Source organism: Zonotrichia leucophrys, chromosome 2 (genome assembly GCF_028769735.1).
Source record: "Zonotrichia leucophrys gambelii isolate GWCS_2022_RI chromosome 2, RI_Zleu_2.0, whole genome shotgun sequence".
In the NCBI taxonomy this organism is placed as follows: Eukaryota; Metazoa; Chordata; class Aves; order Passeriformes; family Passerellidae; genus Zonotrichia; species Zonotrichia leucophrys.
The window spans coordinates 66,992,167-67,064,255 of NC_088171.1; the positions used below are offsets into that span (position 1 = coordinate 66,992,167).

Below are 72,089 nucleotides of genomic sequence, written 5' to 3' on the forward strand. Positions count from 1 at the left end.
AGGGTGGGTTCACACCTGATGTTTTGCATGTTTAAAATATCCTTCTATTCTTAAGGCTGCCTTCCTCATAAAAGAATTGTTAACCATTACCTCAAAGCAGAACATATAACTGTGCATTGAGACCTAAGACCATCTGGTAACAACATTATTATATAAAGCAAGCACTAGAAAAGCATCCTCTGGGGAAGGTCCAAAATTTTTATTCTGACTATTAGAAGTAGACAGAATTACAAAATCAATATGAAATTTTAACAAATATTTCAAAATGTAATATGGTTTTCCAATAATTCTTACTTTGTGAGGAAATTTTAATTATCATCCATTCCTGCATACTGCAGTTCATCTAGCAATCAAAATCAGAACTTGCAAGAATGCAAATTCTCCTTGTTGCTGCCAACAGAATTTGCCAAAAAGAGTATGTTTCCTAGTCAGCCACTGGCTTGAAAGGAAAGGCACAGGACTTGTGGGGTAAGCCATGTCCCTGCATAGCTCATGTTCAGTCACCATCCTGAGATGGTACTGCTGGTGGTTGTTCTCCACCGGCAAATCCCCCCAGTCCAGGCCCCAGCACTTCTGACTCTCAGCATGTGAACACAGTTTCAGTTTAACAAAGGTCGTTTATTAAGAATTACTGTTGTATTTAAATTTCAGAGAGCCTAGAGTAAATACTAGTGCAGGCTATCCTTTCCTTTATCAAACTGACATGAAGAAAACAAAGATTACAACTGATATTTCTGCAAATACCACTTCTCAGACAAGCTTTTGTGAAACAGTGCTTGCATTTTTGCAGAGGATTTACTAACATAAGAAAGGGATAAAAAATAAAAATAATAATAAACAACAAAGTATTTTCCACTCATTGTGAATGCATTATCTTCCTCAAATTCTATTCAGTGGTCAACAATAACAGAACTTGAATGAGTTTGGAAAGCTTTGGACATGCTTATGTAACAAATTACATTAGGAATATAACCCTTGAGTTACTCTTCTCTGCTCCATCAAGATTGTCCAGACTCCTTTATGTTCATGACAAACATACAGCAAAATACCTTGCTGTTTGTCAGCATTATATTCACTTATCACCAGAAACTATGCAAAAGCTGCCTCTAGACACATCTCTCCAGGGCATGGAAAAATGCAGCCCTAATCTCCCTTTCCCTTCTGTTCAAGCAGCCAAATATCCAAAGCAACTAAGTGAGCAAAAAATATTGGAGAATACATTCATAGCTGAAATTAGGTTACTCACTTTCAACTCTGAAGAACAACAAATGATGTACCCAAATCCATGACCCATGAAAATATGGAATCAAAATGTGCCTTGCTGAGCAGATTAAAAAGCACTTTCACTTAAAAAAACCAAACCCAAGCAGTTTTGCCACAAAACAGATGAATGAAAAAGTCTTTTTCTAGGTCTGCAGAGCAGCAGGAAGCGCCCAACAAGGCTCAAGCACAGCAAAATTAAATGTAGCAGAAGTCCAGGTACAGACTGCCAAGTATTGTGTGCAGCAGGGAAAACTATGTATCCTCCTACCAGACTTCCAGTTCAGTAGTAGGTGAAAACACCTCATCATTTTTAGTAACTTCACACTGATAACCCAATTGCTTTAAATGAAAAATATTTTTGCCAAAGAATATTAAATTCAGGCAACATTTGCTGAGCCTAATAGCGTTCAAGCACATGGCCACAAACGTAGATCAGTGTTTCAGACTCTTCCAGATTGGCGTGAAACAGACACTTCACCCCTCAACAAACATTACAAAAATTGATATCTCCATGAATAGCTTGTTTAGTTGTTTGGCTGCATTTTAATTCCTTAAAATTCATTACTTAATCCACAGGCTTCATGTTCTGGTAATGAAATGGGCAGAAACAATTAGGAGGAAAATTTACTTATGCAATAGTACTATTCACATTCACAATCAGAGAAGCCTTACTGATCCTGATTAACTCTTGAATGTCATCCTGCTAAAGTCAGGTTGAATTAAACGTTTCCCATGACTATGCTACATGCACAAATATTTCTCAAATAAAATAAATCACAGAACAGAAACATACTTATATGCGCAAATTTTTTAAAAATTATGATAAATGCATCGAGCTAGCAAAATTTTGAGAGCAAAGACAAATATGCCTGTCTTTGGCAAAAAATTTAAAAAATAATATGATAAGAATCAGCCTACATTTTAAATGGCAAAGTAAAGTCAAGCCGTCCTTAAAGCTGGAGCATTCTGGGACAATGATCACTGGGCTGTGAAAGGAATTAATGAGCTCTAACAGTACAAGTACTACTGCCCACTGTGTTATAAATGCTTCACTCACTTCTTCAGTTTTCTCACCTATAAACAGGAGCTGGAATAAAAACAGCATGGTGTTGAAAGACTACTTGTGAGACCTTACATCAGCTTCAGAAATTATCAGACACTGTACTAGATTAAAGTATTGCAAATAAATGGTTAGACTAAAAGGCTACATTTCTATGCAGATGACTTTTCACTTCAGGAAATGAGTAAACAAAATGGTTTCCATTCTTTCATAATAGAAAATGTTAAAAATGAATGGCATGAGTCATGAAACATCAGTGTTCACCCCTTAAGGTCATGCCTACCACTACACTCCCTTTGTACTGAGCTGAGTTCATTTTTGCAGTTGAGGAACTTAAAGACCTAGGTGGACACTCCAGCATGGAAAACACTGAACATTAAGACACTAAAGAATCCCATGGAAAATTACACAAAGAAACTTCGCTTCAGTACAAAAAAATGCACATTTTTGTTTTGGAAGAGTCACTGAAAGATGTCCAGACATCTCAGCCAAGAACAATGATCCTGGTTAGGGAAAATTGTTCTGGAGTGAACTATCAAAGAGCTTCTAATAAGGAGCAAACTAGCACAGTTCTAGATACTTCTCCTAAGAAATTGCCTTTAAGATAGCTGAAGTGTAATATCTTACAAGCAAAGGACCATGAAATTATTTTTCTATACAACCAGGTTCTCTTCTAATACAATTGTAGTATAACATGTTTTCAGAATGGCCAATTGAGATTATTGCTCATACAAACAGAATACTTCTAACCAATTTTTACCAGTCAAAGTATTTGCCACAGCCATTACCATTAAAAGAACACTGTTTTATGTTAATGAACCTAAAACATTTATTTTTCTGTTTCTTTAATTAATCTTCAAATTAAATGCAGTAGGTACATAGGAACTAAAGGCCACTAGTTTCTACCTAAAAAAATGTTTAACACTATCTTTACTCCTTTACAATGAACTCTGCTGATTCTTGCTTGTAGTAGGAATTTCTGCCACTAGTTTTTGTGCCTCAAGTAATTTTCATCTTTCTCACACACCATTAATAATGCTACTGCTCCAGGTATCACTAAACAATATAATTAATGGAGCCCAAGAACACTGCAACCTAGCCATGTTGCAATGTGATTTGGATCTATAAAGAACATGCTGAAGGCTTTGGATGAATTGGCCAGATTACCCCAAATAATAATGCTGTGTAGGTTTCAGGAAAAGAAAAAATAACACAGAAATACACTACCTTCAACATATCCAAGCAATCAGAATATAACTGTATTAAACTGAGAATAATATGCATGTTACAATGCTGCTTCACTTATTTGTAAATATCAGTTTAAACTGCTTAGCAAAGGAAAAAAGCTTGTAAGGTGTACCATAGGGGGGAAAAAAAAACCAAAACCTTTAGATTATTGGCCTAAGTTCAGCAGCAGAGTTGGCAATTTATGGACTTGATTATACCTTCAAAATGAACAATAACCCAGTAACTACTGCAGTAGAAAGGTACTAAATTTTTATGATATGGGATAATCAGGTTGGCTACCAAAGACATAGTAGACATGCTGCAAAGAAGAAACAATTCACATTAAAATAGTCAAGTAACAAATTCCCTTCTTGAAAAGGGTATTTTTCTTTATATGATGTCTTTAGCAGACTGTAGGCTGTTTCTTTAAATGAATGCTTATGACACACTTAATTTTCAGGCACACTTCGTTACAGAAACAGGCACCACAGTGTACATCATGTTTAGAAATAAATAGAGCTGTCATACTTGGATTCATATTGACATTACATCAGACTCTTAATCTGTGTAGATTTGACAGATGGGAAAAAGTCAGCCACCCCACATATAAATGACACTTACATATTCATAATCAACATATTTTTGGTTGTTTACTCAGTAAAGCAAAACTAGTTTATTTTTACATCTCTACTATGGCAGTAAATAGTCTGACATTTCAGCATATTTGGAGATGGTATGCCATTTTATTGCAATTACTATTTCCAGGAAAAAAAAAAAGAGGCAAAAAAATAGTGGTGCTTTACCCAAAAAAATATAATGTATTCTTTTGTGTAGAAGATTAAAAAATGTATATATTCTTTGCTTCATGGTGTAATGGGTACTCACAGACTGTGGAATTAGCAATTTCATGCAAAATCAGTAAACTTTTCCCTTCCATTTAGTGCATGAATTGTTAACAAAAATGAAATAAAAATGAAGTACCTATGGTAACTCAATAAATACCCAAAGAAATGTAGTGCTTTATAATTACCTAATGCCTGCAGTAGTAATTCAGTGGCTATAAAAATATGCAAATAAAATTATAAAACAGAACTCAAAATTCAAAAAAAATCAAAATTTAATAAAAAATTACATCCAAAATATTTTGTACTTTACTAATTTTTTTTCAATTTCTTGCTATTATCTAGAATTTAAAACACTTTTTACACTGTCCTCTCATGACTGTTTGTGTAATGAGCTGAGAACAGATTTGGGCATGATCCCTGTGTAGTTAGATGCTGGATCCATCCATGAGGATTTTTTAAGAAGGCCATGAAGTCACATAAGACACAGGACAAGTCTTAAGGTATTGTACACAACTTTCTAGATATCAATTTATCTTTGTCAGTCGCATTTATTATGCCACAAAATATTATTCCATTCAAACATTTTAGATAGACTGGGTACATCATAACTTACCCTATTTTGAAAAGCCAATGCTTTAGAAAGCAAAAAGACAATTTACCAATATACTCAATCCTAATAAAAAGAAGCCAACAAAACACCAACAATGCAGGAAAACCTCAAGCTTTGAGAAGACAAAGGAGTTCCAGCTATCCTTGCATTCTCTTCACGCACAGCAGGAGACACACAAAAAACTGTGACCGTGCAGAGGGTGCACTACACCAAAGGGAATGTGCATCATATGAATTAGTATATATTTCTACTTTTTTCCTAATTTATTCCACATTATAATCTCCCCTGTTTAGAGAGGCTTATTTGCTGTAAATTTATGCAAACTTGGCTACAATTCAAGCTCTGTCTGCTGAAAGAATCTAGATGTTATCATACAATAAAAACAATTCAAGAATGGACAAACAAGATACTTATTATGTAACAGTTTTTAAAGCATTGCTCTAAAATAAAATATGATGTAAATAAAATATTTAGAGGCCTTCCTGGACATCTGTAACAGAAAACATTCCTGGTGACACTAAATTATACAAACCAACCCAACATGGAACCTTTTAGCAAAGAATGAGCCAAAGGGTGAAGTTGGCACTTACAGAAATGTCTGACTTTGATCACTTGAATTTTGCAGAAGTTTAATGGCATTTCTCATCAAAAGGACAGAGGAAGCTGTACCTGGCACACGTCAGTTCAAAAGAGAATATATCCAATGACAAGAAGACAACATCTTTGTCATCAGCTCTGTGACTCCTCTAGAAATCTCTAGTGATTTCAAACATGGAAGACATAATTTTATGTTGATTTGGGGCAGGAAGAAATAGGCTCAATTGCACACAGTTTCACTGGTCATTTTTCACTACAGTGTGTCTTATGGATCCATTCTCAGGTAACTGCAGAGTAGAGATAAGGATACCTTAACAGAATTTATCACTAAAATGGTTCAGTACACAGAGGACAAATTCCCAACCCTTGTAAAACACCAGGAAGAGTTAACACAATAGGGAGATCTGCATTCCCTTTTTATCTTAGACACTGGAGCCCATTTAAAAGTGAGCATAACATCATATCTTGTAGCATATCAGTTCTGATGACAATAAAGCAGTGACAAAATTACTTCAGGGGAATACTGCTTTAGTTTAGAAAGATACTACTAAGACACTACAAAATATCACTAAAACACCCCTGAGTACAAAACAAGTGATGTGAAAATTCATTTCAATGCCTTCCCATGCATAACACTTTAGTTACTTCAGATTACACTATGCTACAGAGGTTTTTCACAATCTTGCCTTCAGAAAATTTGAGAATATGTATAAAATCCATTATTTATTACACCACATCTTTAGTAATAAATAGAGTATATTGCTTTTAACTTCAATTGTGACTAATTCCCAGCTGATTTTATTTTTTATCACATTAGCAAATACATAGACTTCTTTGACATCAATTATTAACTTATAAACTAATTCAGAAGAAGAAACCAATGTAGTATAAAAATTACTGCAATCCTCTTTTAAGAGGAATTAAGATGTAATGAAGAATGAGCTTCAGAAATTCAGGAGTTTTGTTTCAAATTAATTTCTATTCAATATAAAATATGTTTATGCTTATCTAAAAGTGTTATTCTCCAGCCAAGCCTGTCCAAACTTACTCTCTCCCTAAAGCGACCAATCAGAAGTATAAAACATACTCCCATATTGTTCTTTTCTTCTTCTGAGAAATATCAATCTTTCCTTTCCAGTATCCACTTGAAACCAAACAAGCTGTTTGCTTTGTTTTCCAGGAACATGGCCTGCTTGCCAAACACCAACTTTCAAGTTTATGTACTTGGAAATATATTATATGGTAATATAATGCATGAGTATAATGACAGAAAAAGAGAAACAGAGAAAAAAGAAAAGAGAGAGAGAGAAAAAAAGGAGGAAAAAAGGAAAACCTGGGGATGTACAGGCTGTCAGTCTCACCTCTGCACCCAGCAAGATCATGGAGTAGATCCTCCTGGAAATTATGCTGAGCCATGTAGAAAATAAGGTGGTGATTTGTGACATACAATATGGCTTCAAAAAAGGCAAATTATGCCTTACAAATCTGGTGGGCTTCTATAATGGAATTACAGTGGTGGTGAATGAGGGAAAAGCAATTGAAGCCATTGCCTGGGTTTGTGCAAAGCATTTGATGTTGTGCCACGCTATGCCATTGTCTCTAAAATGGAGAGAAACTGATTTGATGGGTAAAGAATGGTTACACTCAAACAACTGCAATACATGGCTCAATGTCCAAGTGGAGACCAGTGACAAGGGGCTCTCCTCAAGGGTCAGTGTTGAGACTGTCCCTGTTTAACATTTTCATCCGTGACATGGACAGTGGAAATTGAGCAGACCCTCAGCAAGTTGGCCAGAAAGTCAGTCATAACTTGGGCTACACCAAAAGACGTGTGACCAGCAGGTCAAGGGAGGTGATTCTGCACCTCTACTCCAGTATTGTATAACCCCACCTGGTGTTCTGTGTCCAGGCTCTGGGGTCCACAACATAAGCAGGACATGGATCTGTTGGAGCAAGTCCAAAGGAGGGTCATGAAAATTATCATGAGCATCTCTCCTATGAAGACAGGCTGACAGAGTTGGGGTGTCCAGCCTGGAGAAGAGAAGAACTAAGGAGAGGCCTTAGAGCAGCCTTCCAGTACCTAAAGGAGGCCTTGCAGGAGAGCTGAAGAGGGAGTTTTTACAAGGCTTGTAGTGACAGGGCAAGGGGGAATGGCTCTAAACTGAAGGAGGGTAGGTTTACATCAGATTTAAGGCAGAAATTCTTCCATGTGATTATGATGAGGTACTGGAACACATTGCCCAGAGAAGTTATGGACACCCATCCCTGGAAGCATTCAAGGCCAAACTGGATAGGGCTTTCACCAACCCGGTGAATGGAAGGGTGTCGCTGACATGACAGAGTGATTGGAACTAGATTATCTTTAAAGTCTCTTCCAACCCAAACCATTCTGTGGTAACTTCACTTATCAATTCCATTACCTCCACTGTACTCTTCAGTCCTAGATTGATCCAGACTGATAATCCATTACAGCTGCCTAAATGAACATTACAGAGGCCAAAAACTTGAATGACTTGAAAGCAATAGACCAAGTGTAGGAGGAAATGTCTACTAGAGGCCGTTACACAATCTACACAATCTACACACAACCTCCACAAAAGTTACTAGCCCAAGTTGGGCCTATGCTAAGAGAGGGAATACTTGACCTATCCTCAGCCCCCTAGACTCCATTACAGAGAATGACTAAACAAACCTTTGATCTGACCTAATACTTGCTCTTAGGTTACTACTCACACCCAGATATCCCTCAACCTTTATCAAAACACACATGGCATATCCCCAGGACATATAAACATCTTCATCCTTACTCAGCAAACCTTCCACATAAGAAAAAACACCCATCACACCTTTCCTTCTCAGAAGCAGTGCTTGAATTCAAGCCTTGCACAGCCACAACGTACTCTATTATTATAGAATAGTCTTGAAGACCCAAAACTATTTCAAAAACAATGCAATAGGACAGTGAGAATTATTTTTTTTTTACAGCAAACCTTCTGACAATTGACCTGCCTCACTAGCACATACTCTGCCAGCATAACACAAGACCTGCAGGCACACTTTTACTCCCATGATCTGGAGTGTCATCAGTGTAATGCTGCCAATACCAAGTCATAAGCCCATTCACAACTGTGTATGAATAAAAAGAAGTTATTTCAAAGAAGACTGCTTGTGACCTCCACGGAGCAGTTAAAGTTGCTTCAATCACCTCCAATCACAATGTACAAAACTATTTAAGCACGATTTTTCTGATATCAACCAGTTATGATTGCAAAATTTCCTACACTGTTATTGCAAATAAGTTGTAGAATATACGTCTGGACACCCACTCTCTCTGAGCAAATTAGTTAATGTATGCATTTCTAAGTGCTAGCATTTATATGCACCAGTGACGAGACAGAAATAATGAAGTTGTATCTAGACTGTTATCAACACTTGATAGATTATCTATCTAGCCCTACGTTCCATGTTTTAAGTGCAATTTAAAAATTTAAAAATCAGTATTACAGTACTTTTTAATGTCAGAAGGCAGAACTTTAATTTAACTTTATAATTCTAGATACAATATCTTTCCCTTGAATATGAAGTGATGTATCACACATTCCAAGCTCTGTATTCTATAATCATAGAGCTTTTTGTTACTGTTAAAGCCACAATTTAGGTTCTGAGGCAGTAAAATGCAGTAGTACAAGGAATACATTAGAAACGGTTTTTAAAATTAGGCTAAGAAAAATCATTGCAGCTGGAATTTAAGTAGAGAAAATGATAGGAAAGTATTCAGAAAACATTTATTACAGAAGCCTAAACAACATACACATTTTGATAACATATATATTAAAACATATGGATTTTTAATTGCATTGCTATTGTGATACTTAGCTAGCCATCCTCAGTTTTGATGGGCACTTATTTCTAATTTTAAAAATATTCCAAGCAAAAAGCCCATCAAGTCTTTCTTGTGTGTGTGTCTTATTTGTTTTGTTCATATTCTACTGCATCTCAGAGTAACAGAGATCAAAACCTGTACAAGGCTGGCAGAAAAATTTTAATGGATTAAATTACCAGAAATATCATTATGCCTCTCAACAGGAGAGGAAAATTACTGTTTTCCCCCTTTTCCCCATGCTACAGAGGTAAACAGCTGCTCTTTTTTCTGCTAGTCAAGCTTCTAGGTTTACCTAACTCCCACTAAGTCAGCAGAGGACCAGTTATGACAGCCAAACACATTTCCATCTAACCAAAATACTTACTTTTGTGTAATACTCATCTCAGGTGTAAACCCTAAAACAAAATTCACAGAAAAATTGGTCACTTTGCATGTAATTACCCACCACTTTTGATAAGGATGAGAAAGCAATAAATGGTATCAGCCTTAGCTGTATCAAGACTAACAACTGCATCCTCATTGACTTATACTCTGATTTAGTCAACATAGAAGATTATAAAAATATTTACCCAAATAACACACATCTCTGAGAGGTGGGTTCAAGCATTTGAAAGTGGTGTTAATTTGCCTTTCATGCTGAAATATAGGAAATGCTCCTCATTGTTCTACTTCATTAGCTTCATTTTATTTATAACCCTAGTGAAAATGTTCATGGATATTTGTGTCACTCATGATATACCTGCACACATTTCATGGGGAGGCATACTCACATTTGGTAATTTTGCCACACATAGGAAATATTTTTAGTCCTTTAAATTCTTAATAGCAACACACATTATGCCACAAAGATATTATTGTCCAAAGCCCATTGACAAAATGCAAGATGTGTACCTATTATAAATATTTCATATTTGTGTTCTCTTCACAAATAAGAAGTGCCAAACACCTTTGTTCTGATTAATTCCCAATCTGGTGTATGGGAAGTGGGTACAGGGTTACCATTTCACTGCAGAAAAATTAGAATTGCTCATATTGAATGGGGATGAAAACAATCTAGACTAGACAACAAAGGTAACAAAGCCTATTATGGAGCTAACATTTCTAAATTAGACTGTAGTGAACAAAAGCTTTTGTTAATAAAGCTGTAGCCAACAGTACTGTGTAACTTCCAGGAGAAAAAAAATTAGGAGTAAGTTTGTGCACAGACTATGCTTGCCTATTGGTACCTTGAGTAGGTCAAGACGGAGAAGTACAGACAGGGTGTGTGAGAACTTTGAGATCTTTAATACTTCCACTGCCTCTGCTTGTGATGTACAACATCTATTTCCTGGATAAACAGAGAAGTTTGGTCCCCAGAGCCTGAATCCAGTGCCTTTCATAAGCCCTAACTTCATTTTTACAAACGATAAAAGAAAATGTAATTTGCTTTCCAGCTTTACCAGTAATCCATACGTGTTCATATTGCAGGCTGCAAAAGCATCTGTGAGATGAATAATAAACCTCCCACTCATCGTTTACTCTTCTGCTTTATTTAAAGAGAACATTCTCCAGCATACCTGCCACTTTCCAGTTGGAATGATGGAATCCAGATACAGAAATAGAAAAATACATTGCAAATAGCAAAATATATGCTCTTTAGCAACAGGCAGGAGACGTCCCAAAATCAAGCAGACAAATTTCTACATTTCTGAATTATGAACCAAAGAATACAATAGGGTACCAACAAGTCTCAGATATGAGGGAATATCAGATCACATCTGCCAGTGTGTTTCTTCTCAATATTCTTCCTAATCAAGAAGCCTCACATACTCAGGTTCCTTCCACCCAGCTACGGGTTATTTAGTCAATCCAACTCAGAGGTGCAGTTTGATTTTTTCCTGCTATCTGACTGCCTCCACTGAGTCAGTAAGGCCCACTCAGAGAAACACAGAACAGGGAAGGTTAGAAAGGACCACTGGAGGTTATCCAGTCCAACCACTCTGTTCAAGCAGGGTGCACTTGAGCACACTACTCAGGATTGTGTCCAAATGGATTTTGAATATCTCCAGTGAAGGAGAACCCTGAATATCTCCAGTGGAGGAGAATCCACAGCCTCTCTGGGCCATCTGTTCCAGTACTCAGCCACGCACACAGAAAATAACTTCTTCCTCATGTTCAGGTGGAACTTCCTGTGCAATCACTCCACTTACATCTGTAACAGTAAAGTTTATTACAGCTGCCATATCTAGAGAATTTATTGACATGAACTAGAAAATCCCTGCTGATCACATGCAAGCTTGAATATATTTACTTGAGTTATTGGGGAAGTTACTTCTGTCACAGAGATGGTTAAAAGCACTATCCATATTGTTGCTAAAAGCACATTGTTTACTAAATGTGAAATCCCTCAATCTGGTAGAGGAAACTTGAACCAAGAAGCCCTGGAACTTCACAGGGTGGCTGCAAGTATTTTTCTCAATAACTACTAATCCCATTTTTCAGAAACAGCTAGTTGCTAAAAGGTTTTAGGGGGTTCAAATTTTTGTTTGTTTATTTGTTTTTAAGTAACCATTGCACATTTTCTTTTTGCTGTTTGTCCCTTAATAAATACCCTTAAAAAATACGTTGTTAAATGTTGGAGCACATGTTATTACTATCTATAATACACACTGATTTACTACACTAACATTGGAAAAGGTTAAAAAAACCTTTTAAAACACAGTAAACATAAAAGCTTGAATTTCCTAAATATATATCTCTTTTCCTGCAGTGATTATGTGTAATGTTAAATACCTCTGCAAATAATTACGGAAAATACAGCACTGCCATTTTATGGACTGATATGAATAATAACTGGATTTTATGTATTTTCAAGTTACACCAAATTTGCACATTTTGCCCGAAATGCCTTTAGCTACCTTTCTCCTAAATTCTTCGTCTGATTCCTTTGGCCATTAGGTTCTATGCATTCTGCTGTTATTGCTCTCATTTACCTTTCCACTTGTCATTATTAAATACTTTTATTATTTCCTTCGTGCAGCCTCATGTGGAATGATCACAAGAATACCTCTCTCTAAACGCTTTTTTTTTTCTTTTTTTTTTTTTTAATGAAAGCAGCAGCTTTGCGTGGGTGATTCATTGCTCACATTAGAACAGCAGAGCATCAACCAAACCTCGGAAAGAAAAAAAAAAATAGCAACTTTTTCATGACTCCAAACAACCTCGATGTCGCCGTGGCGTGAAATACAATCTCCTGCTCCGGGAGGCTTTTCCAGAGTACAGAGGCAGCCCCAGTCTCTGCGGACCCACAGCAATGCCTGACTGCAGTGCACCTGGGAGGCGAGGGGACACCCCCACCCACACGGGTCCCTGTCCCTCCTCCTGGCAGCTGCAGGGCGCCCGGGCAGGCACGGAGCTCCTCAGCCCCTCGCGGTGCTGCTGCCACCCCGGGCTCCTTCCCCACGTCCCGGCTGCTCTCTGGCGGGGCAGGGCAGGGCACAGCGGGGTCATTGCCCTGCCAGCAGCACCAGCGGTACCCTGGGGGGCACCGAGAAAGGGTGTGCAACAGGTGGAAGGAGGCGATTCCCCGTCTCTGCTCGGTCCCGGTGAGGCCTCTTCTGGAGCGCTGTGCCCAGTTCTGGGCTACTCAGTATAGGAGAGATCAGCAGCTCCTGGAGAGGTTTCAGTGGAAGGACACAATGATTTGGGGTGTGGAGCATCTCTTATGAGGAGAGACTGAGGGAGCTGGGCTTGTTTAGTCTGAAGAAAAGAAGACTGAGAGAGGATCTCTAATGCATACAAATATCTCAGAGACAGGTGCCAAGAGGATGGTGCCAGACTCTTTTCAGTGGCGCCCGGAGAGAGGACGAGGAGCAGTGGCCATAAACTGAAACACAGGAAGTTCTACCTCAACACGAGGAAGAACTTCTCTGCATTGAGGGTGGCAGAGCACTGGAACAGGCTGCCCAGGGAAGTTGTGGAGTCTCCCTCTCTGGAGACATTCCAAACCCTCCTGGATGCGTTCCCGTGTCACCTGCTCTAGGTCACGCTGCCTTGTCAAGGGGGTTGGACTGGATTGGTCCCTTCCAACCCTGACAATTCTGTGATCTCCCCCAGAGACAAGTAGGGAAGCCCTCTCTGGCAGCCAGGAACACGGGAACCGAGAGCGGGGAACCGGTTTTGGGGTTTTTTGTGTAAAAGTCGGGAACGCAGAGCGGAGCCCTGGCCCGGCCCCGCCCCTCAGGCGCGGTGGGCGGTCCCTAACGCGGGCGGGCTCGAGGGCGCCGTCCCCGCCCGCCCCAGGCCGGGTAGCGGAGCACCGAGCGGGCGGCGCTGTGTCGATGCGCTCGCTGCTCGCGCCGACCCCTGGCGCCGGGCGGCCGCCACTTCCGGCGGCGCGGGCCCGCGGAGGCGGCGATCCCGGCAGGCGGGCGGGACGCGCTGGCGGGGGCGGCCGGCTGGAGCCGCCGTGCCCCTCCTCGCCTGCCGGACAGGTACGGGGCGGGGGCGGGGCCGCTCCCCGCTCCTTCCCTCCCTCCCTCAGGCACGGGGGGCGAGCGGGAAGGAGGCGGGGTCGCTTCCTGCGAAGCGTCGCCCGGCATCGGGGGGCCATGGGGGTGATGGTGAGGGGCGCCGGGGGCGGGATGTGGAGCGGGGGGAGCCGGCACTGAGTGCCGGGAGGGTTCGGGTTACCTTTCCCGGGGCAAGGGCGGGGAATGGCGGCCCGTGGCGGCTGGAGAGGCTGTGCCAGCCCTGCCGGGACAGCTGCCAGGCGCTCGGGAAGGGCACACCTGGCGCAGGAGAGCGGGCAGCAGGGAAGGAAGGCTCAGGGCTCCTGCTGGACTCGGTTCCCTTCCCGGTTTGCCTCCGGAGCAGGACGCGGTAGCGCCAAGCGAAGTGTCTGCTCAGGTTTCCCGCAGATGGAATTTGGCTTCCCTGTCACCTGGGGCATCCCTGCTGCGGTGCCAGCTGCGGTCCTGCCACCAGGCATTCCTGGCACTGTCTCCGAAGGGTCATGGCCAAAGCCAACGTGGAGCTCGCCTTGCGTGTCTCAGGCGAGCAGTTCTTCTGAGCGGACTAAGACGCTGGTTTCTGCCAACATGATGGGTTTAACAGATGTTCCTCAGTGTTAAAAACCTTGGCCAACCAAGGCTCGAGCTCCTTCATGATTTTTTTTCCATGCTTAGTACAAGTTGTTAACTTTCTGGAGGCAGAAGAAATTTTGCTTTTCTACTCGTTCATTCGTTTCTCCTTCATGTAATAATCACTATTTTCCGTGCTAGGTTAAAATACTGATCTGCAAGGGACTTTTTTTTTGAAGGGGGAGAAGCAGGAAGTCTCTGATCTAAAGAATCTGTTGTTTACACTTTCACGAAAGGGAGGAGAAAGAAGAGAGGGAAATTGGTATTTTACACAAATCGGGACAGCTCTTAACTCTTCATAAAACAGATTTTTGCTCTATGTTCAAGATATGAATTAGGTGCTTGAGAAATTTGGTGAGAGGAGTAGGAATAACAGTTTTCATGCTTAGAAAAATAGCAGTTTGAGAAGTCAGTGTGAATTTCAGAAGAATTCTGTCGCTGTTGCTAATGAAATTACTTGGTGGAGACTTTCAAATGCATACACACATTTACAGTTTCTTCAGCTGTTAAATAATATTCTTTGAAGGATGTAGAGAAAAACAATTACCGTGTGTCACAGTTTTATGGATGGTTGTGGGTGTGTCTGGAGTGATCAGTTTCCACTTTCCACAGTTTACCACTTTCATGACAGACTCAGTAATCTGCAAAAAATTAAGTGGAGAGACTGTAAAATCTGGTGGTGTTCCTGAGGAAATATTTTTAATAGAAATAGTTGGAAATCGAAGTTTATGTTAATTGTGTGGTTTAATGCTGGGAGGCAGCTCAGCACTACACAGCCACTTGCTCACTTTCCTCACTACCCCCAGAGGGATGGGGTGAGAGGAAAGGAAGAGTAAAATCAAAAGTTATGGGTTGAGATAAAATTTTTTAAGAAGTGAAGAAAAATATGGGTAAAGAGAAGCAAACCAAAGCTGGTGATTTAGGATCTCCTAAATCAATGTCCAGCCAGTTCCTGAGCTAACCAGATAGTCTGAAAAGTGTAAATTTGTTCATGATCACTTCATACCCACTTGTTCTCATTCTCCTGTCCTTAAAACTGTTTTTTCTCCTTAGTGATACTCCATACTTGTATGGAAAGCAGGTCTATTTCCTTTTCATAGGGGTTTTGTTAGGCTAGACAAGTTATGCTTTCATCTTTTTTCAGTTCCTAAGATGGGCAACCTGCTCCTCCATCCTGATAACCCTTGTTTGCCATTGTTCTTTCAATCTTTCTCTGAGGGTGATCAGAACTCTCTTATATCGTCTGTGAAGGTTCATTCATGCCTCATTATCTGACATTAGTTCTTTTCTGGTTTTACTAAAATTAGTCTAAAACTTTTTTTCTTTTGTTTTATGGTCACTTCATGTTGGAATTAGTTAAAAATCCGCAGGGGTAAACTTTCTACCTCTCACTTCTGATCTTGAAGTGAAGAGCTATGAATTTAGGCACAAATAATTGTTATGGTCCCTGAACACCTGTTATACTCCCCAAGATGGTCTTTCAGAACTCTAGTAGGAGTCTTGTTCTAACCTGATAGTAGCTCATATGAAAAAGAAACCATAAGCACCTTGCATGCTTCATACTAATACTTAATTTCTCAGCTAACCTTAAAATTTCTAGTATTGTATCATATATTCTATTTACCAGTGTTTTTGCAGACTACAGTGTTTGCATGATCTAGTGTCAATGTACTGGGACATTTAAAATGGGGAAAGCATTTTTTTATGTATGTGTGATGAGAAGAATTATTCTTGAGGTGGGAAAAACAAATCACTAAACAGCTGGGACAGGCACACTGTAATTACTGTCTGCTCACAGAACTTGATGCTGACCTACACTTAAAAATCCTGGGACAATTGGCTGACCAGTGTGTTTTATCTTTAAAAAACCCATCAAATATTTACTCTCTGCTGAGCTGGAAAACAGAATTATTTCCATCTCAGTCTACTAAGCCGCTACATTCCTTCTGTAGGCTTCAGTCATCTGGTTTTGTTTTCTGTTACATGTGGAAATTGCTACATATGATAAATATTAAATATTGAAGATGGAGGGAGAGACCCAACTTCCTTGTTCAGCATCTGACTCCGTTTATTCACTCAGTCACTTTTTATAACAGTGGTAATCAAGTTCATGCATATTGCAAAATCTGAGCTCCTGACAGGCTGTAGAGAAAACTTCAGCTCCTCCTTTTGTTTACAATACCTGAAGTTAGTTTACTGAAACCAAGATCAGTGTTCCCACCATAATATGAAAGGTTCTCAAAACCTTCATATCTATTCCCAGGCTGGCCGTCTGTTCCCAGTAGCAGCCAAGGACAGAACGGTCTGAGAATCTTGTTCTTTATATAAAAGGTGGCTGAGAACCTAATTATTTACAGGATCAAGCCTGGGAAAGGCTGCTTTTTCCCTTAGCTGAATACCTTCATGGCCTCTTTCTTTAAGCCATGCTTAAACCAGGCTCTCCACAATTAAAGAGATTGCCATATCATAGACCTGATCAGATAAACAGTCTGATTTTTGAGACTGGCGTCTCAATCTGCTTGTTTCAATCTCCATGTACTTTTCTGAAAAACTGTGCAAGAAATAGTGAATACATGTGAGGATGAGGAGATAACTTCTTTGGTTTCCATGCTTGTATGGAATGTGCTTGTAGCTGGTCCTAGGCTCAAATCTGTAATTTTTAGCAAGGCTTCCCATGTTGTGAGCTAGTCTGGTGTGTTTTGCTGAGGAGATGAAGGAAGGTGGGCAGAACCACAGTGCTTCAATGCCAGTTCTTTCACTGCTGGTCATGGAGATCACTTCTCTCCCAAGCAGTCACTTCTGTGAGTATGAGAGGACCACTTGGAGGTGTTGGGACACTCAAGCTGGTTTTCTGTTGCTGATTTTTTGGGGTTGATTGGTTGGTTTGTTTGCTATGTCAAGTGTAGGAATGAAGCAAAACTGCTTTCATAAAGTGTTGTTTGCCTCTGGTGTTAACAAAGTTAACTGATGTTAACTTTGGACTTCAGAAAAGATAAGTAAAACTTGTGAGTAAAAACAATTCAACAAAACTCTGAAACCTTTATATTTCCCCTGTAAAGTCCCATTCATTTACTGTTGTTGTTGAAGGCTGTATGTTGTGTCCCATCTGACTTTAGCATTTCTTTCAGCTTTTAGACAGAGAACACACAGGAGAAAAGCAGGCAGAAGACAACAATAGCCCCGAATGCAGCGAGCCAGGAACCATGGATCTGAAATTCACTTCATCAAGAAAATACATTTCCATCAGTGTACCCTCCAAATCTCAAGCTATGTCTCCCCATATCAAATCAGTAGATGATGTTGTAGTTCTTGGCATGAATCTCAGCAAATTTAGCAAACCTACTCAATTTTTTATCTGTGTTTCTGGAGTTTTTATGTTTTATCTAATCTATGGATATTTACAGGTAAATATTATGAACTTGTGTCTTAGGCCAATTCCTCCTACCCCTTGTCTTTTTCAATAGCATAATAATATAGTATGTATTTTAATATGCATAGATGTTTTAAATTAGATCTTTGTTGCAAAGTCAGCCTTTCAGTGTTTAAGAGCAGAAAGTAATATATAATCTAAGTTGCCATTATGGTTCATGTGCCTGTAAAGTTTAGATCCCTTGGACTTTCATAACTTGATCTTTTACTTCTGTGTGCAAGATACATCAAAGTCTTCATTGATGCTGAAAACTTTAGATCTCCTTAAGTTGCATGAGTACTGTGCAGTTACAGTCATCTTACTTTTCTCTCTGCTCTCAGGACAGAGCTGAAACATGTACTATGGTAATTTTTTAAGCAGAAGGATAATGTTTATGCCATTTTAGTTAAACATTCACCATTCTGCTAGTCTTTTCTCTCTTATCTTGAGCAGCTACATTTCTGTTCCCTTTTTAAAATTATTTTTGAATTCATGGAGTATTCTGAATAAAGCAGTGATTAAAAAACTTGATCATTAAAAATCATGTTTCTAATGCAGTTTTCAAAAGCAGCTGAGAAGTTTGCGAACATAAAGTTACTTCAAAAGAGTTAGGAAAATATGATCAGTAATTAAAAGCAGAATCCCCAAAAGGTAGATATTAGGTAGCCTTTTGTTTCTATAACTGATACACCTACATAACTCTTTATGACGTGTATATATTTTTCCAGAACAAATTGCTCTGGTTTGAAATATTCCTAGAGCCTACAAATTTTTATGAACTCACATGGGCTGTTTAATGTTGGCACTCACAGTATTGGGTGTGCATTTCTAAGAGTTGAAAATTATCAGTAAGCATGTTTGTTAGAGAAAATTTGTATTAAATTTATCTAGAGATATTTATAAAATCTGAATAAAAACGGTCTGCTGAAGTAAATGAATGGAAGAGCAGCAAAAAAGGCAGGCAGGAAGCTGTCTGTAATATGAGATAATTAGTAATGCATCAAATGTATTCCCCTAATGAATTGATCCATTAATTTTATTGTATTTATAACAACAGTAAATTTTCTCCTTTCATTTTGGAGAACTTAAATGGTCTTTTTCAATATTTTCACAAGTTACATGTGGCAGATAAATCTAGTTAATAACCAGCAACTGCAAAGGCTAGATTTGCATGCACATCAAGGGAAAAAGGTCTGTTAATTCTTCTTTATCCATTTAATATTTTGGTGTATGTACATGACTGTGGTGGGTTTTTGTTTTTATAGGAATTGATATTTTCAGTGGAAGGTTTTAAACCTTTTGGTTGGTACCTCACTTTAGTGCAATTTGGATTTTATTCCATTTTTGGACTAATAGAATTGCAGTTGATTCAGGACAAAAGAAGAAGGTATGTGTTTTTCCAAGCATTTTACACTGTCCGTGAAATTAGAAGTATTTGATACTTAGCATAAATTTAACTTGTGTTTTTTGAATGTGAGTACTGTAAAGCATTGCTAGCAGTTCTGTAGATAAAAGGAAGTGAATTTGCTGGATGATGTTAGAGAATATTTTAGAAGCACCCTCTTGGATTTCGGGCCTGTAAGTAGTTCTGTTGACTCTGCTGTCACTGTCCCACTTGCAGAACATATTGTGTCCTTAATGTGGCTGATAGAGAGTGAGTCACGTATGTGTTGCTTGGGATTGTCACATCTAGAATAGAGCCAATGCACTTCACAGCACTTGAAGCCATCTGTCAGTGAATATGTTTTCCTCAAATATTGGCACCTCCTCACCAAGAGATTCCTCTTACGTGCTGTGCATCTTGGAGAATGTCAGAGGTCAGCTCTCTGCTTACTGTGTAGCTGAGTGGGTTTGCTTCAAAGGATGTGCTGAAGTCTTGTGTTTTGCATTTAAGACAGCACTCATACCACTCTGCCACAAAACTGTTCTGTGTTTTCACTGCAGTGGACGAAGGAAATTTTTGATTTCTGAATCCCACTGGAAATGGGATCTTTTCTGACTCAGTGTAGCCATTCTGCAGCCTCCTACCCAGCTATAGTCTCTGCAAAGTGTTTATTGAGGCACTCTGGAAACTTGAATACAGGCTGTCATGGTGTACATGAATTTTAAAGGTGCCTCATATTGTAGTAGAACATAACTAGTTTTCCTTACCTGCAGTCAGCCTTGGACGATTTTGCATATACTGGTTTTAGATTATAAAATTCTTTTTTAGCGAAACAACATAACTTTGATAAATTATTCCTTTTACTTTAAACACTGACAGCTTGTATTTCAAGTTACCTGACTTCTTGAGATGCATCAGATAATATTGCACAGTTACCTTTTGGATTACTTGTATTTATGGGGTTTTATTACCAGTTGGAAATGCTTACAGAGCATTTGCCTTCAAGTAAGTCGTGTTGGAAATGTAGATCTGAAATAGATTTTACATTTTATTTTCTATAACCCAGACATCTTCTTGTAGACATGCAGAAATCTATATTTTTAAAATTTTTAATTTTTCTTTCATGGCTCAGAGTATATGTACATCACATAATGAGTTACAGAGAAGACAGGATTGCAGCATGACGGCTCCTTATGTTCTTAGTGTGGTTCTGAGTGCATGAAAAATAGCTGAACATATGCACAGCAGTAACTGTAAAAAAATCACAAAGTGAGCACAAAAGTAACTGTTGGATCATCTGTTGTCAGGTGGTAATTTCATCAGATTGTGAACAAAATATTGAAAATGTTCAACAAGCCCCTCTGTTCATGGTGTCTGAATCACTGCTCTCTTAGTTTCATTGGGTTTCATTAAAAAATGGTACTTTTTTCAACTTTCTTCATTTTAAAATTGTCCAGGTTCACATGAAAACTTCACCAAAGAAGTTGTCACAGTGACCTGTGAGAGAACAAAGATCCAGGTTATTTCAGTATACCAATTTGCCACATTTCCTTTGAAACCTTTGTCTTGATTCTTGTGTAAATAACATACCTTCTCAGAAGCAGGTTAAAGAATTACTTCTTGAATACTTCATGAGCCATGAAGTTTTTATTGTCTTGTATTTGCTTTTTATTTGCAGTAATTGAAAGAAATTAAATATGAAATCAGAGATTTTTGTGCATTTTTAAATTTCTATTAAATGAAATTCAGTGAGGAAGATGTTGAGGTTGTATTACAAAAGTATTTCTTTAACTGAAATTTCCAAGCTAAATCTCCTCTAGATGAGTCTGTAATGCCAAGATCTGTATGTTTATGTTTTGTAGAATTCCTGGCAAAACCTACATGATAATAGCATTTTTGACAGTGGGAACTATGGGTTTGTCAAATACCTCTTTAGGATATCTGAATTACCCTACTCAAGTCATCTTCAAGTGCTGTAAACTGATTCCAGTTATGATAGGTGGGGTTTTTATACAAGGTAAGTGTTAGTCTTGCTATTCGATGATTTTTTTAAAAAAAAAATCTTTCTTTGAGAGGCAGTCACAGGTGGAATCCTGTACTTTTTAATATTCTGCTGGTAGAATTTTTCTTATAGGAGGAAAAATGAGAATTTCTGAAGCATCTTCTGGGAAATGTACAAATGTATTTAGATCAACAGAAAGTATGGGGAAAAACATTGTACTGGTCACTTGCAAAACTTGATTTTTACACAAGCTTTCTTAATTTTTAGGAAGTGTAAGTTTGTTTTCTAATCTAAATCACTTAATAAATGAAACAATTTCAATATTGAAATGGAAAAAAGAATCCAACCAGGAGTTGTGAAGAAAATCTCTACTCTTGTTTGAAAAGATTAATTCCTAAATTTTGATTAAATGTTTAATCGGAAATACACCTGATTTTGCATGTCTTTGGCTAGTCCTAAAGTCATAGTGCATATTCCAATAAGAGAAAATGGAATATGGAGAAAAACAGGAAAAGTTTGTAGTTATGTGAATAAGTATACTTCAGTGTTTCTGGATTTAGAAGGGTTAAGCATATTATAATAATAAAGTTTGTGTTCAATACACAAATGTTTAGTCAGTAACACTCCGCATGGACAAGTATAATGGAACAAAGTCTAGAATGCTGTGTTTCTGTTTCTGTTGGTAATCCTGATCTTCTGGCTGAAAAACAACTGAATTTTCAAAGGAGTTTTCAAGTTTACATACGTACATGCCTACACAGTATTTACCTTTTATTTGGAGTAATTTTATCATTTTAATGCAAAGTGACTGGTATTTCCCTAAAGCTTTATGAAACTTTTTATTGTGTTGTAGTAGTGTTGTAGTCTCAGAAGCTATTTCTTTTTAATATTGTTGTTACAAAAATTCAGTTCAACAAACTTCTCTTGAAGCTTATGTTCAAAGTTCAGCTTCTGAGCAAAGAATACATTATTTTAAACAAGATATACTAACTCCTGCTTTATCATGCCCTTACTTTCTTTTTCCATTCCCCTCCACAACCTGTCTCTCCCAAACTATAAGACAATGTAGAGTTCTCAGAGTACCAAAGTTGTCTGTCAGTGTTTGGAACTGACTTCTTTCCGATTAGTAAAGGCAGCTGAAATGTCTTGTGTGAGGGAAAAGTATTAAGAAACATCTAAGCTGTCCTGAAGTTGCTAGGGGAATGCTTTGTCAGGGAGGAAGTGCTTTGTGTCAGTGCTGCAACTGTGAACTCAAACCAAAGCTGATCACAAGAATCAGGTATTTCCCCTGTGGTAGGAATTTCTGTTGTAGAAGAAACTAAGTCTGGTTGTGAAAGACCAGAACATTGAGTCTCCTGTCTAAATAGAAGAATGACATTGGAACAATGTTTCCTTAGTCTTCTAGTCTGTTAAACAGGATAAACATGAAATTCTGAGTGCTAACAGTGCATTCTTGCTGTTTGTATTTTGTAGGAAAACGTTACAATATTGTAGATGTGTCTGCTGCCTTGTGTATGAGCCTTGGATTAATATGGTTTACTTTAGCTGACAGCACAGTTGCACCAAACTTCAACTTGACAGGTAAAAACACAATTTAGAGTTTAAAAAAATGCTTGGTTTTTCCTACAATAAGCATTCCATTGAAGTTCTGAGTTCTTGCTGGAGTGCCTTCAGGTATCCTACTGAAAATGCAGTTTCATTGTAGCTTTGCTCTAGCAGAACTCTGTGGCCTCTGGTTGAAATGTCTCATATATTCTTAAGAAAGACTTACCCCAGTACATATATATTAAAATAAATATGATAAATTTGGTTGGAACATTTTAAAACTTAAAAAGATAAGTTGTCTTTCCCAGTTAAATGTTTAAGTATTTTTCCATTTCAGAACCGTTTGCTTTATATTAACGGATGATCGCTGTCAGATTTGCTGTAGTTTTTAGGTGGAGTTCTCACATTTTAACCTTTTAATACTATCTAAGTCAGAAGCAAAGCAAGGATTTTGAACTGCTTGGAATGAAAAACTTCATTGAATTTCCTTGTCAAATGACAAAGGGTAACTGAATTCCTGAGTTCATTCCAGTGATTTGTATGGAACTGTTTCTATGCAGATTTCTTTCAGAACTAATTTGGGTCCAGTTTTTCCAATTGTTTTTACTCATGCTTTACATCCAATAAAACACAGGTGGTCTTATCCATGACTTTGCTGCTGCTGCTTCTGTTCAGCACTGCCACAATGACTGGAACAATTCTCCTCACACTCTAAAATGTGCAATGGACATAAGATTAACATTTCTCTTGTTCCCCACGTTTCTCCTCTCCATGTGCACTGGTGCTTCAAGTTCCAGGTAACCTTTTCATCTCAGTCCAGTGCTAATAATGCATTTGTCCAGTGGTGTGCCTAGGCCATTAAGCATGGCCAGAACATGAATCATGATGAAGAATGCCCATGGAGGGACATTCATCCCTCACTTTACAGAGTGGAATTGCTGAACTGGAGCCGTTATTATATCTTTGGACCAGAGCTGAATCCATGCAGATGAGATTCCTATATTTTTAGCATTACCAATATTATTCATGTTATCATGTCTTTTCCATTGAGTTATACCTTGTCCATTGCCTGATAATCTTGAATGATGAAGAGACCTGGAAAGTCTGGCCTTGGAAAGGAAATGGTTCCCAAACTAAAAACATTGATTTAAAGTTCTTTCCGAGAAAATACCACCTTAAGCTTCATGGGCCTTAAAAATGTGAAAATCTTCCACCTCTGACTGTAAGAACATAGGATTAAGAAAATAAAACACTGCTTGTTTCTAGTCTTCTAGTTTCTTCCCTGACATGATCTTTTAAGGAACCAAGACTAGAGCGGGTTTTGATTTGCATTTTGATGATTAGTATCTTCTGTAATGTTGTATACTTAGGAAAAGTGATATTTCAACCTGTGTTCATCATTAAATAGAACAGTCATGAAAGTTTGTGGGTTGGGAAATGAGCTGTGATTGACATGACTAGAGTTATCAGGTTTTTTGTTATTGGAAAGCTCATTGCAGTAGTGACTATATAGTGACTTCCTTGTCAGCATAAATGGTAACCTAAAACCATGGAGCTTGTACCTGAACAGTAGTTTTTCTTTTAAATTAGTGTTTCAGTAATTAAAGATCTCTACTTTCCAATCCTCTTGCATTTTTTTACCATCACATCTAACATTTCTATTTGCCTTTGTCAGGGAAAAAAAAAAAAGTGGAATTAACTACTGAAAAAGAGTATTTTCATTTTCTCTGGTTATATATCATCATTAACTAACTGCAGATGATACTCTTTGTCACTCTTGTTACTACAAAAGCTACAGCTGGCTTCTTTATAGCAATGTCCAGATGTTCCCATCAAGCTTAGAGACACACAGTGCTCAGGGGTTAATTGGTGGAGACAGAGTGGAGGTGGGAACTTCCTTGTGCTGGTGTCATGAAATATTTTTGCTGACTTCTATAGGGGAGGGCTGGTTATTATTGCTCTATTCCTTGGACTTTTTGCCACCATTCTGCAATGAATATTCTGAAGAGTGTTTTTTGTTTGTTTGTTTTAATAGGTGTGATCCTAATATCCCTTGCCCTCTGTGCAGATGCAGTTATAGGAAATGTACAGGAAAAAGCTATGAAGTTGCACAATGGTTCTAATTCAGAAATGGTAAATACCACATTTGCAATTTTAAAAGAACATGTTTTATCATGGGCAAGGCATCCATTAACAAAGCATGGGATTTAATGTGCTTTTCTCTTGCTTCTGGAGGGAAAAGCTCTTGGTGTACTGTTCTTGGGGTTTTCTGTTTGTCTGAGGAGTTCTGCTGATTTTCCTGTTTCATTTTCAATCTTTCAAGGGTGCTGCTTTCTGAGTGCAACTTCAAATACAAATACAATATAGCTACAGAAACACTCATTTCTAGCAACAATTCCTTTGTCTACCCTGCAGGCCTGAGATCAATGTAGTGCTTTTTGTATGATCATGCACTTCATCTCTGAGAAATACACACTGTTCCTCTGGTGTAGCTGGGCATGTGTTACATGGAGCATGTTGCTTTACTTTACTTGCTATACTTTATATTCCAGAGTGTGCTAGCACCTGGGAGGCAGGTTTTTAAAAATCTTTTGAAATCTGTTAAACTCTGGGTGAATTTTTTTATTCCTGATTCAGTGAAATACAATTTTGACAATGTCTTGCTCCGTTTTTTTAATATACTTACCTGAAATGCAGATTATCTCTTCATATGGTCTGAAGTTATTTTTCTTTTCAGACAAGACTTGTTTGAATTTTGCATATTTCTCTCTGAAGTTGAGTAAATATAAGTAAATCTTTTACTATAAAAGGCATGATATGAATATGCTACAAGTAAAAAGTTACTGAAATTTGTTTTCTATATTTGGCATGTATTTGATATTTAAAAAGAAAAATCTAATTTTTCATGAGAATAGCTTCAGAAATGGAGAAAAAGTTAGAAAGTATCTTCATATAAGGCTAGAAGTGATTTAGGATGGCTTGAGAGGTTTCAGCTACATACAGGTTTCTGGAAAGTGGAAGATTGTATACCTAAAAGTACCGCTATATTCCTGTTTTTATTCTTGTACTTAGTGTTCACTGTTGAGGTCTGCGGGGAACAGAGATTTGGCTATGTGACCTGATGCAGCCTTCTTTGGCTGTCATTTCCAAAATCCAAAACCAAAGTGCAATCTGTAGCTTTTTTCTTGCCCACTTTGCATTTGACAGTCTTTGCTGCCTTACCTACAAAACTCCTGCTGTCTCCAGGACTTTGCTTTTTGTTCTGCATTAGTCTGACAATGTTGGTCTTCATATGGTATACTCGTACTACTTGTCGGGAATGAGTGTAGTGGTTTAGGATCTAAAGGTTTTTTTCGTGGTTTGGACATTCTACTTCAGGATTTTGTTCAGAGAATTCCGTGCAGAAGTACAAGCAGAATTTTGGAAGTCATTTTTTATACTTGAGACTCTGGGTAAAAATTGAATTGGAATTGGAGATCACGTTTAATGGACAGTGATCTGGAAATAAAATTGAACAATAAAGGTACATGTCATCCACAGGGTCTCTCTTACTCTGTCAAATTTGGAAATTGCCCTAGATTTAAGCAGTTGTGAAAAGAGAAAAGATGTTTTGTGGCTGAAATAATAATCACTGTTCTGCAAGGTGTTACCTAATTTTTGCCTTACATGTCATTTTATAGAAGTGACATATATTACACTGCCTAACAAGGAAATAGCAATGTGGTGCTTATTCCTGGCTGTGAAAAGTGAAGCCTTTAGGAACTTAGGGAGACCAGCTGGATGCAGAGGCAAGCGAAGAACTGGGGACTGACTTCTGTGTGTATAAACAGTGTAAAGTAAAAGCTCTGAGGATTAGGTCATTGGCTTTTAAATGTTTGAAAGCAGGTCTGCTCTTTAAACATGTATGCATCCTTCTTTATTATAGAGCAGTGATAAGTGGTCTGTTGTCTCAAGGAGTTGCTAACAATTTTTAATAGTTTTTTCTCAATAACTGAGATATAACAAGACACTGAGTTTTGAAAGCATAGTAGATCAGCATGTGCTAGCCAGTATGTGTAGAATAGTTCTGTTGACAAGAAAAGACTACTAAATGTTGCCCAAACAGCTGAACGACTCCTGCTGCATGGATGGATGGATGGATGGATGGATGGATGGATGGATGGATGGACAGACGGACGGACAGTTCCAGTTTCTACTTCGGGCTTAGTGTGGGAAAGGCTAGATGAAGATTGTTTTGTTGCTCGGTGCACCTATTAATTGAGTAAGGGTGCAGACAAATAAAGGGCTTACCTGTTTCCTGAGTGTTCTGAGCACTCAACTAGGCCAAAACTGGTCGTATTTAAAAATCCTGCATGTTATAACCATGCGTGTGTGCCATGCATGTGAAATGAAGTGACTCAGATGAAACTTACGTGATGCTTCTGGTGGTTCTGTGCTACCCTTTGCACATTTAATGTAATGCAGGTGTTTACTGTGCTGGATAAGTAGCAGAAAATGAAATAAGTTTAACATGTTCTTCAGACTATTAAATTGCATAGTTGTGGGAAGTTTTATTTAGGCTGTGAAATCCTGAACCTGAAGGATTTACCACATTTGACACTGACCTCAGGACATTATTAACTGGCTAGCTTTCCAAACTTTTTATGTTGTTGTGGGTAGGAAGAATGTGTCTAACACTTAATGTTGACTTTTCACTGTACATCAACCATTATATAAATGCTAGTAAAAATATCATCAAACCCTTCAAATTCAGCTCTGAGTTTCTGAGCATATTAATAGGGCCAAGCATCTGAAAGCATTTAATTTTGTCCTTTTGAAAAGTATCACCTAGTAATTATTTTCTCTTACACTATTCTAGGTTTTGTATTCCTATTCAATAGGTTTTGTGTATATTTTATTTGGATTAACATGCACTAGTGGATTAAGCCCTGCAGTAACATTTTGCTCAAAGGTAAGTGTAAATATTTACCTTTTCTATGAAGAACCTCATTGGAAAACCTTGCTCTCTATGATTCAGAAAATCTTACTTCTATCTCTAAAGTTCTATTTTCATCATGTAAACAGGTTAACTTGTATAATTCATACAGTAAGCAAGTTTTTCCAGTCTTTGATGTGTTAGATAGGGTAATGTTTTAAAAAGCAACAAAATCACAGGACCAGACTTATGAGCTTATAATTTCATTATTATTTTTCCATTATTTAACTAAAATTAAATAAGTATTTTTGCATGAATGCATTGTTGAACAGCTTATTATTGCTCAAGCAGTTGATTAAAGCCTGTAGTTTTATGTCATTTTGCAATACCTCAGGGTTTGTTTTACATTTTCCTAACCGGCTTTTTTATTGTTGCAGCATCCAGTTCAGACTTATGGTTATGCATTCCTTTTCTCCCTGACTGGATATTTTGGCATATCCTTTGTTCTAGCTTTGATTAAAATCTTTGGTGCCCTTCTCGCTGTAACAGGTATGAGCAAATTATATTTTTACTGCCTTTGTATAAAAACAAAGTAATCCTATTCTATTATTTAGGGCAGAGCTTTTGAGAATGTTTCTTACTCTGGCTTTTTTTCTGTTCTTTGTGCTGACTGATTTGTGTAGCATGGATCTTCACATGGTAGAATGTGTTTGAGATCTTCCTGATTCTTTTTGTGCCACAGTTTCAACCCTGAAGAGCCTGTTAAGTGAACTTGTCCGTATAGTCTGTGCTATGTTTTAGTGCAGAACCAGACACTGTTCTGAATGGAGAAGTTGAAATTGAATCACAGAATCATTTGGGTTGGAAGGAACTTCAATGACCATCTAGTTCCAGCTGCCCTGCTATGGGCAGGGACACTTTCCACTAGACCAGTTTGCTCAAAAGCACCATCCAGCTTGGCCTTGAACCCTTCTGGGGATAAGGCAGACACGGCTTCTCTGGACAATCTGTGTCTTACCACTCTGCCAGTAAAGAGTTTCTTTCTGATATCTCATCTAAAGCAGCCCTCTTTCAGTTTAAAGGTGCTCCCCCTTGTCCTGTCACTGCATGCCCTTGTGAAGAGTCCCTTTCCAGCTCTCATGTAGGCCCCCTTCAGGTACTGTGGGTGCTATAGGGTCTTCCCAGAGCCTTCTCTTCTCCAGGCTGAACAATCCCAAGCCTCTCAGCCTGCTTTCATAGGAAAATACAAAAAGGAAAAGACATGTGTCAATTAAAATACTAAAGGAAAAGTAAGGATGTTCTAGAAGGCATAGTAGGCAGTAACATTGTTTCTAAGCATGTGAAACTACAAACATTAGTCCCAAGGGCCTGGTGGGGGGAAGGTGTAGCAAGATGTCATGTAGCTACTTGCCTTTCTTCTTCTCCTAAAAGACACCCTGGTTTCTGTCAGGTGATGCTCTACTTCATTCACAGTAGTGGAAGGGAAAATTCATCATTGTTCTCTGACCTGAGGGTTACATGCTCTGATTTCCTATCAGTTATTGCCTATGCAGCTTGTCTGTTTTGTATTTGCTTTTAACCAAGTTCAGTAGCTCTCTTCACTAGAAATTGACCCAGAGGAGAGGGTTGTTTCATGTATTAAAATACCTCTTAAAAAAAAAAGTCTGACTGTACTAAAAAAAGTTTAAAAATGCTGTAGAATAGTAAACCTTTCCCCAGTTTTCTTATGCCTGACCTTGACAATTCTACCACTTGAGCCCTTTCTGTCTTGCCTGTAGCAATATGAAAATGTTTATTGTTCCTTGGAAGAACACCACATTCATTACTGTCCCTCCCAGCTCCCCCATCCACCCTCCTCCTTCTTGAGGGGAGTGGGGTGAAAGAGTTTAATGAAAATTGTATTTCTATTAGCAGAATGAGAAATTATCAGACTTAATTGGGAAAAAGAAGAAAAGGCACTTAATTTAGAAGGAAATGGTTACATAAATATTTTAATTAATAACTGATTTGAAAGAACAGAAATAATTGTAATTAGAAAAACTGAAGTAATTTAACCATTTTTTAAATTATTCATTTGTAAACTGTTTTCTAATTAAAACTCAATTTTCTTTTTCATTCTTCTTTAATTTTTCATGTAATAGAAAATCATTTTATTTGATGTGCATAAATTTCTTAAAATGTAAAAGGAAAATTATTACTAAAAAGTTGAAGTTGGGGCAGATGTAGCAGTACTGAAGGCTGTTTCTTCTACTATAAAACACTCTTAAGTGAATATTTGTTTTTGGGGTAGAGTTGGGAAGAATGAAACTTGCTTTTCTAGCTAAAGCACTGTGGAAAGGCATCAGTAGTCATTGGATCCCTTTGCCAGTGTGTTGCAGTAAGACTAATTTGGATGTGGTTACACAAATAGGACTTTGCAGTATGATATAGTTAAAGGAACTTCATGGTAAGCAAAATATTTTCTGATATTAAAGTAATAATATTCTTTAGGTGCAGACCTACTGCGCCCTGTGCAAGGGTCTTTCTCAAGTGAGAACCCTGTGCCATTCTATAAAATAACACCTTCTCAGCTCCTTAGCTTCCATAGCTAAACTTGTGTGCTTTCTTACTTTGTTTTTAAACATCTTCTACAACTTTCACTCATTTATTGATTTTGCTTCAGTGATAAACTACATAGGTTTCCTGGTACACAGTTCGCTAGTAATGCTTTATCCTTGTTCATTGCAGGTAGCATTGAAATTGTTAAAAAAATTGTTGGAGCTATAGTTAATTTCAGAGCAACAAAGAGTTTATCTCTATTTTGGAAACAGGATTGTGTTCTCCACTCTTCTTACTACTTGATTCTTTTTAGTGAATGGATCAGGTGTAGAAGAATGTCTCTTAGTGGTTTTGAGGGAAACTTCCTAATGCAGTCACTGTAGTCAGACATTCTTGGTCTCTTTAGCTTCTATGCAAATTTGTAATTCTACTGTTACGGAAATTTTCAGTAACTTCAAAAGAATGATGAGAGGATAATCCCATTCCACTCAAAAATAGAGCCCAAAACACCATGCAGTTGTAATAACATGAGGTGTAAACAGCAAGATATTTGACCTTTGGTCTACATCCAAGCTTTAACAGATGAGTTTATATCAGTTATTTGCATGTTGCTCTCAGAGACTGTGGATTGATTACCATGAAGTTATTAAATAGTAGGTCTTGTTCTGGAAATTTCCTTGCTGTGAGTAGTGTGACTTGAGATGGCACTACTGACACAGTGTATTTGTTTCCAAAAATCACATGGTTCCAGTGCTGTTTTGCATTGCAGTGCAGTCTGTGTTTGCACCAAGGGTGTGATCATCATTTTAGTGAGACAATTATTTTATGACCTGCTAAGCCTTTGTTATGTTCTTTTGTTGTAACTGAATTCTTAAAGAGGTTAATACTTGTTTTCCTCTCTAGTAACAACAGGAAGAAAAGCAATGTCCATTGTGCTTTCTTTTTTGTTCTTTGCAAAGCCATTCACGTTACAGTAAGTACTTACAGTTTTTAGTGGTTTGCAAAGTATTTTGTAAAAAATTATGTTCATCATGAAAATATAACAACACTTACTAATCATATTCAGGGGTTAATATCTTTTTATATCTTCTACAAATGTTGGCAATCTATTGTAAATATTGACTGGCTTGTTAATTCTAATCATGCTAGAGAAAAGAGTTTACATTTTTCTAAAGGTCTGGAAGACAGCAAATAAAATTAGTCATAATATCTAGTGCTTATGATACATTATAAATTGTTTGGGTACTTTCTCTGTGTTGGAAAACTTGTGTAAAGGAAGGGATTTTCTCCATTATGGTATTGCTCCTGCTTTTATAAGCTCAAATTTGAATTCTTAGCTAGCCCTTTTAAATAACTGTATTATCTTGATGTATTATAGTGCCAAATGTTTGAGTAAATGCAGCAAAGTTGCTACTTTGATTTTAATTGCTTCAGTTTTGAAAGAACATAAAATTCTATTTTATTTCTATATACAAATTGCTTTAAGAAAAAAGCTTGCATGCAAATCCCAAATGGAATTTACTACAGCTAAAAATATTGAGGGTTAAAAGAATGGAGAGCTGAAAAAAAATGTGCCTACATTGGGAAGAATGGATATAAGGCACTGAGTGAGAAAATGTTTTGGACCAGTATAGCTCCCATAATCATAGGAAGGAAAAACATACTAAAACCCCTCAGGATTATTTTATTCATATGAGAAAGAACAGATACTATTTAGTTATTATTTAATTTATATATGCATTTCAATAAGCTCTCCAGCCAGGACAGGAATAAAGAAAGGTGGAAGGATAGTAATAATAAATATTCAGGGAAATTCTATCTCAGAGCCCACTGGTTTTTGGGGGATTTTTACTTAACTCTTCTCTTCTTAATGTGAGGTTTGTTTGATCCACAAATATTGATATGTAATTGCTAAAGATGAAGTGCTAATGGTAACTTTTTCCCTCTCCTCTGCCTCCCGTTTAGGTACGTGTGGTCAGGCTTACTGGTTGTCCTTGGTATATTTCTTAATGTTTACAGTAAGAATATGGACAAAATCAAACTGCCTTCACTGCTTGGTCTTTGGAAAAAAAGTGTGGAAGAAAGAAAATCAAGGACGTTGTCACAAACTGTATAAACAGTGGTTCATGCCTTGTCTAGACTTTGACTTACTATTTCATCATACAGTCTTCAACTGATTCACTTTCCAAAGGGAATGTTATTTAAACCAAAGGAGCTGAAGGCATATTGTCTGCTTGCAGATTGCTATAAGTGCACACTTTCATGAGCCCTTTCTTCAGAGCACTTGAATTCATCACAAACGGTGTTGTAGGCCATTGCCAGATGGTTTTATCAGCAATGAAGGACAGCAGCTCCTGGCAAACTGCTGAGAAGCTGCACTCAAGTGAGACACGGTAGAAGACTGGTTTGGGCATTTTAATAATATTGACCATGTGACTGATCTGAAATTAGTGGTTCTTTGTTAATTGTCTAGGTGGGGTAATTTAAATGTAATACTGTACTAATCACCAACTGGTTGACCAAATCGTGAATTCAAAGGTGGAAGGTTTAGAATACAGTATGTTTTCACTCTTTTATATTTTAAATAAAAATGTTGGGGTTTGTTTAAGTTATTTTTTAGGTCATCACAGAACTTGATATTTATTTTAATAATTGAAATTTTATTGAAATCCTAGTGTTTCTCTTTTTGTAGTATTGCTTGCAAGTCACAAAACTGAGATTGAGTTTGTGCAGTCAACACTCATGCTCATGCTAGGAGGAAATGGGCTTTTAAGCTTGAATGGGGTGAGATGGAAACATTGGTGTAAGAAACTGTTATTTGCTTAATCTGTGGTCAAATACATCATTTTTAGTGGCCTGTGGCCGTCTCTCTGATCGTGGTATAAAGAGACATAGAAGTTCTTAAATTTATATCATCAAATCAAAATTCTTCAATTTCAGTATTGGGGTAAATAATAACAGCATCAGCTAATGTGATTGGAATATGTATTATGTCAGTCTGTGTGGTCTTCTGATGAAGTTAAGAGGATTAGGATACAGATTAGTTTTCTTTCTTCAGTGACAGGAGGAGACAATGTGCTACCAGTCTGTCTTTTTCATCATGAATTTAGGAAGACTAAGTCCCTTTATCTCTCTTTCTTTTATAGTCAACTTTCTTTTGAATCACTTGCCATCTCTTTCATTTTATATATTTAACAACAGCACTTTAAAAATACTAATCACCTTACAAATCATTGTTCTTACATGGTCATGGTTTTTTTGTTATTGTGTCCCTTAGATGCATCTTGGTGTGTGTTTCTTTCAACTTAGACACAAATTAATTAGAATTAATTAGAATTAATAGAAATACATAGTCAGAAAGGACATACTGAGAATTAAAAAATCTCACAGGATGGCCTTCTGTCAAAAATACTAGTTGATGAAAGTATTAGAGATATACAAAATGTTTTTCAGACACTTAAGAAGAATTGCTGTTCAAAGGAGCTTGTAGTCAAAGCACAGACACAAAATGTGCCTTAAATTTTTCTTATTTATTTGGTAGCTTGCATCTGCCATGTTAAATATCTTATGGAATAGAGCATGGAGTAACAGCCAGCTGAGCACAAATGGATGAACAAGAGAAGAGCTGTGCTGACATAACTGCACTGTTCCAGTGCTGACACTTCTCTGGGGTGTCAGCAAAGCTTCTCAACACATATAAACCCACTGTTGCCAAATCAGGAGAATTTATTGCATGGAAGAGTTTTGGGTTTTAAATTCCCAGCTGCTGCATGATTGTGTCCTGGATGAGGTAGAGAAGTGAGAATTTGATGGACAGATACACCTTGAGGGAGACAGATGGCCTGCCATGGCTGTCCATTTTCATGTTGCAGCCCAAGTATTATGGTAAGATATAATAAAGCATTCCAATTTCAAATTTGGTGTAAGAGTGCATTTGACCAAGTCAAGGGGATTGATACACTTCTTTCCCTGTAATATTTATCAACTCTTACATTCCTTTGCATTCTTTTCACTAAATGAAGTTGGTCTTTCCAGTGAGGTTAAGATAATTTTACAATCCTCATTCTGCCAGCCGTAAACTCTGCCTGCTGCTAAACTTTATTAACCTTTAGAAAAACAAATTATGTGAAAGCTACAATATATGCAGAAAGTCATAGTAAATATAATTCATTTGGCATCTGTTTTATTTAAATAGATGAGAAGTCACTCACAAAGTTTCTGACTAGAATTCAAATGTAGTATGTATGTTTCTGGACAGCTAATATAATCCAGTTTTGTCTCTGTTGTCTCTCTTTGAAGAGAATAGTAATCACAATAATTCACCTTTTAATTTATTTTCTATTGTACACAGGGCTGAGCTTATGAGCTATCGTTAGGGGAAGTTTTGATTTATTTTTTTATTGTTTTCTTAACTGTAGAAGTGTGTGTTTTGTTTTACTGGTGTACTTCAAAATTATTTTTATATACAAATGGATATTGTAGGTTTACTGTTAATAGCATAGATTTAAGAGTTAGCCCTTTATTTTCATAGGTACGAGTCTAGTACTTGCCAATCAACAATATGCGTGTTAAAGAAAATGCACACACAAGTGAGATTAGTTTATAATTTGCCACACATCATGGTCTGTGCAGTTTGATGCCTTCTTTAAGAAAAACTTCATTTCAGTGAATTACTGTTTGTGGGTTTTTTTTATAAGCTTCATAGTGCATGCAAGCTAGAAAACCTTACAAACCTACAAGTGTTCTTACTACAAAATTTTGGGATTGAGTCTTCTGTACTGTGTATGTATGTTGGTTTTGTGTTGTCTATGAAATATGAATAAGGGCTTGTCCACAAAGTACCTGTAAATTATTTATTTTTTGTGTAAGAGCACTTATATTGGGGTATTGGTTAACCCTTCCCAGTGTTGAAGGCTGGTCATAGTTACTGTTGCATTTTATACTTGTTGTTTCCTGGGCTCTGCAGTAGGCATGGTGAAACTATAGGAAAAAGCCAATCAATTATCTCACCAGAAAATTTGTTACCTAAATATAATGTGAATTAGTTGCTTTTTATTCTTGTGCTACACAACTTTGTCCTCTCTATAAAAAAATTCTATGATGTAGGAATTAGTAATAACAACATTGAAATTCTGAGTAAAATTTAAGTCTGACCAGCATCTCCTCTGATGTCAGGAATCTACTTCTGTGATACCTGCTTCTGCCTCCTTTGGATAGGTGAGGGAGCTCTGTTTTTCTAAATGAACGTGCATTTGCAGTTGCTTTCATATTACATTTTTGCATTTTTCTGGCACACTTCAGTAATGAGGTAACTGACTGAGCAGTGGATTTCTTCAGTGTTTCAGTACTTCAGTATCAGCAGAGCTGCTGATTACACAGGTACCTGTATGGGAATACAAGTCTGGAAGAACTAATGCCCTTCCCTCCAAACCTACAGTGTTTCCTGATCTTGCATTAAATTGTTTGTCTTCATCTTGTTTTACCTCTCCTGTGCTTTGAACTTACCAAACTTTTCAAGCTAAAGCTTGGGCTTTATATCATTCCTACTTGACTTTCTTACTTGTATTTCTTGCTTTTGCATGTGAAATCCTTTTTTAACATGTTCTGTTTATGCACTGTGGATTGTTTCAGGTTTGTATTCCTGTATTTAAGGGCTTACATCACACTTAATCACACTGCGATTACTTTAAATCCTTTATTCTCCATGAAAAAATCTTTCATACTTCTCATTATTTTTGGAAAGGTCTTGCTGAGTGCACATATGAGTTAACTCCTTGACCTCATTCCATCTTCCAAGAAAATCTCTCTTCTCCTTTGCCTGCCTGTGAGAACTAGAGGAAGAGGAAATAAATTATTTCAAGTGCTCTTTTTTTCCCTTTAATAAGTGCCTTCCTTACTTAACCTGGTATGTCTTAATTGTTTCTTTTATTTCTGCCTCCCATGCTCCCAGGCACAAACAAGCCCCTCTCATGTTTGACTGCTGCTTGTTCAATCATGGAAACTTTTTGAGTTGTTTACTGTTCTGAAAAGAAGTATAAAATTGCATGTATACTCTGGAGGGCAGGAAATAATAAGTAAACTTCACAAGTTAAGGAAGTAATTAAATGGATTAATACTTTTTTTCTGGAGGGATTTTTTTATATGGTTTAGTTAATAGCTCAGAATTTTTTAGTGGAGGGGGTTTTCTTTTACATTTTACCTGTTTAAAAGTCTTTATTGTTGGAGATTTTTTCAGAGATGGCCTAGAAGGCAGCTGTGAGGAGCAGGTTCTCACAGCCTGCTTCTGTAAACAGCAGAGGTTCTCAGGTTATTTTTAATTACAAGTAAAGGTGACAAACATGAAGGCCTTGAGAGCCTTGCACATCAGAGTTCTCAGGCAGCTTTCTCATAACAAGTGGATGTTCTATCTTTGGCTGTTTTGGGAAAGCAAGAATAATTTTGAGAACACAAATCTTGGTATTGGAAACATAAGGAGGGGTTGGTATGTTATCTCTGACCTGTTGTGAGCTCAGATTTTGCAATATGCGTGAAGTGAATTAACACTGTTATAAAAAGTGCCTGATTGATGAAAAAGTGGAGTCGATGGCTGACCAATGCAAGGTGGGTCGTCTCCCTCCAACTTCAATACTTTATATTAATTCTAATATTTAATATAAAACTCCTGATGTTTCAGCTTTTAGAGATTAATTTCAGTCTTGCCTATGAGGCAGGAAAACCCTATCACCATTTCAGAGATGTAGCATAAATGGTATCTTGCCCAAAGTTGCCTTGGTAAGTCTGATGAGCAAGGAATAGGGGGTTAATACCCTAAGTCCAGTGTGCCCCAAGTCCAGCAGAGCCCATCTGTACTTTAAATGAAATGGTACCAATGAAAAGTCAATTTTCTTTTACCCCCAGTACTAGAGATGTTCAATTGTTTCTTTTCCTTGTTCTGTACAAGTACAATTTAAAGGGAAAATAAGGCAGCCATAAAATAGCTTTTTCTGCATTTTATTTGAAGTTTTTTGCATTGTCATTTTTTGTTGATTTGTTGTTTTCTGTGAGCACCTCTGTGGAAGCAAGCTGGACACAGTAGTAGATTTAGGAGAAGCATAATATCCTTCACTTTAAGGTGACTGGTTCACTTTGCTACTAGTCAAAAGCTGCTGCCATGGAAAAACTATGAGGAATTGTCATCACATGAGGAATTAAGCATAATGATGCATTGTGGGGTCTGTATCACTTTTGCCATTCTCTTGTAGAGAAGCAAAGACTATTGCAATAAAGAATATTCATGCACAAATAGCGTAGAATACAATGCTGACTTAACACTTCTCTACACCTGGATTGTGTTGTTATGCTAGTTTTTTGAGATGTGTTAGTAATGTATTGCTTGTCTCTACTTTTTAGATGTTTTCATTGTTAGATTTCTCAGTTTTATGCTTCTTTTTTTTTCTTTTTTTTTTTTTTTTTTATCGCTTAGGTTTTAAGTGTGGAGTTTTACATTGTAATTTTGATTACATCTCTAGTGCTGTGACCAGTTCTGGGCTCACCAGCTTGAGAGGGAAATGGGGCTACAAGAGAGAGTCCAGCAAAGTGACGAGAAGATGATGGACTCAGCCATCTCACCTGTGAGGAGAGGCTGAGACACCTGGGATTTTTCATCCTGGAGAAGAGAAGGCTGGGGGGAATTCCATCAATGTGTACAAACACTGAAGGGAGGACACAAAGATGGGGGAGCCAGGAATGACAGCCCTGAGGCAGTGGGCACACACTGAAACACAGGGAGTTCCCTCTGAATAGAGGAAATACTTCCTTACTGTGAAGGTGATTGAGCACTGGCATGGATTGCCCAGAGAAGTTGGGAAGTCTCCATCACTGGATATATTCAAAAATTGGGTGTGGTCTTGGGCAGCTGGCTGTAGGTGGCTTTGCTTTGAGCAGGGGCAAAGGCACCTTCCAACCTCAGTCACTCTGTGATCTTTAACTTTGCTGTCTTTGTCTATCTTCCACTTTTTCTCATGTTTACAAATTGTTAATAAATATGATTAAAGCGAGTATCTCTGAGTTGGCTACAGTAACTGCTAAATCTGGCAGCACCATTCTGGAAACGCCTGAGAGTGTGGTTCTGGCTGCACAGGGAGTACCTCCAGAGCAGAATCCCGTGGGGAGAGAGACACCTTCCTTTGGTAACTGCTGCTCAGTGCAAAACAAGGGTATGTGACAGCAAATGCAAGACACTTGTAGATGAAATTGATACTGTCAATATAGAAGGAGTTCAAAGTTGCTTTTTATTTTCTACATTTAGAGCTTGCAAAGCTCTCTGCTGCTCTAGTGCAGCACCTGATTCACAGGTACGCTGGAAGTGCTGCTACGCTGCCTGCTGCCTTCTTGTCAGCATTCTGCATGAACATGGACAGCTGTGGTAGATGCCCTCTCACTTGTTCAGAGCCTGAGTATGAACTCCACTTAAATACAGCTCTGTAGTAACAGGCATTCGTGGGAGCAGATCTTTGCAAAAGTCCAGTGCATAACAGGGTCTGCAAGGAACATGCACAAATTGTTTATTGGGGACTGTTGTGCTGGGGTACTGGTTTTAAACTAAAATAGGGTAGATATAGATTGGGTATAAGGAAGAAACTGTTTACAATGAGAGTGGCAAACCAGTGGAACAGTTGCCCTGAGAGGTGGTAGATGTCCCATCCCTAGAAACATTCAGGGTTCTGTTGAACAGAAGTCTGAGCCACCTGATCTAATTGAAGGTGTTCCTGCTCATTGCAGAGGGTTAGACCAAGTGACCTTTAGAGGTCTCTTCTAAACCAAACTATTCTATGTTCTCAAAGGCGATTTGAGGCCCCTGGAAGGTTTTAATGCATAAAGAAGAGTTTGTATAGGCTTCAGGCAGCAACAAGCAGAATTTAAGCTCTTTAGGCTTTAACATGCCTTTAATCTTTTGTTGATTTAGCCTTAAGTTAGGATTATTCATTTTATGTACTATCCAAATTTTGGTACTGGAAAATCTTTTTAGTGAGAAATACACTAAAAGTTGCCCTTAATAAGCAGTTCAAGCTGACAGCTGGTAGTGCTGTATACCTAATTTACACTGTCCTGTGCAGTGCACCTTATAAACAAATAACTGAGTGAGTGCTTGGCCTCTTCTAATGAAGACTGTATTCTCACTGTTAGGAAATATATAAAAGAAAACAAATTCTGTGTAACTTTGTAGATAAGAACTGGTTTAAAGCTAGCCAATCCTTATTTTGAGTCACACCTGATTTCCCTGGACTCCTTAATAAATAGCTCATGCCTGGCTGTACAAGCTTGGCTTGCAGACTTCAACTTTCCTGGGATTAAAACAGCCTGAGATTAAGCTATCATGCTTGCATGCTTGCCAGGTCTGAGACCACTTATTGCCTGAAGCTTTTGGATCCCCAGGCACATAGGTAAAGGCTGCTTGAATCGACCATCTTAGACTTGGTAAATTTTGCATCAAAACACAGCTTCAATAGAATTTATTCTTTGATGAGAATTCAGGTTTTTTTCCCAGGAAGTTGAAGGATAGGCTGCATACAAATGATACATAGTTTGGCATCTCAGTAAAAATGTCACTAGTGAAGAGAGCTAACTCTCTTCCTACTGAGAGCTAAATTTGTGCAGAGAACCGGTGTAGCTGTGTATCAGAAAGGTGCAATGTGATATCTTTTACCGATTATATTTCTGCACTCTGCACTGGGGTAGGATAAAGAAAGGAATGAAAGTCAAGATGTGTTGGAGAGCAATAGTATTAATTCTTGACCATCCTACTTTTACATTGCATAACATTGAATGCAACAGATACAAAGCAGTTTTCAGTAATCAAACTAAGGCTCAGGACAGGGATTTTTCAAAGGAATTGAAGACAATTTAAATACTATTGAGCCTTTACTACTCTACTGTTCTGAAAATATCAAATTCAACCACTACTGAAGAGCATCAGGCTGCCTCTCTCTGTGGAAAGCTTCTCTTCCTGTCTATGGAGATCCACAGTGAAGGCAGATTAATCTTAAATGTTTATCTTGCTTGATGTAGGTATGCTGAGACTTTGTGGTTGGAAAAAGGATGGCTTCTGTCAGTCATCTTCAGTGCAGGTCCTCCAAATCTGAGAACATCTGTGCAAAACTGAAAATGACTGAACAATGTTTGGTAGGTACACAAGTGGCCAAAGGGAGTTTTTTATAATTTAGTGTGCAATTTCCTCAATATGCTAGATTTCTTCTTCTGGAGCTGTAGTTGTTTGATCAGCTTAACTGTTCTCTTTCTGCTAATGACTTAGAGTGTTAAAATGTGGGTTTTTTTAGAAAATTCAGATACTTGTGTTTTGCACAATTTAGGGAGTTCAGATTGATTCTTTTTAATTTGTTTTATTTTTCCTAATTAGAATTTTATGGTGCAGGGGATTATTTATAAGTAGTTTTCAATATTAGTCTTTTATCCTCTGTTTAGTTTATTTATTGAGACTCACAGTAAAAACTGCATGTCTTCTTGTCCATCTTCATTTCTATTATTGCAATCTCTCTTCAAGAGAATTGGTGACCTGCATCATTTTTTCAACATCATGTAGTAAATAATGGTACATGTCTGAAATTCATCACAATGGCAAATAAGATGGTGCATAGTGCATCATCCTTTCCAAACTGCCATAGCAGGGAGGCCTGGCAGTACATCCATTACCTCTGTAATTTCTTGCAAAAAGCTTGATTTTTCTGCTCTTTGATGTTTTAAGGCAGCAACAGAAAAAGAGCTGAGGTAGCTACATGGGGATGTGAGCCTTTGGGAGAATGTTGTTTTATTTTAGTCAGAGGTTCAACCCACACAAAATTGCTTGTGGCTTTATCTCCATATTTGCTCCTCTGCCCTTACCCTTTTCATTTTCTCATAACTGGAGAATACATTTAAAAACCTGGCATCCTAGTTACTAATTTTGTACTGTGCAGGATTTTTTTTTGTTGTTGTTTTGTATTCCTTTCACCATGACAACTATGCCCTTATTGAATGTTCATTTTGTTCTCCTTTTGAGCAGAAGATGCATGGACTATTTCTTTGTGCAAAGTTCTTGAATTATTAAAAATAAGGACCAGATCCCTAAAAATATGTAAATGTTTTGCTATCATCCATCCTTAAAATGGATGATAGACAGCAAAGAGTTTTTGTCCACAAATTTCTGTGATGTGAGATTGTGAGACTCAGAAAAATTCCACGCAGTAGGAGCTGCCCGTGTGTGCACACTTATCACTGGAAAAACCCATAAATTATCTCATATGTGTTGAGCACATGGGATGTCACTGTGGAATAGCTGACAGTATAAAATCGCATTCTTCCATACTTTGCAGCAGCTTTGATGTGTCTGTGACCTGTACTCAGTTACATTTTGCAAAGAGCTGGAGAATATCTGGGAATGAGCAGAGGGATGCAGCCAATACCTCCTTAAATACATGTGTAGCCTCATAACTTCAGCAGTCTCTTTAGCAGAAAAAATGGTGAAAAAATCACAGCAAAGTCCCACTGCTTGTGGTCTTTTAATATCCAGCTATGAAAACAGCAGTACCAGTAGCCTGTGAGTTCCCACTGCTGTAGGGATGAACATTTCCCCTCTCTGCTAAACCAGTTAATATTAAGTCTGAATTTATACCTGTTATATTATCCTACCAATAAACAAAACCAAAACATTTTTCTATCAGGTATAATTTCCTTTCTGTTAAAGTGTGAGCTACATCCAGGCTCTCTTAACTACCATATAGTCAATTTATAGTCAATTTCAGATTTATTTTGACAGTGAAATAACTGACACTTATGAGTCTAATTTAATTTCATCTCTTTGCCTCTGGAATTCTAGTATCCAAAAGCAAACCAAGTGATTTACTTGTATTTGTTGCTCAGAAGTCTGTGTCTGGCACTACTGCATCTTATTTTTTAAACAATGTATTAATAAAGTTTTGTTCAGTCACAACTGCCTGTTTCTCCACAGCTATCTGTGAAAATCTGTATTTTTAGTCTACAAGAAGTGTATTAACTACAAATTTGTCCAAATTCTATTGAATGTAGTGCATTGCACAGTGTACCATACAGTCTGTTGACAGTTATGAGCTGCATGGACTGCAGATCTATTGTGACTTCACTGCAAGAAGACTGTAACTGCTACTTACATTTCAGAAGAGAACAGAATCTCCTATCTTTGGGATCTCCTGTTGAAACAGATGAATTAGTTCTGTTCTGCCAAAAAATAACATCAGAAAATATTTGAGACCTTGCCTTGTCAATGGAGGACATCTCACTTGTATGAGCTCATATGTTTAATATGCATGAAATTAGTGTGGTTTTGCAGAATGGACAACAATTAATGGTTTTTAAAGAAACTGTGTATGATTAAGCAAAAACATACAGTTTACCACAAAATGAGATCAACCACCTCCTCCCTGGGGCTGAGTTTCAGCAATTTAAACTCCTTCAAACTCAACAGCTAAACTGGAGTAGTTGTGTGTATGATTTGGCTTGGGTTGAGGACAAATTTCATCCTTAGGGAAAGTGTAGGAAATATTTTGGTGGTAGAAAATGTAGGAACAACAAAAGCTAAGAAAGAGCAATTCAGTCTTACTGGAAATACTGTTTGATCTAAGACAAGATGTTACATTTTTAGTTAAGTGCCAGAATAGATCTTTATCCAGTGATCCAGTTACCACACCAGTCATCCTGACTCCTGGAGTCCCTTTCCTTGAGAAGACTGTAATGTTACAAGTTCATAGAGGAGGTTTAAATAAGAGGATGACAAGATGGGCATTTTCCCACCACATTGTGGAACATAATTTACTTGGGCAGTTTTGTAGCTAGGAGAGAACTGAAATAAAAGAATTAGGTCTTCTATGTAGGTCCTATATTAAAGGTGCATTGTATCTTACCAGTTTTACAGGACAAAATAGAATCGGCCCAAAATATTCTTTCCAATTTCATTCTTTATATTTTACTAACATTATAGTTGGAGCATCAGCACCTGGGAATCTGACCTTCACAGTTCTGTTACTCCTCCAGAATAAGGCTGGCATGGCTGTTTAGCAGGGGTTCCAGAGAGCATTCTCAATCTGGAGAAATACCAGGGTTTTGTTTTACCTGTCCTTTTAAAATCTTGCCAATCTGAAAGTCCTCTAAAACAGCAAGTAAATGGGAGAAAAAAAATGTCAAAATGCATACTTGTTTCCTTTGATTTTGCTCTAGCCAATTTTTTTTTTTGGAGTAAAAGTCTGCATGAGTGCTCAGGATTTTTAAATTTTAATGCTACCTTCATTAGGAATATTAAGTGCTAGTACTTAGTAGAGTTTCTTAATTGGCATTAATGTAACAGGATTTTAATAGTTTATCCTAAGGAGTCTTGAGCTAAATTAAATTTGAGTTCACATTTTGATAATGTAAATGTACAGAATATAAATTTTGTGGGAAGGTTATAACTATCCCCAACCAGAGCAGCCCAGTTTATCACTTTGCCCTCCCATCCCAATCAGCCCACACCTTTTCCCTGCTTTGCACTGAGGCATGCAAAGGGTAAAATGCTGAAGGAAAAATATATAATGCTGTTTTAAAAGTCTTTTATTTGAAGATCTAAAATGCCTGTCTGTCACTGAATAGTTACAGCTTCAGGTCTCTGCAGGCTGAGGTGAGGCTGAGGGTTTTAGTTACATTCTCTGCTTTGTTCCCCATAATTTCATAAGTGGAACTTCAATTGAATTTTCTGGATTTACAGTGCTTGTCTTAGGGAGATTATTTGAACCCCATAGCTGTGGCTGTTTGTGTTGGGGTGACACATACCCAGCTCTGCCTTGCAAACAGCCCTGTGGTGCAGAGTCACCTTTGTCACGGGAAGCAAACCAAACCAACAGGCAATCAGCCACACGTGAAAAAATATATTTCTCCCCACTTCAGAGGAAAAGAAAAGAGAGTGACTCTAATGTGGACCTGCTGGATCCCAGCCCAGTGCCTTTGTACCATAACCTCTGTATTGCTCTTCCTTTGTCTTATTAATTATTTATTTTATTAATTTCATTAGTGTGATAACTGCTCTCATTCTGACTGATATAACATGAAAAAATGTAGTTTGAAAATACCTTCCAGGGCTGTTGTGGTGGCCCAGATAGGGCTGTGTCAGAGACCCCAGTTCATTTCACAGCCTTTCAGTCCTCTGGATGGCACATTTACTAACTAGACTCCCACAGGTTTCTCCACAACAGGCAGAAGGGCAGATGAGCAAGAAGCAGAGTCAGTACTTCAGCAAGTGTTGAATGCTTGATAGAGTTTAATCAGGAAATGCTTCTGGTGCAGTAACTTCCTAAGGCTTCCTTAATTAGCACCTGGGCTTGCAACCTTCGCTATGCAAGGATGCTCTCTCAGCAGCAGGATAAAAACAGGTCTCCCTCTCATCTTACTACAAAGGAAGCTGTGAGTCTCTTGGGCAATGTCTCCTCAGAGCAAAGAGCTCCCATTGTCATCTGTGAGTTTTGGATTAAAAAGTTCTTGTACTCAACTTAATTTAGGGGAAATAATTGAATCTTGAAAGCATGGGTGTTCAGCAAGTAAAATTCAAAATGCCTCGACTAGCTACTGTCAAACACCCAACTCTTCCTGGATAAACAACAGGCTACAAATATGTCACAAAAAAATGGAAAATAATGTTAAATTATAAATATATATGAGAAAATTGTACCACACTGGCTAGCAATTCATTTTAAAAGAGGAGTTGAAATTGATCAAATGAATTGTTTGTTACTAATTATTTGCCTAGTGCTAGCTGTGATGTGAGACCTTGAGGGTGGGAATAAATTATCTTAATGAGGGATTAGGTTAAGACATGTTATAAATTCTCATTTCAAGAGCTAACCCCACTATTAATATATTTGCCTATAACTGTGAATCTTCTTTAATAGCTGCCTGTCTTTTTCTGCACTGCATGAAATGTTCCTCTGTTTTCAAATCCCTGTTCTGAAGAGGAAGTCTTGGCCTCCCTGATTTTATCTTCATTAGAAACCATTCAGAAATATCAGCAAGGAAAGAACAGTAATGTAGAATGTAAGTTATATTTCATTATAGAGAGAGAAGTGTTCACATCCCAAGGATGAAGTCCCAGATGCCTTTTAGCAGGAGCTGAACACATCCCTGCTTTCGGAAGTCCTGTTGTGTAGAGCATGAAACCTTACAGAGAGTTTTCCAAGTGAAATGAGGATGGAGAAATGCAGAGAAACTGTTTATACAACCTTGAAGGGAAAAGAGGAACAAGGAGGCATGTACTCCTTCCTGGTCAGAGTCAATAGCTGCCTCTCATGATCCAAATGCTGTACAGGCTTATCACGGTTTGCCTCAGACAATCTAAGTAGCAAGGATTTTAAATCCTATCTTTGTCTACTAAGCCTCTGTAGTCACATTATTAGCATACTTAATTATTATAACTGCTATTAATAATTCATAGCAAATTCTGAGATAAATCATAGGCATATTGAAATGGGGACCATTTCTCTTTATGTATGTAGGCAATATTTTGTGAGTCTAGATGTTAACACAATCTAACAACCACATAATAATAAAACATTATGTTTTTTTCTCTCCCTGTGCCTTTCCCATTTTCCTTAGTTGTCCTCAAAATGCTTTTAAAAGAAAGGGCATGTTAGTATCTGCATTCCTACAGGCAGGTCAGCACCCACAGTCAGCACTCAGCAGGTCAGTGTGGCAATCAACACTCACACACCTCCCTGTGCCTCCTGTGTCTGCTTTTTCTATAGATACTGCTATCTGAAGTGGGATGGCTATTTTCTAAGGTGGGAGTGGAGAAGCAGGAAGATATGTTAGAAAGTCTTGCCTTTCCATAAACTTGGTTTGTTTCAGGTTTCATTTCATTGGATTTTAAGGCATGATATAATGCCTCAGTTTGCCAAGAACTTTAGAGGACTTTTTGAAGAGATATTTTATTTCCCTTCTTTTTTACTTTTTAAATATACACTGCTGGTTTGGACTTATTGCCTGTCTCTCCTTTTCTGCAGCACTCTGTGTACAATTGCTTCAGCTCTGGGGACACACAGGGGATGATACACTATCCATACTGATTGTCAGAGCTTTTAGGGGATGCTGTTCATCTCACTGGAAACAGAGCTGGGCCCTCTCTACTTTCAGAAAGACTATTTTCCAGGCACTGCCAAGCCCCTTGCTATTGAAATTCAGAACAGTAGCAAACTTCCCAGTATTCATTATTCTATTCAGTCTCAATTCAGAAGCAGCACTTGTGTGTTTGGTTTGTGCAGGAAAGATTCATCACATTCTTGGGTCAGCTACCTTGTCAGCTCCACAAACACAAACACATGGACACACAGAGAGGGGAGAAAAAATGAGCTTCATATGCTTCATTCATGTCAGAACTCAACAACTTTAAGAGTGCAAATATTCTGCAGTCACTCATGAAAAGAAATTTTTAATAATAAATATCTAACAATTAATGGGCTGGTAGCTGCAGTTGTCTTCAGGGCATAATATCTAATTTCCTTGCAATGTTTCATATCCTTACTTTTCATGCTGCAACAGTCTATCATTAAAACCAAATGCAGGTTTCTATCACTTTTATTTATTTTTCAAATCAACTTATAAATCAGTGCCAGACCTTGTTACAGATGAGTTCCAATAAATTATCAGCTGTGGACAAATTCTGAATGTTAAACATTCTCTGTTTTTTCCTTTTTTTTTCCACCCCCACATACTATGCTCCTATGTCACCCTTTGAGGCTGGAGCTCATGCAGGAGCTTTTGGAGGGGTTTTGCCCTCTTTAACAAGATGGAAACCTGGCTACATTTTTAAACAATGTAAAAATGTAAAAATGTTTGTGTCTCAAGTTAAAAACTACCTAAGGAAACTGTTTCACACAACCTGCAACAAAATTTACATCTCTGGACTTCAGTAAAATAGACATCATTTCTTCTACTTCTAGCTGACAGGCAATTACCAGAGCAGCTTGTAACCCTAATCTAACTCACATTAATACTTTTACCAAAATGCTGTGTTGCCCTTCAGAAGAAGGTCAAAAATGCTATCATGTGCTGATGCTTCACTTTCCCTTGGCTGGTTTGTCACTTCTAAATTGGATTGTTGCAATTAGCAGCGTATTGCTGGTTTTGATATGACTCTATCAGTTAAGTAAATTTTATTACTAGTTTAACCAGTAGGCTGAGATATATCAAATGGCCTGAAGTGGCACAACCTTGCATGGTTGATAGGAAGCTCTGAATATAGTAATTAGCAAAATAACCTCTAAAACATTCTAGGTTCAATTAGCCTGAATGAACTCTGTAAGATGTGAACGTATATGGAAGATGCACCCAAAGAATTTCATTCACAGAAGGCCCTCTTCAAAATGTTGTGTTCTCTCACAGTTTCCCTATTTTAGGTCTCCTCAATTCTGCTTGTTTTCGTCTTTTTTCTTTTTCTTTTAAATCATTATGCTTCTTTTTTTCTTTCACATCTCTTGGGTTTTCAAAATGTTCCCTTTATTGTTAGACAACATGGATTTCAATTCCCACAGACAGAGTATGATTTAGTTGATTTTATCTGTTTGAATTCAAGTAAACCTCGACCCATTCCAACCTTAAAAGGAATCAAATGGAAATTACCCAGTGTTCTTTTTTAATTTTTTTTTTCTTTTTATAAAACCCCCTGTTATTAGACTCTACTGTTACTTTACCAAGTGGTATTTCTGGTCATTGTTTAATATTTACCTTGCTGGGTAAATTAGGTCATTTGATATATTGTTGAGTGACAGACAACATTAATCCTTAGCATAAAATAGGAAATCCTTGAAGAAAAACAGGAAGAATTTCTACACAATATGGCTAGACCATGGCATGGATGAGAGCCACAAGTGCAGATTATGCAGCAGTTTTAGACATTTTCCATCAGAATTAAAAAAAAAAATGTAATTAAAAAGTGCCAACTTTTGGCTTCATCTGAATGCAGCGAGAAAATCCTTGGCGTGTGTTTGAGGTCTCTTCTGATTCCTGCCTAATGAATCATTTGTAGTCTTTTTTATGCATCTCTTCCCAGGTACCTGCCATTATTTCAGTAAAGCAATTACTTTTTTCCCCTGAATTCTTCATTTAAATACATATCCTTGTAATCGGCCAGATGAAACTACCTTATTCCTATGGCAAAGTAATTATATGTATGACTGGTTGTTTCTCCTTGTCCCTCAGATTAAATGCTCTTCAGGGCAAAGATGTTGCTGGTTTCATGGTCTGCTCTGCATCCACTGTCAGCACAACAGCAAGTGCACAGGTACAGAGCTGAGCCACATAATCTCCTTCTGATTAAAGATGTAACTTTGCTGCTACACAGAAGCGCCTGCTTTGTTTGGTTTATCAGTCCCTGTGAAAGACCAACAAGGAAAATCAAGGATGTCTTGAGTTGCAAAACATGCAAATCTGGGGACAGGGCAAAACTTGGACTTTGCTGCCCTGCCGCACTAAATTTCAATCAGCCCATTTACACTGTTTATGTGATACAAAAAGCTGTCTAGAACAAGTACTGAGCTGGGAATGTGCAATTCACAGCTTTCCTGGCGAGGTGTATTTTTAAATCTGGACCCAGTGAGGAAGAGAAATTGATTTGATCCTTCCCCTTAATTCTATGTTTGTGAAAAAAGAAATTGGGGTAAGAAGCAGAGATAACCTTTTCCATTCTCTGCAGTGAGTCTTTTGAGTTTATTTCAAAAGTATTTAATATTGCTGAGAGGAGCGCACTTATATATCCATTTAAATACAGGGGATAATCTACAGGAGAGATGTAACCACAAAAAGGGAGCAAATTTGTGCCTATAGAAGGATTCAGGTTCCTGGGTCAGTATGAAGAAAAGTTCCACAGATTTTTGTCACTCCTGCACTCAGGTGATGCCACTGAAACCACACAGGACATGAACCTCTCACCCATGGTTCTGCCTGTCAGCCAAATGTCTTTGCAGCATAACTCGGTCCTATGAGTAAAACAGATCTATTGTAGACCTATGGTTCTATTAGTATAACACAGGCATGTTGCACCTTAAGGACAAAACAGACAGATCAGTTGTACATCAAGAAAATAACCAGATTCCATTAGCTGTGACGCTGAATTGCCTCCAGTTTGAATCCCAGATCCTTTCAACAAGAAGTTTAAATTCATACTGAGGTGCCTAGACTTAAACTGAGATCTAGCTGTGCGTGCTCAGTGTCACTGAAAAGCAGGGCAGTTTTATGTGTTTATACAGAAGCTGATTTCAGGAACCCAGACTGAAAATTAATAACCGATATGGATACTTTATTTATGAGAAATTTCTTTCTCCATCTCCCTGTGTTCTTTGCACTGTATAGATGAAGTTGCCTTATAGTCTGACTTCAGGGAAATATGAATTGGGACTACAGCTTCTATCCACAGCTCTCCCATTGACCCCCCCTTGGAGTACAGGGCAAATCTCACTCTTTTCCCATCTACATTGTCTCAGATCCCACAACAGATTGTTGGGAATGCAATGTACCAGAATTGCTGTCAGGCCTAATTAATTTTCAGGATGCTTGGAGTTGTTTGAATGAAAGGTGCTATAGAAGGGGGATAAAAAGTGTGAACTTTATTATCATTGCTGTTGTTATTTCACAGAAGCCCTGTCCATTGTTCTCAGGAGCAGCCTATGCCTTGTGGAGGACTGCCTTCCAATCTTTCTAGACATGAGCTCTATTAACATACAAACGAACAGGTCACACTATTCTTGAAGCAGAACTCTTTAGCATGTTAATGACATTCACACTGGTGGCCCCTCAGTGCTCTGGAGAAATACAGGTTTTGCTTAGTGCTTAATAAAATAAGGCAGTCATAAAATATGTCACTTGGGGCCACTGAATATTGTCACAAGAGATAAAACTGAAGAGGAAAATGACATGGATTTATCTTTTCTTGGGTGCCAAGTGTAGCTTCCACTTGTGCTGGAACCTCCTTGTTACTGTAGCATTTATTAATAGCTGCCTGGCAAAGGCGTATAGGAGGCTAAATTTTCAAGTAAAGGCTCAGAAAAAAAGGGCTTAACTTCTGTTTCTGGGCACCTGAAATGACAACCTCTATCTGTGGCTTAGAAAAGGGACCATTGTAAATATGGATTAATGTGGTGACAGACACTAGAAGCCATGGGATGGATCCACAGCAATCATATCCTGCCCTAAGGCCACCAGAGGACTACAACTGATGTCATCCAAGGACTGGTCTCACAGCTTTGGCCATCTAATTTAGTCCTCCTGTGCAAGATGAGCATTTCTGAACATGTGGTCCTGCATATAAACAGGTGAGATCTTTTTACATTTATGGCCACAGTAATATGCAGTATTTCACAGGTTCAGGTATATTTTAGATGTGACAAGGCATGGGGAAAACTTCTGCTCCTCATTTCTTAGAAAGCAAAATTTATGGAACACTTTTTTGGATCAGAGATTCTACATGTCACTTACATGAGCTGTGGATGAGAGAAAAATGTTTTGCTTGAAGGGCTTCATCCATAGCCCAAAGTGAGCAGAAATCACTCTCCTTGATTTTCTTGGGCTTTGGATCAATCCCTCAGTTAGGAATTACATTTTATTGTTGAAAAAATTGTTTGGTGGCAAGATATGTATGCATGCCTTTAAAAACATCTTCTGTTAAAACATAGTAGATTAATTTTTCTCTGTAATTTTTATTTGAGAAGCAAACAGCTTCAACAGGGTGCAGGAGTGCACAGCAGCCTTACCCATATCCAGTGCTTGTTGCTTGCTACATTGTCCATTACAGCAAAGGTGAGTTGTTCCAAAAGGGAAAGAAAACACTTTAGGGCTTCCAGAAGCCAAGCAGAGAGATCAAGCAGAGCTCTGCACCAGCCAGAGGCTGTCCACATGCTGCTCCAGCCAGAAATGCTCTGTACACAGGCTGAAAATCATGGCAGGGATTTCAAGATGTCATGCTGACACTGATGTTGCCATTTTAAATTCAATCAATTAATATTCTAAAGAGGCAAAAACATTTCAGTAGTAGGTTTACTGCTGCTGCCCTCATGGAGCTAAACATTATAACAAGTGCTGGTACTAAGTGGTTTTCTGAGTCCCATAAAGGTTAGATCATATCTTTGAGGATTTCATGCATTTCTTTTTTTTTTTCTTTTTCTGATTAGTTCATTTTTTATTATTATTAGCTATAGTAAGGGAGTTTACCCAGAAGTGAATGAGAAAATGAAACAGAAAAGCAGTTAATTGGTACTTTAATTGCACAGATACAGGCTTTGAAATTCCAGCAGCAAACCAAAGTTACAATATTTACAGGGAAAAGAGCAACAGAGATATTTCTTCACAGGCTTTTAATTGGAATCCTAATGAAATCACCTTGTGAAGGTGTGGGATGCCTGAAGCATGTACGTGATGGTGAAGAAGGTGACTCTGTGCATTAGCATTCACAAAGAGAACAGCCTGTGACATGGTTTAGGAACAGTCTACTCAAAGCTTCCCAGATATGGGGAAAGCAAACTTTGCCACTGAAAGAGCAGGAAGCTGAGCTTTCCAGTATGTCTTTCTAGGCTTTCTCAGCAGTGGGTAGAAAAAGAGGGATTCCTCCAAGAGGCAGCAGTGGCTACAGGTAAGGACTCCTGTGAGATGCAATGGGACTCTTTGGCTTTCATTCATGCCTTGTTTACCCATAGGAAAATCGGAGCACCAGGTAGATGTGCAGAGCTGATTTTCAGATGGAATGAAGAGCTGACACAGAACACGGCTGTACCCAGCTCAGTACACAGGAGAGTTTTCCCAGGCTTTACAACAATAACCTAGACCCAAATCACCTTCCTCCAAATCACCTTCCTGTGACTCTCCATCAATCAAAGAGGAATAAGGGCCTGAACAGATAACACTGAATCAGTGTGGCTTGGGTACTCCTGCAAGTGTAGAATAATAACCACCATTTTACATTTCCTAAGGATAGATAAGTCTAGGGTATGTCTGTATTCTTAGTCCACTGCAATTTTGGAAATGGCAGAAAAAGATTAGACTTTTTATTTTTCTTCCTGTGGTTTTATGCAGGAGAATCTATCCTGACTTGTATGAAATCGCTATTTCCATAATTGTGATTGTACCAATAAGAGTACTAGTGTACTTACAAGAGTAAACCAGCATGAGACTAATTTCTTAATGTTTGAAAAACTTGGCCTGGAAAAAGGAATATTTGTGTCACATGGGAGTATGCCTCTGAGGGAACAGTGGTATTTTGGTCAGCATTCTCAGGGTTTTTGCACCAACAATGAGCATCTTGTTTTCAAAGATGTTGCCTGTCTAGCAAGCCTTATAGGACTTGGCAGCATAGGCTTTGATGAACATTTTGAGACATTAAATGAGAGACATTAAATAAGGCTCTCCCTGAAAACTCCCTATTTATCTGATTTCAACTCTCTTCTACTGCATTGCTTGATCACAGAAATTTTCCATTCCTGAGATAACAAAGAAGACAGAAGAAACTAACTTATCACCCCAACTGAAGATGAACATGACCTCACTAATTCATCAAACTGAACCAAAGTGTAGATAACAGATTCAGTAAATCCCATTTAATGATCTCTCACAAAAGCCCCTTTATTTATTTGAAATACAATTCAGTGCACACCAAAGGCTCAATTAGCCACTGGGGCAGCAAAAATTTCTAAGAGAACCTCATGTTTTACCAGAACCGCTAAAATAGTCAAGGGCTGCTAAGAACAATGACAGTAGTTGAAAGATCACCTTATATTCTGATGTCTGGTGAAAGGCTTCTATTAAACATTACATTGGCAAGGGAATCCAAAATGTGACACTACCAGATATCTACTGCACTGCTAGACTAATGACATGAAACTTTAAGCAGGGCAAGAATTTTGTTTCATATGAAGGGTTAAATTCACTTTCAGAGGAAAGCACCAGTTTTCATATGAACATCTCAAGTCCAGTTTCCCATCCCTCATATCTTCTTTTCTTTGCAAAATATCTTTTTTAAATGCAGCTTTCAACCAAAGATGCATGTGGGTTTTAGCTTGCATGACAAATGAGCCAGCACACATTTAAGTTGAATTAATGTCATCAATTGCATTATGCCCATCCCTACTCTCCCTGAACTCAGCAGGAAGCTGGTGAGAGCAGAGTACTGAGATATTTGGCATCAGCAAGGATTGTAAAGGCTTTTGGAATTTATGGAAGCACAAGAGGCCATGCCTATGTAAGATTGTACCCCAGAGTGAAGAGTAGGAGAATGGAAAAAGAGAAGGAATATTTATATATGCTAGCAAGTGACATTTTATATCAAATTTTACTCAAGAGATCATTCTCTTCCATTCTGGTCTTAATACATAGACTGGACTAAACTAGAATAGACTAGACTAGACTAGACTAGAATAGAATAGAATAGAATAGAATAGAATAGAATAGAATAGAATAGAATAGAATAGAATAGAAATTTCTTTGGGAAGGGACCCGCAACAATCATGAAGTCAAACTGCCTGCTATAATAACACTCCAGTTTTCTCTCTCTTCCTCCATATATACATATGAGTCATTTATATGGTATCTGCATTTTCCAAGTAAACAAAAAATGTGCAAAATTTTGAGACTATAGAATTTAATTATAAATTCAATGATACTAACTTTCAAACAGAGATGGATTGTCCATTTCATCAGCTAAGTAACCCTTTGATGAACCTTTGATCTCTTCATTTGCAAATATTCTTCCACATTAAACTTACAGCCTCTCTTTCATTTGGATAAATTCAATTGTGCAACTTCAGGGCATTTATTCATGAGTCTCTTAGAAAATCTTTGTGAGAGCCAGTAAAGAAAACACAAAACCTTGTCTCTGAGAATAAAGCAGTATGTATCTGGTTAGAGTATTCAGGATGGTCCACAATCTCCATGATACTGTATTTAGGAGAAAATAATACTGATTTTTGCTTGTTGGGACAGATCCAAAACACACCAATGTAAGAGGTCCATTAACTTCACTGGGCTCTGGATGAAGCTTCCATTCCAGGAAGAAGGATGCTGCTGTGCACTCCAACAGCAGCAGTAGCCCTGGCAGTTATCTTCGCCCCTAAACATATCCAAAAAGCAATTTAACGCACCAGCAGCCGTTGCCTGTTAATCGGGCTAGAAAAAAAGGTAGCCTGGGAGGGTGGGTTTAAAAAGAGGAATGTGGCACTATTATGTATTGCTTGCAAAGTAAACAAGCAACATCAGTATAGTCATTTCCTAATTACGAGCTGTTTCATAAACTGTAAATGCTAACATGGGAGAGGTAAATCATAGCAATTTAATTAATAAAACACTTTAGACAATTAAATCCATATGTGCATGTCCTGGGGCACAACATCAATAATAGAAGCTTGCAGGCATATTTTGGAAATTTTATGCAATCATTTGCAGATCTTGTAGTCAATAATTGGTACAAACTGTTTTAACCCTTCCTTACTCTGTCTGGAAAACTGAAAGGAATTGCTAATTACAATTATTATTATTGATTTCATTACTGTTATTTTGTTGCCCATTTTTCCATTCTATGTGTATATTTTAAAATTATTTCTGTGCAGGCTACAAAATTAATCTGAAGTAAAATTCTTGTAACAAAGAAACTAAAATTTCTTTCTTACGTGTGTGTTAGCTTTCTATACAGTATAATGAATTAACTGAATCCTGGGGAAGTACTAGACTTGTTTTTCTGGTCCACAGAGCTAAACTAAAATTTGTACAAATAATTCAACTTTGGACTCTGAAGTCTGAGTACAATTTCTGAACAATGAGACTTGAACTCTAGAGTTTAAGGATCTATCTGTGAGCAAAGATATCTTTACAGCTTTTGGAGACTCTAAGCACAGAGCTGAAAGGTGATTTTCAGCTAAAAGATGTTCAGAGAGACTGGCTCATGTGTGCAATAAGGCAGATTCGTGCACAGGCTGTCGTCCTGATACTCCACAAACCATGTTGACAGCAATCCAGAAAAGAAACTAAACTCCTGTGTACCCAGAAAGTGCCGGGGTCTTCCAAGGCTCATTAAGCCTGGAGAAGGAGATACCATGGTTCCCATCCTTGCGCTGGCTCCCAGCTAATTTTCAGTGTCCAAGTAAAGCTTTGTTCTTACAATTTCAGGCAATAATGAATCCAGCCCTGGCAACATCAAAGCATGGTATGATCTTTGAATCACTATAACTGCATGTCCTCTGGGACAATGCAAATCACAAAGACTTTTAAAGCAATTAATGGATTCAGCCCCATTTACATCAAAGTTCCAGTTCTGATTTATGCACTGCCATGATAGCAGTGCTTCCTGGGGACAAGGCAGTTCACAAAGCCCCAGAAGCAGCACATAAATGCTGGGGACATCTTCAGTTAAGGGGATCTCACGGTGCCTAGTCTTCCAGTAGAGATCAAACAGATGTTCAATCTCCAGGGAAAACAGCCAAGCCTTCAGAGAAACTCCACTTTGAGTCAAACATGCAATTTAAGCCCCTGAAGCTTAACTGTCTACTCACTGTAAACCTTAAATGTCCATACACTTCCCAAAAAGAGACAAAGAAGAGATTTAATCCCAGAAAGGGAAGATTTGTCAAAGACTTAATGAAATCCACCAGGGGTTTCACCATGTTTACTGCTGTCATATAAAAAACAATGGATGATAATTTTAAATTGTTGAACAGATAAGTAGAGAGATTAATTAGTTGGCAAAGTATCTTTGCTCTTTACTTATGAAGATAGTATGGGAAAAAAATCCATTCTCTGGGAACACACTACCAATAACCATGAATTCCATCTTCCCTTGAATATTTGTTGTCCCAAGTTGTGTTAAGTATTGCTATAACCTTTCTCTCTGTAGAAAATCAAGAGATTAAACACATGTCCTTCTTCCTGATCTGTAACAGATGATGTTTCCAGTGCCTGTTGTTATATGCAGGGTCAGAATTTCTTACACTTCAATCTGCAGAACATTTGAGGCTTTCTGAGAGAGTAAAGTAAGTATGAATCACTGGTGCTGTTACTGATAATGATGCAAAAATATTTGTCTGTTTGTAGGGAGAGAAAAAATCAGGAGCCTTCTGGAAATGTGGATTAAAGGGCCTAAGAGATTTAAAAATTTCAGTGTTCAATTGCAACTCATTGTAAATTGAAGCTTAGTTTTTTCAAATTCCTTTTTAATTATTATTATTCAGTTATTTGGGAATTCAATAGAGCATTACCAGAGCAGTTCTATTTTAAACTGTGAGGGCACTTGTGGCATGAAATTCTGACATAAGGGATGTTGGTTGTAACTGTGTGGGCCATTATGAAGTAAATTGCCAATAGATAATAATGACTATTTGCTTTTTGGTTTTATTTTTATATAATTGTTTTTTTCTACCCTGTAGAACACAGTAAAGCTTGTCTGGCTCATGCATGTTTTCACAGCGTGGAGTGACATCAAAATGAATAATGCTGAGGTGGTTACTGGCAAAGCATTACAGGGAATATGTTTGTTTGACATCATTTATATGTAAATCCTGCTCCAGTTCATCGAGATGTGAGGGAATTTCAGAGCCATGCTGCACTGCCTTACTATCTTCTCACAGGAGTTTCGTCTGTTGCACTGCTTTGATTCCTGATACAGGCTGGCCTCCTTCCTTGGATGAGAAGTGAGCAAATGCCCCTATCACACTTCAAGTCCCATCGCTCAGCTGGGCTGGTACATTTCCTCTGATAACACTGCTGCTGACTCCTGCTGCCCAGCTCTAAGACTGTCTTGGCATCTGAGAATAATTTTCCCATTTATTTTTTTTTGTGACTCAGAAAATTTTACTGCAGAAAATCTTGATTGAAAGGGGAAAACAGGCATTCAGTGTTCTGAACTGGCACCCCTGTTCGTTTGTCTGTCGCTTTCCTCCACTTTGCAGCTGTGAGAGAGCTGAGACATCACCTTGTGTAGCACGGTCCCTAGTGGGGTTCTGCAGGGCTCCATCCTCGGCCCTGTGCTCTTTGATATCTTCATAAACCACTTGGATGTGGGGCTTGAAGAAATACTAACTAAGTTTGCAGATAGCACAAAATTGGAGGAGCTGTCAATTTCCTCAAGGGCAGAGAGGTCCTGCAAAGATACCTTGACAAATCAGAGGACTGGGCAAGCACCAGCTGTGTGAAATTCCACAAGGGAAGGTGACAGATTCTGCACCTCAGGCAGAACAACCCTGGATGTACAGACAGACTGGAATGAGAGGCTGGAATGCAGCCCCATGGAAAGGGACCTGGGGCTCCTGGTCAGTGGCAAGCTGAACACGAGCCAGCAGTGCCCTGGCAGCCAGGAGGGCCAGCCCTGTCCTGGGGGGCATCAGGCACAGCATGGCCAGGCAGGCAAGGGAGGGGATTGTCCTGCTCTGCTCTGGGCTGGGGCAGCCTCACCTCCAGTGCTGGGGGCAGTTCTGGGTGCCACAACATAAAAGAATATAAGGGTATTAGAGAGGGTCCAAAGGAGAGCTACAAAGATGGTGAAGGATAATGGAGGGAAAGCCTTACCAGGAGCAACTGATATCATTTTAATTGGCTTCAATTTTTATTGAGTCTGAGGTGCAGCAGCAAAACACCCCATGTGATTTGAATTCATGATAGGCAGACTGTGTGAAACAGTCTGTGGGATGTGGCCTACAGAATGCTGCTGCCCACCAGGGTGGCACCTTTTGCTGTGTGCCTAAAAAAAGGAGTGAAACTCTCAAACAGGGATGATGTTGGTCTTTTTATACTGCAAGAGCCTGCTTTCATCTTACCTAGAAAAGATATTCATAAAATAGTAGTTGCTACTGGTAGCCAGATATGCTCACCTGTAAAGAGTAAAAGCATCATGACCCAGGGTGAATATGGGAGGAATCACTGTGTGTGTTCGACAGCCTTCCCTTGGACCCTGGGCAGCTGCAGGGAGGCCATTGCAAGGAAGGTGCTCAGAGATGGAATATTGTCCTTCTAGACTGGACTCCCTCCTGTCTTCACCAGATTGAGGTAGAATCTTACAGGTGTTCCAGACACTGAGTATTTTTGTGGGCTCTGTCAGGGAATGGAGATACCAATTGGTGGGATATAATCATCATCATCATTATCGTCATCATAAAATATTGCTGTTATTATAGTAATAGTTATTATCACAATGACACTAGCAACCACAAAAAAAAAAAAAAAACACAAAAAAAAAAGTCCTCACTTGATGCTTTCAAACAAAGTTTTCTGGCCAGATCATTGAGATTTAGAGAACCCTGGAAGTGTCCAGCACATATGCTCAAATTTGAGGGGCACATTTGTTTATTAAAAGAAACGAATCATACTGTCATTATTAGAGAAGGAAAGTGGTGTGAATCCACACAGCTCCCTGATATATCCAAAAGTGATTGCAGTCAAAAACTAAACACAGTCTATTTCTCACTGTAATAACAGGGAAGTTATTAAAAATATTATTGCAATCCATGAGATTGCAATAATCTACTGTCAAAATTAAATGCTTTTTCTCTCTTCACTTCATTTGGTAATAATAAAAATATATTTTCAGGACATTACATGACATCATGGGGATTTTTTGTAATAATAGCTACATGGGTTTAGCTATCTCCCCAGTAAATTAAAATTTAATTTTCAGCTATTTAAAGGTCACTCTGAATAATATATATGCTGCTTAATAATCAGTTAAAATAAAGGCACCTTTCAGAAGTGTAGGCTAATAGCAGTATTGCCTTTGCACAGGCCTTTGCTGTTTTCATTTGTTGTATGATCAATGAAGCAAGAGAGAAGTTCCCTTCATACACCCAAGCCAGATCTTCAGTCTTTCTTTCTTTCTCTTTTTAATGGGAGGAACAAAAACCTTTTCGCAATCAGCAGTAATCTCTCCAAAGGTCTTTTAATTTAAAAAGTCATAAGTGTTAATTAGCTATTATTAAGTGCCCCCTGTATAAATTAACGTGATTGATGAAAAAATTAAGGGTAATGAAAAATGTAGCAATGCATGTATTTTTAAGAGACTATATTAAAGATGAAAGTCCCCAAAGACAGAAACTAAGGCCTGCTGCACCCGTGCCCTGCCTTTATTAGTATTAGTAATAAAAAAATATATAGATATATATCTCAGGAATGCACGTGGATATGTCGGATATACCAGTTTTAATATACTTCTCACTTCACTGAGGTTTGAATACCTCTTTGTCACAAAGGCTTGTTCCAGTGTGATATACTGTCCAAATTCTATTTGGTTTGTGGACCAAAATGAGTTCCTTTGAAACTGGAAACTGAGATCTTCAGTTAGAATGAAAAGAGAACTGAACTAACTGAATGAAGGGTTTTCTCTTAATTTTGCATATACCTCAGTAGGACACTACAGTACTTTACAAAACAAGTTCTTGTTTTATCTGTTATCAGAATTTAAAAAATCAACAAACAAAAATTTTTTTTCTCCACACAGCTGATTTTCTTTTCTGTTATAAAGAGTTTACAACTTCACTGGGTTCTGCCACGTATTTGGCTACACGAAGCTGATTGAACCATTGTTTGTTTTAACAGCATTTCACAAGAAACAGGTTAGATTAGGCCACAGCAGCTGCACATCAAGAGATATTTTTCCAGCGAAAACCATTAGAATAAATTATATCAGATCTGGATATTTTATTTGTCTTCTTCTTTACTACCCAGAAAATATTACTACCATCATGTAGTCACTATTTCACTTGCATTTCTGGCCTCACATAAAATCATAATCATAATGGGACCTACGCAACATTAACACCCATTAAGGAATAGTTCCCACCAAAACCAAGCTGCCACTACAAAGAGAAGGACTAGGAGAAATTTATTACTAGCCTTCTTAGATGCTACAAACTCAGAATCTCTCTCCAAGAGACAGAGACTTAACCCTAGACTACAGGACTCCACTGAGGTGTGTGAGCAGTCAGAAGTTGCACAATCTCTGAAGTTTCATGGGCTGTGAAAAGGCCTGGCCTTCTATGGCACCGTGTCATGTAGTGTGGCTGTCATACCTGCATCACATCCTCCTGTTGCCTGGTCAGCAGGCTGGGGGGCTGTGAATCTGTGTATTGTGGGCTGGCTGGCCAGACCAGGGATTCTGCATGACAAAATCAGTTTGTGTTTGCTGGCTCTGGGTAGCCTGAAAAGTGACCAATCTCTCACAAGCATGTAGTCTCCAAAAATGGCTTCAGAGGGTTCATAAAATCTCCTCCTTTTCCCTCAATCCAGCCCCCCAGAAATTATTATGTAGAACTAACATGGGAGTACCTCTCTGTAACTCTGAATGAATCTGAAGCTGAAGATGATTCAAGGTATTGGATGGTCAAGAACAGCACAAGCTTATAAGCCTGTTCTACTTATTTTATTTTGTTTTCAGTCTGTGACTTCTTCACCCCAGTTCTGCATCTTGTTAACTAAACTAAATGGGATTTAAACTGCACTGTTCTACAGACTGTGAGCTCTGGAAGTCCAGACTAACTTGTATGGTTTAGAAACCAGCACAACTCAAAGTATAGGTATATGTGACATATGATATTAAATCTATCCAATACCTTCCAGTATGAGACCATATTTTTCATTTGTGCATCACCTTTTTTCATTTAATTAATTAAGTAATTGTAATGAAATAATTTTTCAGGGCAAGAATCTGTATCACTAATAGTTTTAAAGCAAAAAGGGCTAAATATTTTTGAGAGAAAATGTGGTTTTCTGGTTCTAATAAAAGAATCTTGCAGTTATTCGTTGATTATATGCCCCACATTTTATGCTCTAGTGCAAAAGTTGGAAAGTGGGAAGAACATACTAGATATATGCCTTTAGCACAAATTTGATCAAATCTCAAATCTCTATAAACCCTCTGTGAAGTCTGCTGTCAAGAACTGGAAAGATTTTGACAGCTGAAGTCTCTGAAGAGCCTGACTGCATTAAGCAGCCCCATGCAATGAGCAAGGTGCACGTGCACTGCTCCCAGAGGGCTGGGCATTCTTTAGCCAAGAGCTCCAGGGGAGAAGAAAAAAATTATCTCAACACACCAGAAAAGGAGAAAAGACCAAAAGAACAGCTATATTAAGTCAGATCAAAAGATCATCTAATCCAATACCTTTTTTCTGAAGGCGATAAATAGTAGATGCATAAGGAAAAGTACAAGAGTAAAGTAAGTATGAAACAATACTAGCCTTGAATATACTTCAGTTTTCTGAAAATTTGCAACTCTGGGACTTCTGGAGTCAGAGGTAGTTTCTGTTTATGAAATCATCACCAGATTTCTCCTCAATGAGCCTGTCCAGTCCTGGACTCCACGTGAATCTCAAGCTTTCATTATGCAGAAAGAATTGCTATAAAGAACCCTCTTTGCTTTGAATTTGTTCCTATTCCATTAATATCCCAATAGCTGTTGTATTGGAAAATACATAACAGAGTAAATCCTTATTAATTTGCATTTAAATGTAGAAGAAAATACTGTCTGAAGATCTAGTAGATCTGCTGACTTGGAGAAAAGTCCACCACAGTAGCAGAAAGATTCCCAGAGACTTAAGTGGACTACATTTGACTTTTTCATGAAATTTATACTCAGTTATCAGGTACTATTATTCCTCGTGATCTACAGCACAAGAAGTCACTCTGGCACAGATCTTATGCCACCTATCCACACAGAGTCTCAATTATTCAAGAGCAAAGTCCTTATGAACTTTATTTAATATGGAAAATAAATAGATTAAACCACCAAGCCAACATTTACAAACTAGAAAGATAATTTTTTACTATAAACCTGTAGAAATTTCTATCCACTTCAGTAAAATCAAAGAATGCTTTCAATTGCACAAGGCCTTAAAAAAAGAATACCCTTGGATTGTGTTTGAATATGTACAAAAATATCTGCAAATTTTGTGTCTCTCTATACTATAAATCACTCCACCATAATAATGCCTTCCTGTCCAAGCTCACTAATCAAATCTCTTCCCTGTCACTGGAATTATTACATTTTAACAAGCACAGGATTTAATCATCAGTGTAGGCTTTTCACGCATTTGCTTCATTCAGGTCTTGACAGCAAACCTTTACTCATGAGTTGTCCTTACAGTGGTGGTTTGATTACCATTTTGACTACTCATGTGGGTAATACTTTCCTGTGTCAGGCCTTTAATTAGCTGAATGCTTTCAGAGATATTTCTATAAACTGCATTTTCTCTGTGAACCATGGTATCCTTTCTCCCTCCCTAATGTTAATGACTTGGGCAGGTATGCATTTGCCTGATGTATCAATCACTTTCTCCTCACTTTCTACACATATAAAGTCTTTCTGATTGCTTCTCATGAATTTTAAGAAGCTCCTTTGATAGAAAAGACCTTGGCATCTGTACTGCCAGATAGGATGGCATATCATGTAGGATTTAATGTTTTGTGACTGAAATACAGGGCACTGCCCAGCTAAAACATTAGCCCACGTTGTTCTCAAACTTGCCAGCTGTTTTGCTTCTTTGTCTTTCTGATGCCCTCTCATGGCCTCTGCAGCTTGAAGGTCATCTGTGCATGTTCACAGGTCTCCATCAGCATCCAGGAGTGACTACAGATGTTGCTAAGGTGATTTCTTTAATTAGATAAGTAGCTGCTCATTGGCAGAATGTGCTGCACCCGGGACTAACAATGACTTTCTGTAATATATTAATCTATTCCTGTTAGAGACCTGAGGTGAGAAAGGAGAAGGAACTTATAAAACTCGATTAACTGTCTAAATTGACTTGTTGTTCAAAATGCTCCATTTTCTATATAAACTGATGGATAATCAAAAGCTAAAACTCATCAGCAATGCCAGGGATGTCCTGCACCCAAAAGTTTGTTTACAAACATTTTTGTTCTGTGTCATATATTCAAGGAAGACCAATCTTACAAGATTTTACAAGTTGAGGAAGGATTAAAAATCCCACATCAGAGCCTGAAGAGTGGTCACCCTACAGCTGCTTTTCCAGTAACTCAGATCAGTAACTCAGTTCAGTGGACTTTGCAGGAGAGCAGCTGAGTGAGACCTGTGCAAATTAAATCCTGCTAGCTCATTGTGGTAACAATAATATCTATAGAAGGCTGAAATGAAGCTGGGGAGGTAACTTGTAAGGCTCTGCTGGATTAGTCAGGGCTTACCTGTCATCATGTTTGAGTTAGAGGCTGGAATGCCAACTAAAAGAAAGTAAGTTTGACAAGGAAATTCCCACTGTGCTCTGGTCCATTTCTCATTGGCCTCCTGTGATACATCATATTGCAACAAATTCTGACAAGTGATGAAGAATCTGAGTTCTCAAGCTCATCTAGGAATTATTCTCCCTTCTTCACCTTCAGGGAAAATTAATTTGTTTGCTTATAAAATATTTATTTTATATTCAAGTATTATTCACAGTTTCAAATGTAAAACATTCAAACCTTATTTTGTTTGGAGGAAGGGCAAAGTGGATCCAGTTTTCACATCCAGATAATGATTCTGTTTTTTCTCTATTGCATCAAGCTTCAAAAAGGGCTGGTTTTCCACATCCTTCAAACATTTTTTTCAATGAAATTGTGAGCAAAAAGGCATAAATTTAAAAACAAACAAGCAAAACACTTTGGGTCACATAACTCATATTTTTTCATTTCTATAATGCCTGCCAAGATTGAGAAGAGGCTACACAATTTCTGTAAGATCTCACAAATAGCAAGGTGAATGCAGACGCTTTTTTTCTGGGATGAAAAAGGCCTAAGCAAACAAGGAAAAGGGGGATTGCAAATGAGGATTCTCAGAATTGTACCCAAACTCTAGACAACACAAAGTATCTAAGTAATGAAATTAATTTTCCAATGCAACTATTTATATTTTACTACTACCACTGTTCCTAGTGAGGATTTGAGGTCATATCAAGCAGACTGGTCAGTCCATATCCTCAGATCAGAAACAACTTCATCAGATTCCAAATCCACCCTTGGGTATTGCAGATCATATGGGAAACAAGATAATTGAATGTTCTGAGAACCCTAGAAGCTGATTCAAGCAACTGCCCTAGATAAGCTTAATAGGTGAAACGAGGAGAGAATTTTAGCCTTAACTCTGAATATCCCTGCATTCACCATTCATATAGGCAATACTTCACGAGGCAACTACAGCCTCGGGAATGCAGGGGGCAGTCTCCACTAATGTTATGAGTCCTGTGATATTAAGAAATGTCCACTGGCTCAATGGATCAAGTTCTGTCACTTCATATGCCACCTCAGTAGCACTGGGGGGTTGTTCTACATCCTTAATACCAGCAACTACAAGACAGCAAAAAATTCAATATTCTTTCTCTAGTTGTTACTCCTGTTTCACATATGAATATCCTTCTGCCACTAACTGCAATTGTACCACCTTAAGGCACAGATTTACACACCTACAACACAAAATATATGAGTGGGATGTCCATACCTAAAAATGAAGGGGCCTTAGAACTGTGACTTCCACTCTGTCAAGTTCAATTTCAAACAGCTTCCAGAAGTTCTTGAGACACAGATATGTTTTCTCACTCTAGGTCTTCTTAAAAAGCATTGGAAAGCTCAGCTGCATGAGGGGAAAACATCACAATTGTCTTGCTAAAGGATAAAAACAGAGCAAACCACACTGCCACTGAAAGCCCCTCCCTGTCAATAAAGCAGTTTTACAGCAAAAACATTTAATTTTATTTTGTTTTTCATTCATTGCCATCAAGTCCTAGCTGTCTTCAGGAAAAGAATGAATTTGACAGTTTCATGTTGACTTTTACATTTCCCATTACTGACTCTTTTCATCTCTGTCCTAGAGCAAAAATACATTTCCCTTTTTAAGCTTTTGATGATAAAAATCTCATCTGTAACCTCATAAATGATCCTTTATTATCTATATTAATAATGAATAAATGTCTGTTGAATACCCCTGATCCTTTGCATTAATAGTGCCAGATGTATTATAGATAACCTTTTGATTTAACAGCACAAACTGTGAAACAATATTAAACCAGCAAAGGACTGATCTTACTGGAGTCGCTGAGGTCAAAATTATAAACATTTCTTTCATTTCTATTTGTAAATTGTTCCATTATGCAGCACCAGTCTCCATCATTTATTTTTGAGAGAGGTACCACACTAGCAGCACTCCTAGAAATAGAGCTCATAAATAATACCTTGAATAATTTTTTTAAACATTTCCGTCTCTTCTACTTCTCCTTCCTCATGCCTCCTGATGATCTTAATTAATAGAGCATTACTACACGAGCAGATCCACTTCCGTTTACTGCACTATCATTTAAAAATATGTTGCTTGCCTCTTTTCCCATTAGCCCTGTCAGAATCAGGCACAAACTTCACTCAATCATTTTTTGAGATAACACTGAGAGAACTGTAGTTATTCCTGAACAAAGGGATGAAGCTCCCATTAGTTTAGCAGAACTGCATCCCATAACTTTGACTGCTTTCCTCTTACATACCTGTTTTGATCATTCCTTTATGGTCATTTTCAAGTGGGTTGCTTTACACTGATGGCCATAACATCTGAAAAGCCATTTGCCTGTAACTCTGGGTAACACTGATCCTAAATATTCCCTTCCACCTGCTGTTCTGTGACTCCTGTTCCAACTTCTAGTGCCTTGAACAGAAGAGGAGAACCTTCTTCAATATTAGGTAACAAAATACAGTGTGTCTTTTTTTTTTTTTTCAGGGGAAGAAGAAAAAGATTCCCACTAAAGTCAGGTGGCAAATATCCTAGTTTTGTGCTTATTCTTAACTGTAGTTTCTGAAATAGATTACTTTATGCTGCTGAAGCTAAAGCACAGCAATTCCACACATCCACTTACCTGTGGAAATAAGTGTAGCTATACTGTTACTAGGCCAGTTTCAAAAGCCTGAAAATTTCTTATTCTTATTATTCTTATTTAGGATGGGTGCCCTGACAGGGTCACCTGAAAAATGTTGTTGAGACACATGGTGGCTGACGGAGGTGCCTTAGCGCAGCCCAGCTTTTATTCCCAGCTCTGTGCTACCAAGTTTGCCTAAAAACCATCTTTAGGAATACTCTTGTACCTCAATAGCTGGGGCACAGTTTATCCCCAAATACTTGTGAGTTTTTTAGAAAATGTTCTGCAGTAATAATATTGTTACCAGTACAATTCAATAATTACTAGTTTAATGTCTAAGCATAGTTAGCAGTGCAGTGACCCTTATGTTCTGTTCAGGACCCTGCAGTGGCTGCAGTTACTCCCAATTTAACTATCAAGAAAGTATTTCAAGACTTAAACATGAAAAATGTAAAATTATGCTTTGGATTCAATATTAAAGTGAGTTGCAACAGTTCTCTTGGAATTTAAGAAAGAAAACTCAATAGGTTTTGATGCAGCAAAAGTGTAGCAGGTAACGATTATAAAGTGTGATGATAAACGCCAGTGGAAAAAACAAACTTCAGAATTATTAAATTGTACCGTTGGTCAAGTTTTGATGACCCACCACCAAAAGAGCATTCATGGCTTTGATTTTCAATTACATATATTGTAATAAACACTGTCTACAGAGACTATTCTCTGATTGTATCACTGCTGGAATTACCCAAGCACAACAAAGGTTCTCAAAATACATATATGTAAGAAAGTAGCACGCTTTGGGCAGTTTAGCAATCTGTAGGCTGAAAAAATCCTATTTCTGTAATCTCATAGCTGAATTTGGAGTTGCATGTCAGTTCAAACCATGCTGGAAGCTGTGAGTGAAAACCTGATACCATTGAAGTCAACAGCAGTACTCGGCTATTCCAAAGAAAGTCAAGGGTAGCTTTTGACAAATAACCAACCAAAAAAAAAAAAAAGATTAAACAATTTAAATAAAATTAAATTGCTGAGATAGTAATAGCTAAAGTTGACATTAAAATTTATGGTGTTTGTTATCGCTTCAAAGGCAAAATAAGTACCTCTCTTCTGCCAGTGTTGTAACATTATCATACATCAACTAATTCCATTTGATTCATGAGTTACATCCATAACAGTTACAGCCATTAGGCAAGATCTGCTTTAAAGGCCTAATCCAAGAAACACCTGCATACTTAATCACTTCAGTCACAAGTACAAGTGTTCCCTGTGTTGCAGACTCCTTTTCAGTACAACATGCATGCATCTGTCAGGAAAGGCATGTAAGACACATTTGGCCAAGTTCCTGGCTAATCTGGAAAGTGGCGTGGCAATATCCTCATTCTCCGTATCATCCTGTCACATCACCGGGTGGGTTCTGTTTTTGTTGTTTCAGAGAACACCCAAGAGCAACAGAATTAGATGGCAAGTGCCAAAATGAATCTGCCTGTGAAATCTTGGCTCAGTGGGTCCAAGAGCAGTTTTGTTGCTGGCTTGGAGTGGACTTGGAGGGCTTCACTCTAACTTCAGCTACCAGAATTGGTTATACATAATGTATGCATGTCAGTAGTACCCTACCTTAAACCTCCTCTGTAATCTCAAACCAGAGAAACAGATTTTCCAGGCTAGTCAGGTAATTAAAGAAAAGTTCAAAATATATGTAATTTACTTAGGCTAAGCCCTGACAGGGGGATTTGTAACAAAATGCCTATTTTCCTACACTCTTTCTTAACTGCATAACAAAACACTGCAGACTTCATGGTTTGCTTTCTTGTTGAATGATAAATAGTTCCTCAAATTATACATCATTTTTCTCCGTGAAACTAAACTACAGCTTCCTAAAGACAGTAATAGCATTTCCTTTTTCTGTTGCTTTTCTCTCCATTTCCTCTTGATGAAAGGCGCTGTCGGCATTGCCAGGTTTTAGTATTTCAGCTGGACTGATAGCATCAAAGATATTTCATGCCTTGAACCTTTCCTTTGTCTTCACTATTCTATATACGAAATACTCCCACATCTGATTCTTTGACTTTTTCTGTGATTCTTTGCATCTCTAACTCTACTCTATTTCTCTAAATTAACACGTCATTCTATTTAATGCCCCAGACATCTAGGTAGTTAGCATACCTTCAAACCTTCTACCCTTTTCTATTTGCTACATTTACACTATTACAAATATTAGCAAATGCTGATCTTAGTCTCTCACTTCCTTTATGAATCTCCTCATGTTCATTAGCACCAGCTCTTCAAGGACTCATGCTCAAATCATTTGGTGATATTCTCCAGATATTTCATGCTGTGACCCACAGCAGAATTGTTACTGACAGTTGACAGAGTCCTCATCACACCCTGTGAGTCTAGACAAGAGAAGAAAAGCCATAGTCTGAAACCTTTTATCTTTCTCTCTTGTTCATGTACAATTCTGGATTCTGGTTTCAGTTAGAAGAAGAAATTTGTTGTGAAAAATGTATTTCTGCTTCCAGAATCTGGACTACCTGTAATATGCTGAAGAGACAATATTTCCTGCAGAGATACAGCCACAGTGTGACACACTGTAATAAAATAATAAAAATGGAATAACAGCTGATGAGAGAAGTAGAGCTCTAGCTCAACATCTCTGAATGCTGGACAAACTTTAAGTCTCGTGTGGAACCCAAAAAAATAGTTTTACAGAGGAAATACACAAGAGGTATTCAGCCTGAAACACTGCATATAACCACTACTAAAACTCACATGCTTGCAGCTGATCTTTACAATCACAGAACAATAAGTTTCTTCAATCAAAGATCTAAACAGTTAGGTGCAGAATTCCCTGACTTATTTTCTATCCTTGAACTTCTACCCTATGTTGCAACTCTGCAAATGAAGCTACAGCAAACTGGCCTTAATCCATCCTTCCTCTTCCATCCTGCCCATAAGAACAGGCTTCTTTTAGTATTTAGTATATTTTCCATCTTTGATCAGGTGAAGATTTCTGAACACAGAAAAATCAACCTATAAAATCTATATATGTTAGCCATCAGAATTTGATATTTTTTTATTATTGTAAAACATTTTTTGAAGTTATATCTAAACAAAATTGCCCCAGCCTGTCCTCAGTGGCACTGCATATTAGAATGAAATTCCATAACTGGCAATAAATAAATCAGAAAGCAGGATTTAACTGTTCCTGATGTTTAATGCTGTCACACAAAGAGAAATAGTTAATGCTTTTACCAGAGTAAGTAGAAGCAAGATGACATTTTCTTTCAGTTCTGAAATTTAAGATAGCATGCTGTTAGTGGTGAATGATAACAGTGTTCTAGGTCCTTTTTCTTCTTGTTTTGAGGGAACCTAATTCTTTTTTTTCTTCGTTGAACAAGCACATTTTCTGTCCACAATCCAATAAACACAAGGAATATCTTTTTTAGCTTCATTCATAGTCACCCTTTCTGGTTCTTATGCCAGCCTGGAATATTATTTTAACTATCTTCAAAGAGGTCATCAGGGCAGAAGTAGTCAGAGGGAAAATGTGGGGGAGGGGAGAGAAGCAGTTAAATAAGTAAGTGCAATAATTGTTCTTCTATGAAGAAAAAGGTAGAAGAAAAAATATCCAGCTTCATCAGTAATGCAGGCCCTGCCATCCCCAGATGTTACAGAAGCATTAGAATAGCTCCCTGCAAGAAAAATTGGATTAGTCACAATCTTGTCGACTAATGGGCACACTCTGTGATCTTTAGAGCTTCATTTACTGGGTTAATAGTGCTTTGCCTGAGTTCCTTTGCAATAGGGAAAAAAAAAAGAACCCTGTAAGAAGAAATATTCTGGGTGCAGTCCACAGCCACTGACACGAGTAATATCATATTCATCACAGACAGACCTCGTATCTCATTACTACTGAAGAGTTTGCCCCTAAGGCATTTGAGCTCAGTCAGGCCAGGCCCCTCATGTGGAACCGTTCAGGTATATTGTGAAATGATTTAATGCGATAATAATGTCCACTTTGTGAGATAGATTATGTTTTTTATAGTGGCTGATGGTTAATGAATGATACATTAGCAAACATCACTAAAACATTATTGAGAAAATGCAGATATGAGATAGTAACTCCCTCATTCCCTACCCCCACTCTCTCCCAGATGCATAAAAATGGAAAGCAGAACTTACAGAAAACAGAAAACTTTACACTGTCGTGATGATACCAGCTTGTGTCTCTCTTGTTTGCTTGTTCTGTAGACAAGGGGCAAAAGAGATACTTTAAAATGTTGTAAACACAAACTGAAATATCTCTTCTTAAATCAAATGAGAATCAATGAAAGTGCAAACCTGAAAAATACATTATATGTTGACCCAGTTTATTAGATGAAACCGTTTACCCTGATTTGATTTATCTGGCAATACACTGCTCAGCTGTGAAATGAGATAAGAAGTGCCTATTCACCTTATTTACAATATTATAGTGACTCCCTAGCACCACTATGGTAAAGGATCTGTCAGCAATTCCATTGCAAACACTGGTTTTTTAGGGTTTGTAACATGACTGTCGACTCATGCTTAGTTTGAACATGGCAATCCAAAACTGATAGATTAAATAAAAATCTCCTATAGAGTTCCATGGCTTTTGGATTTATGAAGCTCAATATTAAAAATGTGAATAACTATAGTTAATTTTCTACATTTTTAGTTATTATTGTTGTGCCTTGAGAACTACCAAGAGGGTCATATCCCCTGACAGAGCAAGTTTACTGAGGTCAGCAGAGTGACAATGGTTTACACCACTTGAAAAGCTGCCCCTTTTGTCAGGGTTATACTTGACAAAAGTGAATTACACCAAGCAGTCCTTTTTCTCTTTTTGTATTACTTTGATTTTCTGTGTTCTTTGACTCACATACATTTCTTAAACCTCTTTGTCTTCACCAAGGGGGGAATTTGTCCCACACCTTGTCAATGGGAGTTAAACTACTTCTGAACCCACAGTCTAGAATTGTGGTGTTTTTCCATAAACCTTCTGGAATGGCTGCGGACTTTGAGTTTTCTTTGCAAAAATAACGATATTTTCTTTTCCAGGCCTTTGTTCCCTTTTGTTCTGTATTAAAACTTAAGCCTCCAAAGAAGTGCTGTTCTTGTTTTCTTAATTTTAATTTGTGAATGCCTTACAAGAACTGAGAAGACAAAAAAAGTATAGAAGGCTATGGAGTGACTGTCTCCTGAGATCAAACAGTACTTGATGAATGCAATTGGATTGTGCAACAGACACAAAATGGATTTTATTTCTTTCACAGGCAGTGTAGATGAATACTTACCAGCAGCATCACCAAGCAATAACTAATTAGACAAAGCAAAGTCCTTCGCTGCTCTGGATTTCATTAGATCTGCACCTGTGTGACTGAGGAGGCTGGATCACGCCAGGTAGGATACTGCCTCCTTATTTTGTTAAACAAAACAAAGTGCATATTAAAAAATCAGTATAGTCCTTTAGCAATGGTCCTTCTACCTCATGGGCTTTGGAAAGAAATTTGGGAGGGGAAAAAACCTCAGAAATTTGCATAGACTAAGACTGCAATAAAGTGACAGTTAGTCCATTCCTTTCCTCACAGCCACATTCACAAATTTTTACTCAGGTTCACAAGGAAAAGTATAACAACAGGCCTGCGCAACTGTGATGGTGGGAGCTGCGAGGAGGTGGTGCAAAGAAGTTCCCTTCATCACAGAGCCTGCCCAGGTCCCCATACCTATTTGTGAGAGGCAGAGCACGGTGGTGGCTGTGAGGAAGAGCCCTGTCCCACCAGCTAAGCCATCCCAAACCCTGGCTGCT

At 38.0% G+C, this 72,089-nt stretch overlaps 1 protein-coding gene across 4 annotated transcripts; it reads left to right on the forward strand.

Moving 5' to 3' along the window:
* The first annotated feature begins 13,835 nt into the window (after positions 1 to 13,835).
* Positions 13,836 to 37,680, forward strand: SLC35B3 (solute carrier family 35 member B3). Of its 4 annotated transcripts, none has more exons than XM_064705302.1 (10): positions 13,836 to 13,957; positions 17,734 to 18,009; positions 19,280 to 19,401; positions 21,261 to 21,415; positions 22,874 to 22,981; positions 24,981 to 25,078; positions 27,804 to 27,896; positions 28,298 to 28,409; positions 31,302 to 31,371; positions 32,364 to 37,680. In XM_064705302.1, exons 2-10 carry the CDS (start codon positions 17,809 to 17,811, stop codon positions 32,512 to 32,514), a joined length of 1,110 nt encoding a protein of 369 aa, XP_064561372.1. In that variant the 5' UTR covers positions 13,836 to 13,957; positions 17,734 to 17,808; the 3' UTR covers positions 32,515 to 37,680. The 4 variants fall into 4 exon arrangements, with proteins under 4 accessions (XP_064561372.1, XP_064561371.1, XP_064561374.1 ...); XM_064705301.1 differs by lacking the exon at positions 13,836 to 13,957 and adding an exon at positions 14,037 to 14,086; XM_064705304.1 differs by lacking the exon at positions 13,836 to 13,957 and adding an exon at positions 14,700 to 14,720.
* Positions 37,681 to 72,089: the final 34,409 nt, after the last annotated feature.

What these genes read in the sequence shown, in the direction of transcription:
- SLC35B3 (XM_064705301.1), top strand. An exon ending in TAATCTATGGATATTTACAG is followed by an intron (nt 18,010 to 19,279) that starts GTAAATATTATG and finishes TTGTTTTTATAG; the next exon opens with GAATTGATATTTTCAGTGGA. An exon ending in ACCAAACTTCAACTTGACAG is followed by an intron (nt 22,982 to 24,980) that starts GTAAAAACACAA and finishes TTGTTTTAATAG; the next exon opens with GTGTGATCCTAATATCCCTT.